The sequence below is a fragment of the Eulemur rufifrons genome, chromosome 29, assembly GCF_041146395.1.
Source record: "Eulemur rufifrons isolate Redbay chromosome 29, OSU_ERuf_1, whole genome shotgun sequence".
NCBI classification, from domain to species: Eukaryota; Metazoa; Chordata; class Mammalia; order Primates; family Lemuridae; genus Eulemur; species Eulemur rufifrons.
The window spans coordinates 61,959,487-62,030,944 of NC_091011.1; the positions used below are offsets into that span (position 1 = coordinate 61,959,487).

Here is a 71,458-nt window from a genome sequence, read left to right on the forward strand (position 1 = left end):
CTTTTTAAAGAATTTAATCTACAAATATGCTCTCACAGGTATGGTATTACATATGTTTAAAGATGTTTATTACAGCATTATTGGTAACAGAAAAAGATTGGGGACAAAGCAAACATCTACCAGTGGGTGCTTGATAAACATTGTGTGGCACATCCATACAATGGACTATTGTGCAGTTATTAAAAAGAATGAGGCTGCTGTATATGCACTGATATGTTAGAATTTCCAAAATATATTGAGAGAAAAAAAGCAGGTGAAGTACAGAGTGTATTATATGCTTCCATTAGTAGCATAAAGCATATACTAGGTTTCCGTAAAGCAGAGGCTATACAGATGGGTATGTGTTTGTATTTGCATAACCTGTTTCCAGAAGGATCACAAGACTAACAATAATGGTTGCCTCTCAGGAAGGAAACAGCTTCTGAAGAAAGGGGGTAGACACAAGACTTATTTTTCATTGTTTACTCTTTTGAACACTTGGTATTAATATTTTGTATGTGAATGTATTACTTATTCAAAAAAATTATTTTTTTTTCCTTAAAAACTGAGCTCCCCCAGGGGAAAGTCAGTTGGCAGAATACCACGGGGCGAGCCGTGCTATTTCATACCTCTATGCTGTTACACCCTTGGCTGGAATGGCCTTTACCTGTCATTTCTACAGCTCACTCCTGCCCTTCTCTGACAGCCCTGCTCTCCGTCTGAATTTGGTTCTATGCCCCACACTCTACCATGCTGCCGTAGCCCTGGGCATGCCTCGAGCACAGTCCTTGGCCTACTTGATGGCAATTGTGGGCTTACTGGTTTGTCTCCAGAATAGCTGTGAGCTCCTTGATGGGAGAACCATGTCATAGCAGACCTTACAGTCCTTGCACCCAGCAAAGTGCCATCACCTGGTGGGCTTCAACCAGAGCCATGGCTGGCCAACTGGATGGATGGGAGGAGGGTGCTTCTAGAGCGTCCGTTGCTTGTGGCCAGGGATTTTCATCTCTGCTTTGTTCTCTGCTATAATCTTAGCATGCACAACAGGGCTTGGCACATGGTATGTACTCACTATTTGTCAAATGAATAAATGAATGCCACCTAAAGGAAGAACGGGGAAGAAGGGCGCAGCTGGTGTGAAGGTGTTTGAACAAGGTGGCTGAGAGGCTAAGTAGGAGGAGGACTGCTTGGGGCCAGGCCTCAGGAAGGCCAACTAAGGACACTGGAGAAGGAGCTGGCTTCAAAACAAAGAATGATATTTGTCCACAGAACGATCTGGTAGAGTCACTATACAACCTGGCAATTGTACTCCTAGTTATTTCCCCAAGAGAAATGAAAACATATGTCCATGCAAAAACTTGTGCACAATGTTCATGGCAGCATTATTTATAATAGCCAAACTATAGAAGTAACCCAAATGTCCGTCAACTGATGAATGAGCAAGATTAAATGTAGCATATCATACAATGGAATATGATTATTCAGCAACAAAAGGAAGTGCTGATCCATGCTACAACATGGATGAACCCTGAAAATGTTATGCCAAGTGAAAAAAGCCATGCACAAAAGGCCAAAGTATCGTTCCATTCATACAAGTGCCCAGAATAAGGAAATCTATAGGTATGGAAAGTAGATAGGTGGTTGCCAGGGTTTGGTGGTGGGAGTTGAGGGAAAATTGGGAGTGACTGCTAAGGGGGAAAGGGTTTCTTCTTGAGGTGATGAAAATGTTGTAAAATTGATCGTGGTGACGGTTGCCCAACTCTGTGAATATACAAAAAACCACTGAATTGTACACTTTAAATGAGTGCCTTGTATGGTATGAATTACATCTCAATCAAGCTGTTATATAAAAAAATAAGAATGACCTGGGATTTCCTGGAGGCACGAACCCAGATGCTAGGCAGCCCAGACCCACACAGACCAGCACTTGGGGCTCTGGGGGTCCCTGAAGTCAGGGGGGCGTGGGGTGAGCTCTGGGGAAGACATTCTCAGTCACTCTTACACCCTTGAAGCCAGGGCAGGGGCCCTGCCAGTGGGTCCTCAGGGCCAGTCGGGGAATGCGTTCCTGGGTTTGGGAATGAGGTGGGCTGTGGGACTTTGTTTCCCTCCCTGCAAGAGCTGAAGGGCTGTCACTGGGTGGGAATTGGGGTGGGGTGGTAGGAGAGGATGGTACGGGGCAAGGGAGTATAAACTAAATCCAGAAATTCCATGATTTTTTGAGTACTCATGATGCATCTGGTGCAGTGTTAAACGTGAAGTAATTGAGATGCAAAGACGAAAAGAAGTATCACCGGCCTGGAAAACTTGCCAAGACTGGCTGGAGACAGATGTGTAAGAGAACCGCCCAAGTGCAGCGCCAACGCGTGGCCCACAGAGACAATACGGGGGCAACGCGTTTCCATTCCCGCACGCAGCTTTGCGCCATCGCCGTGAGCGTGGGCCTGCGCTGAGTGCCCTCCCCAGGGGGCCCTGGGAGGCGGGGTGCCTGAATGGGGGAACCGGGGTGTCCTGTCCTAGAGTTTGGATTCCTGGAAGCCGTAGTTCCAGCGCTGAGTGAGTGGGAACCGTGAACAGAACCGCCTCGCAGATACAGAGGTGACGGGGCTGCGAAAGGAGCCATCGCAGGATCACAGCGGCGCTTCTGTGTCTCTTCTAAGTCTGCAGTGTGTCATGTGCAGTCACGTGTCGCTTAACGACGGGGACAGGTTCTGAGAAATGCGTTGGTAGGTCATTTTGTCATTCCGCAAACCTCATGGAGTGTACTTACACACACCCAGACGGAACGGCCCAGGACACGAAAGCCCGCACAGCGTGTCACTGTGCCCAACGCTGCAGGTGATGCTAACACAAAGGTAAGTATTTGTGCATCTAAACATCGCTAAACATAGAAAAAGTACAGTAAAAATATGGTGTAAAAGATAAAAAACGGTACACCTGCATAGGGCACTTCCCATGAATGGAGCTTGCAGGACTGGAGGTTGCTCTGGGCGAGTCAGTGAGTGAGTGGTGAGTGAATGTGGAGGCCTAGGCCGTCTCTGTACTGCAGACTTTATAAACACCTAGGTTACACTAAATTTATGAAAAATAGTTTTCTTTCTTCAATAATAAATTAACATGAGTTTACTGTACCTTTTTTACTTTATAAACTTTAAACATTTTTGACTCTAGTAGTAACACTTAAAACATATTATACAACTGTACGAAAATATTTTCTTTATGTCCTTATTCTATAAACTTTATTGTTAAAAATTTTTACTTTTTTACTAATTTTTCAAAACTTTTTTGTTAAAGTCTAAGACACAAACACACACATTAGCCAAGGCCTATACAGGGTCAAGATCATCAATATACTGTCTTCCACCTCCACATCTTGTACCACTGGAAGGTCTTCAGTGGCGATAACACGCATGGAGCTGTCATCTCCTAAGATAACAGTGTCTTCCTCTGGAATAGCTCCTGAAGGGCTGCCTGAGGCTGTTTCACAGTTAACTTTTTTTTTTTAATAAGTAGAAGGAGTACACTCTAAAATGGTGATAAAAAGCTTAGTATAGTAAACACATAAACCTGTACCATAGTCATTTGTTATCATTATCAAGTATTACGTACTGTACATAATGCATGCGCTTGACTTCTTTGACTGGCAGCGCAGTAGGTTTGTTTACACCAGCGTTACCACAAACACTGAGTAACGCTGTGCTATGACGTCTCTAGGCGACAGCAATTTTTCTGCTCCGTTATGATCTTATCGGGCCACCATTGCGTATGTGGTCTGTCATTGGCTGAAATGTTGTGACGCAGCACACGATTGTACATTATAGATCATGTAAGGGTTTGTAGGCTACTAACCTTCCATCTGTAGGAAATCGTGCTCCAAGTTCCAAGTCAAGAAATGTTTGGCATACAACTCTTTTGCTAGCAAATTAGACACTTGCAGTGGCTGATTCCCAGGGAAGTCCCTTGAAATACTTTAAGGGCCTGGATCACCGCAGGGCCAGATAGGATGTAGGGAAGGCTCCCAGGCCTTTCGTGTGAAGCTGCAGGAGTGCCTGCCCCAGTGTTCCTGGCCTTGCCTGAGAGCTGCCCCATTCTTCCCACCCGGCTGAAACTTGTGGAACCTGGACAGATCAGCATGCTGAGCTGGGGAGTGAGACGGCCCATCCCTCAGGGCAGGTGCTGGCTTTCATGAAGCTTTTATGCCCCATGCAACCCTGTGCCAGGGCACAAGGTGTGGCACGTGGGCGAACCCGGGCTGGGATTCAGCTTACACTCAGAAAAGGGGCAAGAGCAGGGCAGAGGGAGGGTGGCGATAGAGCAGCCTGTCCCCCTCCGTGGTGCAGTAAGAGCAGTGGTGGACACAGTGGAAGGCAGCTGGACTTGGACCATTGCGCCCCTTCCTCTGCCTGCCCCCCAGAAGGCAGGGGACAAGAGAGTAAGGGGCCTCACAGCCTGCTCAGCCTCTGTGTGATTCGGGCCCAGCTGTGTCCTGGGTGCCAGGACCATGTGCTTTCGGAGGGACATGGGAACTGACAAATGGGCAACAGCCCTTGGCAATGGCAGAAGCAACCTCGGGGCTGAAAACAGAAGCTGTAATTACAGGAGAAAATACCCACAACAAATTCTGAAATATAACCCGCATGCTCCCTGGAACCAGGGATGGGTGGGAGGGGAGACTTACACCAATCCTGGTGCAAACAGGGCAACATGAAAAACACTGTGCAGTCAGGCTGAAAATTAAACAGATGTGAATTTCTTTAACTCAAAGGTTTAATTATTCTGACGTTTTCCATAACTTAATCTGGGCCATCACTTCAGCTTTAATTATGCATAATGAAATGGATTATTTACGGTAACTAATATGACAGGAAAAATGGAGAGGTGAGAATTGGTAACTTGGCAACTGTTGTTTATTGCTTTTTTTTATTCAGCCAATGTATGTTGGGTACCTACTGTGTTTCAGCCCTTCCCATGGTCGGTCATTCAGCTGTCCTATTAGGAAAAAATAGTCTTGTTAGAGCACATAGTACAGGCCAGTTTTTTTTCCACTTCATCATCTCATGTGCTGCTTGCAGTAATACTGCAAGGCAGGAATCTTTTTCCCTGATTTACAGAAGTGAGTGGAACTGAGATTCTGAAAGGTTAGGTAATTTGCCTAAGGTCACACAGCAAAACTCCATTTTTTCCCATCTATCTACTTCAGACAGAAACCTATAGACTAATGTTCCACATCTTACTACCCTTCCTTCTGCTTTATAGGTTGATTGTTATTTTGCACAGGAAAGTGAATGATTAAAATTGAACTTTTGGGAAATTAACCTGACGGTTTCTGTGGGCCAGGTTGCAGCTGTAACCTGGGGAAGGAAGCAGCAGGAGGCACTTGGAGGCTGGAAGGAATGTGAGGTGTGGAGGGAGGGGAGGACAGCCTTGTCCCTGTCCCGTTCGGGTAGCAGGGGACACCAACGGGCCGCTTGGGCTGGGGCGAGTCCTTACTCTGTGAGCCTGAGCTTCCTCTGGCTGGAAGGGCCGTAACCAGCTCACTTAGCAGTCTCCACTCAGTAAGTGTGAACTGAGACGGTTTTATTTTTTCTCCATTCCCTGTTTCCAGCCGCCTCTGTCCAATTTCCCTTTCTTGCCTCTCAACATCTTGCTTTCTTGTCACATTCCTAGTCCTCCACAGTTTAAAGCTTCCATCTCAAGACTCAACTCTTCCTGCCACCTCTGTCCCCTGAGGCTGGCACAGCTGGGGCTGGGGCTCAGGGTTGGGGGTTGGGCTGGGGTGGCTAGAGCTCTCCTCCCCCTCCACCTGGTGAGGGACTGGGAGCTGGAGAGGGTGGTGTCTGCGTAGCTGCCCCGTTGCTGTCTCCCGCTAAGGTTCCTTCTGGCTCCTCTGGCTCATGCTGACCAGCTGGCCATTGGTGACCTCCGCATAGCAGGGGCCCAAAGCTGGTGCGCTTGTGGGGCACATGTGTGGCTTTCAGAGCACCTGTGCAGTCTCCCCACTGCTCATGTCCCGACAGAGAGGTTCTGGCTCAGCCCTTCAGCCCCTCACTCCATTCCTGCCACCAGTCCCGGGCTGCTGGGCTCCCTCCCCCAGCAGGCAGAGGAAGGGGAGCAATGGTCCAAGTCCAGCTGCCTTCCACTGTGTCCACCACTGCTCTTACTGCACCACAGAGGGGGACAGGCTGCTCCACCGCCACCCTCCCTCTGCCCTGTTGTTGCCCCTTTTCTGAGTGTAAGCTGAACCCCAGCCCGGGTTCGCCCACGTGCCACACCTTGTGCCCTGGCACAGGGTTGCATGGGGCATAAAAGGTTCATGAAAGTCAGCACCTGCCCTGAGGGATGGGCCGTCTCACTCCTCAGTGGGCAGAAACCTTGTGACTCCCGTAATCTTCCTCCACAGGCTTCCTGCAGGGCCGGAGGGGCCGTGTGATGGACGGAGTCAAAGGGCAGGGTCTACCCATGGGTCAGCCTCGAGGAGGGGTCTGGTCCCAGCTCTTGGCTCTTCTCTTTAGAACAAGCACCAGTTGGTCCCCAAGCCTGAGTCCTACTCATCAATTCAGGACAGCAGAAATTCCCACTGCCCCTGCTGGTGGGAATGACAACAAGCCTGGATACAGGGCAACTGAGACCATGGTGCGTGTACTAGCATGTCCAGCTGTTACAGCCATCTCTGCTCTTTCTTTGCTTGTTTCACTTCTCCTTTGGAGCCCTCTGCGGAGACACATAGTGAATGTGGACATTTAAGATGGACGCGGAGCTGACCGGGACTGCCCGGTTGGCCTCTTGGGTACCACACAGTCACAGAAGCAGGTAATCAAAGAACAAACAGCCCTGTGGTGTTTAGTGTCTCCCTTAGTTACCACCCAAGCCTCTGTTTGAGTTCTTGCATGGCAACCAAACCAGGAGGGGAAGCTGAGTGGCGTCTGGAATAAGCCCGGGGTGTGAGGTGGGATTCGGGTGCTGGAGAATGTGCTGGAAGCACACACAGACGTGAACCATCAAGTATGCAGGAAGCAGTCACCCTCCTGGTTCTCCTAGGTGCCCTCTCAGGTAGGAAGTCCACTTTGTTTTGGAACCTTGCTTGGCCTACGTGGTTTGTATGGTACCATTGTATGGCAATGTCCCCAAAGAGGAAATTGCCTCTAGGAGACCTTGCTCAACTGTGGGCTTATCTGCAGCGAGCCCTGGGGGGCCATTAGGGTACCCATTAGGGGTACCCTGGAGGAGAAAGACGGTGAAAGAGCCACAGTCTAATCTTTGTGTAGACGTCACTTTCCCTCTTGTGTTAACTGGCTTGCACTAGAAGTCTTTCCCACTCTCAGGCTGGGAAAACAACTTTCATAGCAGAACTTTGTGTGTATGTCAACTCAGTTTTTCTGGAGATTTTGGTCCTTTTTCTGGAGCCTTGTGGAGCAACCTGAGGTTGGCAAGGTATCCTGTGGGAAACTGAGGCACTGAGGAACCATTGTCTTTGTCTTGTGCAAAGCAGATGCCCTCTGAGAGAGGGCCAAAGGTTCAACATAGTGATTCTTACATGCCCCTTCCTCATTCAAGAGCATCAAGAATCTTAGATGATCTTTTTAATGTTGTCAGCTTGAATTATTGAAAATGAGATTTTTAAATTAAATTTTATTTTTGAATAGGTAATATATGCATAATGCATGGAATTTAATTATGTTAAATTTGCAGATTAATTTAGGGATAATTTACATCTTTGATGAGTTATGTGGTAAAATCCTTAGAGGAACGTCTGGTACATAGTAAACACTTAGTAAATGTTGATGGTTATTATTTATGATGTTGAGTCTTCCTCATCCAGGAACAGAGTTCTAGATACTTGTTCCAGTCTTCATTTGTTTTCTTCAGGAGTATTTTGAAGTTTCCTTCATATAGATTTTGCACATTTTGATTATGGTTATTTCTAGTTCTTTCTTTTACTTTTTCTTTTTTTACACTCATAAATGGAATCTTTTCTTCCCTTGTATCTTTTAAGTGATTATTGTATGATGTATGGAAGTTTGTTAACAAATTGTCTTATTATTTGTCATGGTTTTTCAGTTGTTTCCTGCATTTTCCAGGTTTAAAAAGAATGAACATTTATATTCTTCCTCTCCTATTCCTATACCTTCTATTTCTTTCTCTTATCTAATTGCCAGGCCTACACCTTCTGAGCATTGTTAAATAATGATTAGAGTGTATGTTCCTGGCTTATTTCCCATTGTAAACTAAAAATAAAATCTTAAGTCCCCCACCAACTGAACAGGCTCCCTCTTGGCCAGAAAAACCTTAAAACTGCGTTCCCAGCCATAAAGGGAAGGGGGGTCAGACGCGCCTCCTTATGCCCCCTCCCTTTTGGAGTTTAGACCAATTGCAAACTGCACCCAAGGCCATGCAAGGCAAAGGTCAAATTGTGCCTTCAGGCCGTCAGTTTGCTTAACAGATCACTTTGAGTATATTGTGGCTTGTTCTCTGAGGAACAGACCCCTTTATCTGAACTCAAGCATTCCTTTCTGTTGGCTCCAAATCTTTAGACAAAGCTTTATTTCTTTAACCGATTACAAGTCAAAGAATCTTTGAACCCATCAATAACCTGTAAGTCCTCCCCGCCCCTCCCCCGCCAACCCCTTGGAGATGCCCTGCCTTTTCGGGCCAATTCAATGTATACCTTCTATGTATTGATTTATGATTTTACCTGCAATTCCTGTCTCCCTAAAATGTATAAAACCAAACTATAACCTGATTGCCTCAGGACCTCTTACTCAAGGCTTCTTAGGTACGGCTCCCTGGGCCATTGGTCACTCATATTCAGCTCAGAATAAACCTCTTTACATTATTAATATTTTACAGAGTTTGAGTTTTTTTCCTTTAGCACCATTAAACATGATGGTAGCTTTTGGGGTGAGAGAGAAATGTTTTATACGTTAAAGAGGCAGTAGCTTTTATTCTTATATCATTTAGAGTATTTCTAAGTCAAAATGGATTTCTAAATCAAATGCTTTTTGAAGATTTATGGAAATGACCATTTAATTTTCCTCTCTGATCTGCTAATACGATAAGTAAATAACTGGGTTTCCTAATACTGAGCCCTCTTCCATCTTGGACTTTTAGACTTGGCAGGAGGAACTGGCAATGCAAAGTGGGCCTTGAACGGTTCAGACTCTCACTGGAGGTAAACATTTGAGATTTTTCCCAGAAATATGGGCTTTTAGGGCCATAATCATTTGAGTTGAGGTGACATTTATTGTCACTGGGGAAAGAGTGAGGTTAGGAAGAACCCAATTTCTCATACTGAACACTATCATTTGGAACTTTATCATCAGATGTGAGAAGGGAACAGATCACAAAGGTTTGCAAGAAATACTTGAGATTTCTTATTAAAAAGAAAAAAAAAAAAGGCACATTCGAATCTCTCTTTCCCCAAAAGGCCATGCACTGTACCATGCTTTTGCTTCCATAGGTCAAATCCTATTTTTCAGAAGGCTGCGATACAGACTGTTTCTCACCCTCTTTTGTGAGTCTGAGAACCTAGTCGTTACCCTTACTCTCCAACACCAGGCTTACAGAGGATTCTAGTGGGAGCAGCCACACTAGAACCTGCCTTCAGGGTGTTGGAAGCAGACATCACCACAATAATCTCAAATAAGTAACATATTCACCATATCCTCTTTCATTTGGTCTAACTCCTATGCTTCCTTCAAGGCCCAAGCCCCACCTCCTCCATGGAGCCTTCCTGGATTGATCTAGCTCTTGATGAGCCTTCTTCCTATTGTTGCACCTGGTAGCTCCTCTTGCCTGCACATGGACTGCATGCCAAGAGCTTAGTACAACGTCTAACAAGTGCTTGGCCAAAAGTAGCAAGAGTTATCATACCGTAATTATCTGTTATGTGTCTGTTCTGTCTCCTCAACTAGAATGTCAGTCCTGCAATAATAGGCTTCATATTGCTCTCTTATCCCCAAGTGCCACCTACATAGAGGGTATCCAATAAATATTTGTTGTTTTTGTTGATCATCATTCCTCTTTGACTCTGGTGTGGTTTCCGCCCACCCCCCACCTTTACTGATACTCTCCAAATGCGGAGCTTTAGCTCTTCCTGCTTAATACTGGCATTTAAATAAGCTACCATCCTTCTACCTCCCATGAAGATGAGGAAAATGAGTTTCTCTTTGTGAAGGTGTAGTGTCCCATTCCAACAATAACTTACAAAGGAAGGCCCCACAAGAACATAAACTAGACAAAACTCTCAACTGTGCCAGTGGAAAAGAGTTGAGACAAAATAGTTTTCTGGCTCCATCAGCACCAAAGGATCCTGTGTAATTCCCAGAAGATGCAGGACCTAGCAAAGGTATGTTTAAATCCACTGTGCACAGAAGCTATCTATGTTTTGAGAAAGCCTCCAGGGAACTAGCTTTTGTATCATTCTCGTGGAAATGAAAAATGCCAGGATGTTTAATGAAAGAAGGATTCCTTGGGAGCTGGAGGATCTGCATGAGCATCGAAAGGTATACATTGTGGAAATTAAAGAAGTAGGAAGATACTGCATATACCGAAACAACATTTGATAATGCTTTATAGTTTATCAAGTATATGCATTTTCTTATACAGTACCTGTGCTGTGAGAGTGAGTTCCAGTAAGCTTGGTATTAGCCTGAGTTGTCTTGCTAGTTCCTGCATGAAACATGCTGATTAATAGTGTCGCTTTGTAATCATGGGTCTTAGAAGTTTCCGGATGGTTTGTACCGGCTTGTAAGCGTTTCTTATTGGTAACAGTGAGATTGATGATTTGCACCTGGTCTCCATGTGGACCTCGATGGGCTTTACTGTTGAGGCTGGTTATGTAGCAAGAACGTGCCTATAGCAAAAAGGAAAAAAAAGAAAAAAATTCCAGCAGAGATTCCATGGTTCCAAGGTAGTTGTGCATATGTTGGTGGGTCCTGATGCAAGTAAGTGCATCCTGCCATCCTTTAGAGAAAAGAGGACAAGAGCCTGCCCTTGGCCTCTGCAGAGCTCTTGCTGTGAGGCTGCCTTCAGCTGCCGTGCATGTCGTTACTTTAATTTTGTTGCTATACTATACCTTTTTTCTGTAGTAAAACTGTAGATTTGTAAGCATTGTCATTTAGGTCCTGTGAGTTTTCTTTAGCAATAGAACCCCATTTAACAGCCACTGTTAATGTAGCACCTCAGCCCTGAGAGGTGGAGTTGGCAGGGATCCCCAAAGAAGTGAAGGGATCCGCCCAAGGTCACACAGTCAAGTAACTGCAAAGCTAAAGCTTGAAACAAGATGCCTTGCTCCTTTCACAGTACTCTGATTTCTTCCATTACTGTTTTGATTAGGTAGTAGAGAGAAGAGGTATTTACTGAGTGATGTCTCAGGTGGGTCCTGTTTGTGTATTGAAAGCAGAGCTATAAGGTCGAGCAGATGGCATCACCCCACAACCTGGACCCACATCACCACTTTAGGTGTCAGAGGCCCAGGGTGGCCAGCTTCCTCCCCTCTAACGGAGGCTGGGGAGGCCTTAATTATCCCAACACAGGATTCCCAGAGCAGGCTGCACTGGTCCCTTGCTGGAAAGGCAGTGATTCAAGGGAAATAAGTGAGCACATCATGCATCCAGTTCTCAACCATGAGCAGGATGTGTCAGTGGGCTCGGTGACTGATAATACATCCTTTGTTTGCTTTTTTTTTTTCAAAGTGTGTGCTCCAAGCAATTCTAATTTAATTCTTAATTAAGATGCATGTGTAAGTCAAATTCGATTAAAGCCTCCTTCTTGATCTCTAGCACTCAGACCACCAAGAAAGCCTGGAAGACCAGCCTTGGAAGGAAGTCACACAGTGTCTTAGAGAGAGCCACCCTGGGCCTCTAGCCTTCCCTCTGCCACTGATCATCTGGGTGCCTTTGGGCACATCACTTAAACTCATCTGTATAGCAAATGGGTTGAACATTTTGTGAATATTGTTTTTTATTAATTGCTCTAATTTTAGGGTGTGACCCTAGCCACTTATTACTGCTACTGCTATTACTACTACTACTATTACTACTCCTTTTTTGATAGCAAGAAAGCTGGAGGAACAGGGTATTGAGCTAACGTCAGGAGAGCCCAGGTTGGCTGCCTTTCTTATCAGTATCTCCAGGGTGTCTGCTTTGAAATTTTTGGGATTCAATAGCATGGCCCTGGCACACATGGCCCTGCCCTGGGAGGAGAGGCCACCAGAAGAAAAGTAGAACATTTCTAGCAAGACTCTCAGCAGAAAGGCCATCTCTAAGGACAGTCTGGCTTCAGCCATAGATGGAGCGGGCAATTCCCAATGCGACTTCCTTGAGGGGCACTGGATACATCCACTTCTTTTCCCCAAAATATGACCATTCAAGGAGGACTATGAGAAGCTCTAAAAATTAAGGAGGCAGCATGGAGCTGTCCTAGGAGTCAGATGCCTTGGATTAGAATGCTGGATCTTTCATGGAATTAGTCTCTAAGACCCAGGTCTTGTCAAAGTTATATGATCAATTCAACAAATCAATGGATACACTCCCTGTAGAGCAAACCAGGAGCTGTCAGCAGGCAATATTTGGGGAGCGTGGCTTCTCTAAACTCCCCAGTTCCCCAAAAGAGATGCACTAAGGTTGGGGGCCACAGTGATCTGCCCATTCAGAGTGAGGCTGTGGAGAGCCCTGAGCCCACATCCAGCTCATACTCTAGCACAATTCTTTGCATTTTTCCCCAAACAGCCTCTCACAGATCACATCATCCAGATCCAACATCTGGGAACAAGGTCCAATTTCTTACCAGCCCCCAGAGCCATGTAGCTGCAGTGTCCCCAGGTCCTAGCTAACCATGATGCATCACATGCATGGTTGTGTGACAGGCATAGAGCAACTGACTGCCTGCAGCAGGTGTGTGCAGTCTGTTACCTAAAAGATCCAGATGCAGCCAGCCAGGGCCCACCATGGCCACTGGCAGAGTGTATGATCTCAGGTGTGTGACATGGCGACAGCAATACCTACATTCTAGGACTGTGGCGGAGATGAGTGGGATGAAGCAGCTAGTGCAATGCCTGGCGAGGAGGTGCTTGGTAAATGCAAGTGGTTACTTTAGTCTATTCATTGGGGCTGGGCACTGCCGTACCCCAGGCTACTCTTGAGAAAAACATAGCAAGTGCTATCTTTATCTTTGCTTCCTGACTGGTGGGGACAAGTCCTTGAGGAGGCGGGGAGAGGAAGGGGAAGAGTATGGGGGAGAAGGTGGGGTCCTGTGAGATAAACTGCCAACCTTTCATTTTGCATATGGCTGTCCAGTGAGAAAATACTCTCGTGAACAGTGCAGGGCGTGCCCTGGGGACTGTCACTTGTGGGGAGAGAGCACATGAAAGGTAGTATGCCTACAACACCCAACCCATCCAAACCATGGATTATTTTGTTCATTTCGAAAAACTACTTTGGGGAGCTTTTCATCTCTAAATATTCCAAGCATACTATTGTGCTCCTGGTTTTTAATCACAAAAATGCTATAATATTAAAGTCAATTTTAATAGATTACAAAAATCTATTCCTATTCGCATCATCTGAAACTTCAGCTGTTTTGATATTTCTGAGTCCTTGCACAATCCTTGTCCGTAAAACTTGATAATTCCACGAGCAACAATAACTTATGCATTATGCATTGTAGTCTCTAAACGAAATAAGGTGATTCTAGATTTATAAAAGCTTGTATCAGTGAATGTGCTTGTATTTCAATTTTTCCCACATTTCCATGTGCTCTTCTGCGCTTCCCCCCAACTGAAATAAAAACACCCTCCTACAATGGCCTGTTTTTTTCTAGAAATTTTATACCTTTCAGTAGGACAGGTCTCTCTGCTGTCCCTCTCCACCCCTGTGCCTTCTACTATTCCAGGTTCTTGGTCCCCGGTGGCCGATGGTGGCCAAGATTGGGAAGCTGGCTAGGAAGGAGGGCCTCCGTGTCAATTGTGGCTCTGTTATCTACTATTTGCTGTGTTTCTTTCAGCTCAGTTTCCTCACCTGTAAAATGATGTCATTGATACCTATCTGAGAGGGTTGTTTGAAGAGTAAATGAAACGAAGGATTTTACATTATGCACTTATATGAAACATTGGATAAATGGTCATTGTATTAGTTTCCTAGGGTTGCCATAACAAATTACCACAACTTTGGTGGCTTAAAACAACAGAAATTCATTCTCTCACAGTTCAGGAGACCAGAAGTCTGAAATCAAGGTAACGGCAGGGTTGGTTCCTTCTGGAGGCTCAGAGGGGAAGTCTGGTCCGTGGCTCCCTGCTATCTTCCGGTGGTCGCCCGCCATTCCTTGGCTTGTAGCTGCGTCTCTCCAGTCTCTGCCTCCATTATTTCATGGCCTTCTTCCCTCTGTGTGTGTCCTGTCTTCTTCTTATGAGGACACCAGTCACAGGATTTTGGGCCACCCCAATCCAGTATGACCTCCCCTTAACTTAATTAATTATACTTGCAAAGACTCTATTTCTGAATAAGGTACATTCTGCTATTCTTGGTGACCATTAATCTTTTGGGGCCACTATTCAATCCACTGCAGTAGCCACCATTATAGCAGCATGAAAGAAGATGGCCTGTTGCTCTCCTCCATACTAGCAAAGTCTTGCAGGGTGTCCTAGAGACCTTAGAACGGTCCCAGGGCTTTCCTGGAAGAAACACACTTCCTCTTAAATTGTAAAATCTCCTGTTATTAAGGCAGCCCAAGGCAGTTCACCTGCCCTCTCTGAGTCTCCTGTTTCCTTCTCTGTGAAACGCGAGTTAATTTGTCAACCAAGAAGCACTCACTGACCTTCCACAGGATGCCTGTAGCGTCCAATAATAGCAAATAATTGTCCTTGAGATTGCTAATGGGCGCGGGGAGATCGATCATGACTTTGGAGTTCTCCTGTCATGCACACTGAATTTCAGAGGACCATCCGGATCAAACACTGACACAGGGAAGCAAAACAAACTCTTGTAAACTGCTGGGCCCTTGCAAGAGAGAGGATGTCATCACCAGACTAGGTCCTTTCAGTGGGTGTCTGTCTCCTAAGGTATCACATTTCTCTTTTCCTGGCTCTTCACAAAGCCTGGGAGAAAAGAGAACGGGAGCAGGGGACAGGGAAAGACGGCAGCTTTATTTACTGAGTGACAGAAGCAGATTGTGTGGTTGTTTGGTGGTGGTTGTTTTCTTGGCCCCTAGAAGATCTCACACGTCCATTTTCAGCACTTGGCAGCAGCGTTTGTTCTTGGGGAGTGACCAGGTCCCCTCATTGCCCTGAGCCACGAATTGAAGCCACAGACCAAGCTGTTGAGTCCCTGTTCCCAGCAGCAGGCTCTGTGTTCATGTTGTTTCGCATCCTTTTACATCCACAGGGCGAGAGGCGCTATACCTGACCCACTTACCTGCTACAGGCAACGTGGCAGAGAATTCTCCACCTGAGACTTCAGTGCACAAGTTTTCTGTGAATTTATCAGCATCGCTGTCACCTGTGATCCCCGGGTTTCCCCTGATAATCAACTCAAGTCCCCTCACTGAAGCCTTCAGGGTCAATCAGCTGTCAGGCACTGACTTTGAGGTAAGCGGCCTCTTACTCTCCGTGGGAGTTGTCTGCAAAGACATGATCCTGCGAATGGGGTGGATGGGATTCTAGATCAGTGATGATTCCTCCCCTGTCTCTAGTTTAATCTTCCTTCTTATAAGACCCAGGAGTCCTGTTTGAGGCATCCCAGAGCCCTCTGCGCTAGAAGCCCCTGTAGTCTCTGGGCCTTTTCCATTTAATACTGTCCACACGAACATTACGGTCAATTTGTCACAAATAGAAGCCTGTTTCTTATTGCCAACAACTCTCACAGGTGTTAGGTGTGCTTTCAGTACTAAAGCCTCTTGGTGGGGTAACTTGGGTGTTAATTTCCTTCAGAGCCATGCCCTGACGAACTTGTGTCTGGGGACTTTGCTTCTCTGCAATTCTGTGACTTTTCAGAAGGAAATCTAAGAGGAAACACTTACAGGAAGACTGGCACCCTTTAATAAAAACATAAGTCTAAATGTGCAGCCCTACTGTTTCAACGTTTCCTCTTCGATAATTCAGACTTGATCATGGACATTCAAGAGCCATGCCACCACTACTCTGTTTTCTTGTCATTTGAGTCTTTTCCAAAGTTGTCACTTCCCCATAGAAAGAACAAACCTGCTCATTGCATATTTTCTGCTGATAACCTCAGAAGTCTTCTAAGCATGTCTTCAGGGTCCAGGTGTCTGGACCTACCTATACTTTGGTATCCCCCACTCCCACCCCTCCCTCAACTGGCCTAGGAACCTCCTGCATTTATCACGAGCCCAGCCACTGTCCCACCTACCATCCCCCCTGGTCCTTGTGGGGCCCAGTGGGCTCAGGCCTGCTTGGTCTCGGCTCTCTGCTTCGCTGAGGTTCATACTAGTTGTTCTTAAACATGGCTCATCGTTGGAGTCACTAGGGGAGCTTTTACAAAGTGTGCATATCTGGACCCTAAGGAAGACCCGAGGAACCCATAACTTGCGGCCAGAGCCCTGGCGTCTGGTATTCTCATCACCCCAGGGTGGGCCCTCAGGTATGCAAGGAGCACACACTCAGTCAGTCTCCATCTCGGCATCTGGTTGACATTCCTGGACCCCAGATGCTGGTTCTGTGACTTAACTATGCTGTCTACCTACTTCCTTGACTTCCAGCTTGTCTTTACCAACTGCTGCTCATCTCCTATCAGCCCTGCCGAGTGCTTGCCCTTACAGAGCACCTCATGGACGGAAGGACTTTGCATATCTTTACTCTTATAATCTTCAAATCACAAGGATTGTATCTTCTCACCCGTGGGGAAAATGAAGCACAGAGAGGTTAAGCAATTTGCCCTGGGTTGCACAGCTAGTAGGTAGCTGAGCTTAGAACCCAGGCAGTATGGCTTCAAAGCTCTCATTTTTAAAAACAGCTTTATTGATAAATAATTCATAGAGCATATAATCCACCCATTTAAATTGTATAATTCAGTCGTTTTTAATATGTTCACAGAGTTGTGCAACTATCACCACAGTCTAATTTTAGAACATTTTCATCACCCCAAAACAAAATCCTGTATCCATTATCAATGCTCCCCTATTCCTTCATCCCCCTAGTCCCTGGCAACCAAAAATCTACTTTCTGTCTTTATGGATTTGCCTGTTCTGGACATTTCATGTGAATGGAATTGTACGGTACATGGTCTTTAGTGACTGGCTTCTTGCACTTAGCATAAAGTCTCACCACCAGGCCCAGTTGTGTTAATAACCAAAAGGGTCTATTAGCATAATTGAGGACATATGTGAGATTTAGTCCTTGATGTCTCAAAGGGCTCTGGGCCTTTGGCAGGTTCCAGGGGCTAAGTCGGTGGCGGTGGGGGTGTCTACAGATGTGAGAGGTCACAGCTGGCCTCTAGGTAGCTTCAGCATGACCTTCCTACCAGGGGCCACTGGTGTTTGGGCTGTCAGCAGCTCTAGAGTCTGGCAATGCCTCCCTGGCCTTGGTTCTTGGTGTCTCTCCCACGTCTCCAAAATACTTACAGTGCAGAGGACAAAACCTCCTAACAATGGAAGAATATGTGGAAAGGCAGAAAAAAGTGAACACTTTGTTGATTAAGCAAATATCATTCCTTATTTATGCAGATGTATCCTTCGTCTCCTGTTCATTCTTGGGCGTGGCCTCAGGAAAATTAGAATGGAGTAATTTAGCAATCCCAGGGAAGCACAGCATCCTTCCATAACAATGAGAAAATCCAACTATATCCAGGGTAGCCAAGGGACTTGCCTAGGAGCCTAGCCCCAAGTAGCGACAAGTTTTTCAATTCCATCTCCAGCCAATTGCACAAAGCCGTTTCCCGAATATATTTCTTTCCTACGAAAAGCAGCATCCCATGCAGTCCCTTAGTGCAGCCGCATAGGCCTTATGCTGGGAGGACGGTGAACGGAAGATGGTCTCTAGGATGCTGGTTGCTTCCTTCCTAGAAATAATCCCTTTGCAAAATGCGTGCATACAAAACAGATCTTCTTTCCCGTGGTTACTAACAATTCTGCATTTTGTTTTAGGTTGTCACCACTGGGAAGGAACAACTAGATTTTGAAACAGGACCAAACATATTTGACTTGCAGATTTATGTTAAGGACGACGTTGGTGTCACAGACCTGCAGGTCCTGACTGTCCAGGTAACAGATGTGAACGAGCCACCTCAGTTTCCAGGCAACTTGGCGCAAGGTAAAATACAGCAGGGTGTGCACTGTGGCCCAGACGGTGGTGCCAGGGAGGGCCCTGGGGAACAGAGGAAAACAGAAAAAGTAAATAAACAAGCATCTGTTTCCCTGGAAAAGGCAGCTGCTTAATGAGCAGGGAATAAATGAAATGTCCTCCAGCTCAGCACTCCCAATAATCATGTCCAATGCTTTTCAAAGCCCTTCACTTCCTTGGTTTCGTGTGGACCCCTCCAGTCCTAGGGAGCAAACTGAGGCTCAGAGACCTCAAGTGAATCACTCTGAAGGAACCTGGGCTGAGCCCATCATAGGGCCAGCCATGTGTACTGTGGTCATTGGCTGACTGATTCATTCTCCCTGTGGGCTCTGACTCCTTGAGGACAGTGTGTGTCTGCACAGAACAGGGACAACATAAGGGGCCAGAGCATGGAGTAGCTTCCTACGTGATCTCAACCAAGCTCATGGCTTGGAACACCATCCCTATACTGAAAACCCCCAAGTCTATTGTTTTAGTCCAACCCCAGCACTTTATGAGTTTCCAAAAATGGAAAGTTGGCCGGTGTCGTACTCATGGCTTTTATTATTGCTTTCCTCTGTCTCACAATACCAACACACTTGGTTTCTTTTGGTTGTGTACGGCTGCGCTGATTTTGGAATTCCCTGTTTGCTGTCTCTAATAAAATGTTCCTTATTCCACTTTGGACACTGGCGTAGGTCTAGACCTCTACATAGTAGAAGGAGCAAACCCTGGATTCATTTACCAGGTTGAGGCCTTCGATCCGGAAGACACAAGCCGAAACACACCCCTCAGTGTAAGTGTCCTCGTCCTACTGAAGAGGTGCTTGTCCATGCTGGCTTTGAAACAGGAGCCTCGTGTCCCGAGTCTTGGCAGAGCAGGTTTGGGCAGTAGCACTCGGGGACCATGCTGTCCACGGCCAAAGCACAGAGTACAGGGGATAGTTGGAATGGGTAAGCCAGCTCTGGAGACAGACACCCCAGGTGGGATTTGTGGCTCTGTGTGATCTGGGGCAAGTTCGTAACCTCTCTGAACTTTGATTTATACATCTGTAAAATAGGAAGCATAACAGCACCTACCACAGGAGGGGTTGTGAGTAACAAATAGATAATGCATGTAAAACCACTTTGCACAGTGCTGGGCATATCAAAACTGCTCAATATTTTAAAAATCTAAGCTGATAAAAATCCACCTATGTTATTTTTAAAGCATAAATTGTATATTCCAGAGCCAGGCATTAACATATCTTTCTCAAGAGATAAAGCCAAGCTACTTCGAACCAAGTTTAAAAAATGTCATCTTAGTTCACTACAACCTCAAACTCCTGGGCTCAAGGGATCCTCCTGCCTGTGGCTGGGCCTACAGGTGTGCACCACCACACCCAGCTAATTTTTCTATTTTTTTTTTTTTTTGGTAGAGATGGGGTCTCACTCTTGCTCAGGCTGCTCTTAAACTCCTGAGATTAAGGGATCCCCCTGCCAGCCTCCCAGAGTGCTAGGATTACAGGCGTGAGCCACCACACCTGGCCTCTTCTCTCCCATTCTAACCAGTTTCCTTATGGGAAGTATCCGTGGGGCTATTGTAACCACCAACCCTCAGGGGAAGCCTCTTAGCTCATCCCGGGCACGGATGCCTCAGCTGCTAGCTCTGCCCACCAGCGTGCCCCATGTGTACACTGCAGCTGGGGAACCGGGTTGGAGAGAAAAAATTGAAGCAAATCCCACCAGACTAACCTTGGAGCAGGCTACGCACTGGCCAACCCTGCCTAACAGAGAAGAGAATCCTTGAAATGTGACACTCAGGGAATTGGTAACACCAGGAGGCTGTTTCTACTGTTTGCTGCATGATTTGCAGCTTCAACGGGACTGCTTTTCTAACAGGAGGATGTAAGCCTTGGAAATATACTCCAAGACCAATATATACGGTCTACAGGGTCTGAAACAAAGCCATTATAAGATTATTGGACACAACTTACAGTAAAGAAATAGTCTGTTTTTATTAGAAGATGATCCTTCTGTGCAAACAAAAATTCATTCATTCATTCACTCATTCATTCGAGATTCATTCACATCAGTATTTACGTGGATATCACAAGTGTTTGCATAGTCATTCACTATGGGTGTCTACTATGTGCTAAGGGCAATACTAGGTGCTTTAAATGCATACTTATTCATAACATTCTTGTGATGCCAGTTAGGAAATGTGTTTGTCTGCAAATAACATAAAACTTAACCCCAGTGGTAGATATGGGATTTCTTTCTCTTCCATAACAAGACGTCTAGAAGCAGGCAGGCAGTTCAGCACCAGTGCAGCTGCTACTACCATCAGGAGCCTGGGCTCTTCCTATGTTTCTGCTCTTCCGTCCAGAGCATGTGTGTTGGCTTTGTCCTCTTTTTCTCACTTCATGATTGCAAGATGGCTGCTGTGCTGCCAGGCTTCACTTCTGAGTTCCATGCAGGAAGAAGAAAGAAGGAAGTAGGAAGGGAAAGTGGGCAGGCTTGGTCTGTCCCTTTTTTGGCAGGAAAACAAAAACTCTCTTAGAAGCCCTACCCAGAGGACTTTTGCTACATCTCACTGGCCAGGACTGTGCCCTATGGCCACTGTTGTTTGATGGTGACCAGGGGAAAAGGGATCCTAAATGGAGATTAGGTCAGCAATCCAAAGTATAGTCCCTCACTTAGGTATTTAGTTCATTTCAACATTTACTCAGAACTCACCATATGGATTCTATTAGATACTTTGGATAGATTGACCTTAAGAAATACACAGTCTGGATGGGAGACACTCGTGTAGGGGAAACAAGTAATATCTTTTCCTCATGTGCTGCAAGGTTTGCAGCTGACACCCCTCTAACAAAAGACAGATTATCAAGAGAAAAGCATAACAAATTTATTTAACGAAAGTTTTTACATGACACAGAAGGCTTCAGAAATGAAAATGCAAAGACCCAGGGAAAACTGTATTTTTATGCTTAGGTTCAAGGAAGAACAGGCAGTTGTGTAGAAGTATGATTGGACAAAAAGAGGGCATGATATAAGGGTAACAAACTGGGGGGAACTTAGCAAGGCCTGTTTATTCAGATTCTTCTTGGCTTCTAGGTATAGGGCAGGACCCCTCTGAAATGAGGGTCTTATGACCTGCTTTCAGGCGAGGTAGGTCAGAGAATTCCTTTATGATCACGCTTCAGGGAAGAAAGCTGGAAGAAAATCAGAGTGACCTTCTTGCTTCTGAGATTTTCTCAATTGCCAACGTGCCATATTTTGGGGTTTTGGGTTCTGATCTCTGACACATGCATACATTAAATAACTATAATTCAATATGATAGTTACTGTAAAGTTTGTACAAGATACAGTGGGGGCAAAGTGCAAGGAATCTCAGTTGCGAAGACAAATATATATTTATTTTTAAATCTCCATTTTTAATATATCTCTTTAAATTATGCAGACTGAAGAAGGTCATGGCCCCTTTAAAAAACGCCTCGTAGATCAGGTTGTTGCCCTTTCAGATGAAGGGAAACAGCCCAGGTGGGAAGAAACTGCAGCAGGTGTTGCTCACTTTAAAAAAAAAAATGCAATGCCACGCAAAGGGCTCTGGGAGCAGCTTCAGGGGCTTGGAACCAGTGGCTGGAACGTGGCTCCTGCAGTGAGTTTCAGGGCTGTTTGGGGAGGGGGTATTCAGAGTTAGAGCAGAAAGTGCTAATGAAAGATTCAACACCTGTGCTGGAACTAACAGCTGTACGGAAAGGCAACACCCCGCCTGCAGGAGCAGCGCACGGGATCTGGAAGGAACCTTTCCCAGACTAGAAAAGGGTAACAGCGATGTAGGAAGTGACATATTATGGCCTTTGTACTTAGACGTTTTACCCTGGATGCTTGGGGGTACTGAGTGGGGATAAATGATCTGTAAAAGTAGAAAGGAGGTAGGTTAATTTGCTATTGATCAAACCAACTATTGAACAAACAAGGACTGACTGAAGCAACCTGGGCTTGTTTTGTGCCTGTCGTCTTAATCTGGTGGGTTCCATGACCTTGCTGGTGGCAGCAACCTGAGAATGAAGAAGGATAGATTTAAAAAATAGCTCTAGGACACGTCCTGAAACCCCAACTCCTTTAAAATGACAACCCTTCTCCAGCTTAATGAAGTGAAACGGTGTCATAGAGAACATAAAATAGGGGCTAATCCAGAAACCACTGGTGTTTACTCCCCCTTTTTAAAAGACATTTAAAAAGCATGTGGTTGTACATTGTTTGGACCAACACTGTTTGATATCAGACCAGCACTGTCCAGAAGAGCTAGAATATGGGCCAGAAATGAGTGATGCGTGTATAATTTTAAATGTTCTAGTAGCCACACTGAAAGTAAAACAGGTGAAATTAAACTCAGTATATCCAAAATATTATTATTTCAACATATAATCAACATAAAATGATTAATGAGATGTTTTACATTCTTTTTTTTATATGAAGTCCTCAGACTTGTTTTACACTTAGAGCTCATCTCCATTCAGACCAGCCACATGTCAGTGCTTGAGTCACACGGACACCAGGCTAGTGGCTACTGTCCTGGCCAGGCACAGGCTTAGATCTAGCCCTGGCACCCCCGCCTCGGCACCTTCTGTGTGTGAGGGGAACACAGGGCAGCCAGGGGCCCAGCGGTGTGCATCAGTTGTGGGCTCAGAACATAAAGAAGAGGATTATCTGCACGGGAATGATTGCGTTTGCTGGCATTTCTTCCCTGCGTGCCCCCCACACCTTCTCCACCTCCTGAAGGAGGCTCTTAGAGACCCACCCCCTCCCATTCAACTCCCGCACTCCCGCCTTCCCTCTCTGCTTGGAAATGGCCACGGAGACTGCAGCCGAGCCTCCTTGGAGACTCTGAGGACATTAATCAGTTTCACAGCTGGAGGCAAAATGATCTAGTGCGGCAATTCCTCCATTAAGGGGCTTTCTCTTGGCCCTTCCATTGAGCAAGGCTTTTGCATACAGTGAAACGTGCTTTGTCTTCACCAGGGCAGACAAAGGATTAAATTAAAAGAGCAATAACCTCGCTGCTAGCTGGGCTTCTGGGAGGGCAGCAGGGGCAGGCACTCTGTCTCTGAGAAGTGGCAGCCGGTTGTACCTTTTGGTCTTCCTAGGAATAAAGTCATCATGTGCCCAACCTGGCCCTACCAGGGGTCCTAGCTGGATGGGACTTTTCAGGTGCACTGAGTGGCCCCTATTTCCAGATGAGGGAGGGAACTGAGGCCTTCGCCTGGGCGAGGTAACTCCAGTGAGAACCGCAGTTTCCTGACCCAGCTCCTGCTCATCCCCTTCCACCCTATTCTGGCAAGTTCTGCCATTGGTGTCCCGCCCCTTTCTTTATCCTGAGTGGCAGCGCCTCGCCCCCCTCAGCTCCCGGCTCATTCAGCCCCCCTGACGTCCACCTGCCACTCAGGAGCACGGCCTGAGAGCTCAGCAAAAGGCGTCCTACCCCAGATTCTTGTTAAAATGCTCACAAAAGGAAAAAGCAATGGCAGGGGACAATTCCCACTCTGCATATGTGGCCACTGCTGAGTGTTCAGATGACGGAGACACACTCTCACATAGGCGGGGGTCAGGGTCGTAAAGAGTGGATCGGCGAAGCCTGAGTCTCATCTGGCAGCACAGGACCCAGGCTGCTTATGGAACACGAATGACAGAGTGGGAAGCACCGGCTCCGCGGCGTTTCTCAGTGAAGGATCTCATTGTTAACAGCATTGTGCATTTGTCAACGTGACTCTTGAAAACACTCCAGTTCTCGTCTATAACCCACCTAGCGCATCCTTGAACAATGCGACACAAGCGGAAGCCAAGCCCGGGCTTGCGGAGGGTACTATGTCCTTAGTAGTTTTCCTTCTCCTAGGCACCCTCCCTCCCTGCCCCCCAGCTGCCACCCCTGAGCTGACCTGGGGCTGCAATAGGGGAAAAGAGGGAGAGGAATTGGGGCTTTTACAAAATATTCAGCTTAAACTGAAAAATATAATAGGAATGTGGCATCGTGTTTGTAACTTGCCGCGGCCCATTTGGAAGATGATACCATGTGCTGGCGGCCCTCTGGGGTGGGTTTGGGACCATGAACTCAGTGGCTTGCGGAGTCCTCGGCACTCCCGGGACTGGGAGAGAATAAGGGTCCTTCCTTCCCCCTGGAAACTTGGCCTAGGGTGGCCTGGAAACTTCTCTGCTCTGTAGGAGACAGGAGGCTGAATTCTTGCGGCTAGTGTCCACTGCAGGCCTGAAAGCACCTGAGGGCTACAAAAGCCACACAGGTTGAAACACTGGCCGGTGACTCCCACTGCGGAGGGGCAGCCAGTCCTCCAGGGTGTGGCCCCCTCCTCCCCAGCCCGCCGCCCCAGGGAGCCTGACAGTTCCGGAAACTGGGCCAGCTCCCTCTCACCTTCCTTTCTCCCTACACCAATGGCACAATAAAGAGTGAATGGGGCAGGAAGGATGGGCTGGTTGTCTTCCAAACTGGAGCTTTTGTGTCCAAGAGCAAACCAGAGCTGCAGAGAGGCTGCAAATAGAGAAACCTGGGGCGGTGGTAAAGGAATATTCGCAGCAGGGAAACCAGAGCGCTTGTCTGACAAGCATTTGTTAACTGAATTGATCTGATTACTCAGGACTTTTCTTAGCCAGTACTCGGGCAGAGAGGGGCTGCAGTTGCTTTTCATTCTATTTAATTTCTGTTTTCCAAGAATGAATATCAAGGGAACAGCTTTGATTAAACAAGCCTTTTAAAAGGGGGAGAAAATGCCAGGTTTTACAGAAAGCCTTACTGAGTCGCTGGCAAATGGCCACATGACACAATATTTTTAGTCTATGGATATTATCTCTTTTCTAAGCACAAAACTGCTATTCCCATTAACACAGCTCGTAGGTTCAGGGAAAAAAGAAATTAGCCTGGCACTGAAAAAAAAAAAAAAAAATCAAGATTCCAGGAAATCAGCCTCTTAATAGAAATTAGAAATAAAATTCTCATGTCCCTATTTCTACAGTTCTCCATACCCTTTCTATCTGCTGCTCTTTCTTTCCTGTCTTCCTTTCTTTCTGCATTAGTTGTTGAGATTGTAGGCCAAACTGGAGAAGATTTCATAGCCAAGTCTAGCATTATCTCATTCAAAGAGAGTTTTTAAAAATGTTTGGTACAAGCCCAAGCAAGAGGGAGACCCCGTCTCTACAAAAAAATACAAAAATTAGCCAGGCATGGGGGTGCACACCTGTAGTCCCAGCTTCTCAGGAGGCTGAGGCAGGAGGATCACTTGAGCCCTAGAGTGAGCTATGATCAGACCACTGCACTCTAGCCTGGGTGACAGAGCAAGACCCTGTCTCCAAAAAAGAAATAAAAATAAAAATAAATAAAGTTCAGCATGATCATTTGTTGTTGCTTTTTTGTTTTGTTTTAAGATTCTCTTAAGGTGGGAAGGTTGGTCTCACATAGATGGGCAATGAACAAGAAGAAAAACTCCAATGTTCAACAACTATTTATTGGGCATCTATTATGTGCCAGTCACTGGGAATATAGCAGTGCATAAAATGAAGCCCTTTTTTTCATGGCTCTTACCTTCTAAGGAGACAGTATTAGGTAACATTTATTAGAACTGCCAGGCACTGTTCTAGCACTTTATAAGATAACCCCCCCGGGGCGTGCCTTAGTACTGTTACTCTTTGTACAAGCTCACTCAGCTGCAAGTGAGTGGGGAATCAGGATTCCAATCCAGGCAGTCTGGCTCCAGGGTCACCAAACCTAATTTACTACCCTAATGCATGACTCCTGTACTCCATACAGGTTTCCTTCTCTCTTCCCATCATATCTGCATTCATCCCTTTTGGAGCACCTCCCTCACATCTTCTTTGTTCCTTCAGTTGACAATGAGCTTTTGGAGGGTGGGGCCTGTCTGTCATCTCTGTATCCCAAGACTTTGCAGTGCTTGGTACCAACCAGCCTTAGAGACTCACCTCCTAGAGCATTTCAAAACCCATGTGGAGAGACATCCTGATTCAGATGCATGTAGTAAATGCCCCCATGGGTCTCTAAAACCCTGTCATTCCATCACATCCAGCTTGGGTCTCTGATTTATGGATATGTGAGGATTCCCTGCAGGGAAGGCTCTGCTCAAAGACACAGGGCTGCTCTGTGTGCAGGCAGCTGCAGGCCTAGGCAGTTGCTGTCCAGGCAGCGAACTGGAGAGTTGATGGGGGGCTTGGGATCTAAACTTCACACCTTGGAGTGCTGCCAAGGTGCCTCTGCAGTCTGGGGGGGGCTGGGAGAAGGGTGCTCTGTGGCATTGCCCAAATATTTCCTCTTAAAAATGAATGGGAAACACCTAAATGAGCAGCAAGAAAGACTTAGTAAAATAACCCCCTACAGTACAATGCTGTGGCATCATTAATTAACCAGGCTGTAAAATAAGATTTAAGAACATGGGTAAATGCTGAAGATATAAATAAATGGAACAGATATTATAATTTTTATTTGAACATCTCAGTTTTTTGAAGGGTGTAAGTTTGCACAAAAAAGAACAGAAGGCTATCATCAAAATGATGAGATTTTAGAGGTGACTTATATTTCATCTCTTCTTTTGTACTTCTATATATAAAAATATATTCATCACAACTAGAGAAACATTATTAAATAATAAACAGAAAGTAAACACTTTAAAAAATGGTTTAAACACCTAATACTGGCCCCAAGGGAGACCTTTAATCTTTTTTTTGTGCACATTCTCTTCTTGTACTGGGAGCTCCGCAGTGATCACAACACAGCAAATTGCTGGGTTGGAAACCTTGGCAGGTTTCCCTTTGATTCTAGACTTCAGGGGCTGTGGCTCTGGTTACAAAACCTCCACTGATTATCTGATCCAGAGATCTAAGGCCTCGAGGATGGAACATCCCTCATCCTAGCAGGAAATAATGAAACCTTCTAACCTTAAAGCCCTTTGGAACAAAAGGATATAAACACATAGTCTGTAATGTTGCCGCAGCCCTTCATATTTGTGTGCTTTCTCATTGAATCCTCACAATAACATGGAGGAGCAACTGGTCGTACCATCCCTAAGTTATGAGCAAGGAAGTGACTTGTCCCCAGATCTTGTGGCAAGGACCAGAACTTGGACCCAGCTCCTGTGATCCAGGCCCTTGCTCTGCTTCCTTGACTCCATCATGGGAGCAAGAAAGCAACCTTGATGAGCACCATGTGGCTCAGGCACAGTCTCCTGTGGGGTGGCCCTGAGTGGGCTGGACAGATAAGCCTGTCTGCTGCCGTCAGACCACGTGGCTCTGGGCAGGGTGTCTTCAAGAGAGCTGGGCTGGGCACTGGGAGCCAAGGATGGCAAAGACTCTCACCTACCCACAGATGTGGGAAGGGCTTTACCGGTGGCCACATGCCAGAAATTAGATTTAAAAAGCTCTTCTATAGCCCCAAGCCAGATTCCAAACTGTACTCTAAGACCTGCTACGTTTCATTCTCAGCTCGCACTTGTTCCTTGTTCCTTCCACCCTTGCAACTAGCAATGCTTGTGCATATTTTTACACCCTGCTATATGGAAAGTTCTTTTAAGGGTAGTGACCAGATCCTACTCCTTTGGGTACAGTCCTGTTACTCAGTGTACGGTGGGTATGTTTAAACAGTGAGAACACAGGGCATGATGAGATGGGACCCAGAAGCAGAGCCTGCCTGGACAGGGGCCTTTGCACACTTTCTGTAATTGAAGCAGGGTCCGATGACAGCTTCTCAGGGTGGGGTCATTCAGGGCCATAGGTTCAGACCAACAGATCCAGAAGTTTCTTGATTCAAGAGCCATCAAGTCCGAGAGCTGCCCGTTTGGACCTCTTCCTGACACACAGGGAATAGTCCATGGGTTGCGAATACAGAGTGGGAACTGAACAAACACTTCTGGGGAAAGGTGTATAGGTGTGCTGCTGACTTAACGAAATGTTTTCCCTCATTTTTTAGTATTTCCTCATTTCTCCCTCAAAGAACTTCGGAATGTCTGCTAACGGTACCCTCTTCTCCACAACAGAATTGGACTTTGAAGCAGGACACCGCAGGTAGCCTTGCCCGTGCTGGGATGCTGTTTGTCTGAGGGTGGAGGACAGCTGCCCCCAGCAGTCTGTTGCCCCATTTTAAGTTCAGAGGGCAGTAGGCCCCAGGAAGGAATAGGGCGGACGGCCGTCATCTGGAAGGCGTCTTCCTGCATAAAACCTCCATCTCCAGAGAACGGGAATGACGGTGTGGGAGAGGGTGCCCAAGGACCAGCAGGCTGGCTCAGACACCCGTCTGGCTTGGGAGAGGCAGCGTCCCAGTGAAGGGGCTGACAGCACGGAAGCAGCGAGGTGGGGTGAGCCTCTGAGCAAAGGCCAGGCCTTGGGGCAAACCAGGTGAGGCTCCTGCCTCTGTGCCAGGTGTGGGGACCAGAGCTAGTCACTTCAGCCCTGGCACCTGGCTCCCTCCTGTGGGTGTGACATGCACCTTCCGGGGCTGTTGTGAGAAACCACGAGGTGGAGTGTGCCACGGGGCAGCCGCTGCCTGGGGAGGTGGTGGCTGTGGATGAGCCACAGCGGAAGAGCGGGCGTGGGTTTAGAGATGGGGGAGACGATGGCAGGTGGCCAGGGGGGCAGACTCTTCCTCACTCCTCCCAGCCCGTTTCCCCCACCCCATGTTGAGGTGGTGTAGGCAGAGCTTGATCCTCTCACTTGGGATGTTTCCCTGACAGTTTCCGTCTCACCGTGGCAGTGAGGGACAGCGGAGGCCTCAGAGCCTCCACGACGCTCCAGGTGAACATCGTGAACCTCAACGACGAAATCCCTCGCTTTACCAGGTAGGCCTGAGGCACGCAGGACCCCGGGCTGCAGGCTCCATCCTCCTTAGGTGGCCTAGTCTCCTCTGACACATTTAATGCGAGACAGAGGGACGCCCCTCGCTCTGGCCCAGAGCAGAGCCAAGAGGCCTGAGATCCTCCGTGTCCTTCACCTGGGCCTCTGGACTCGTGTTTTCCACCTTTGCTGCCTGCGCCTCCCACTCCCCCACATCCCACGCGCCAGGGGACTGTGGGGACAGTGGACAGAGAGGAGGGGCGGGACACAAGCCCCTAGTGCGTGGCTTGGCCCGGTGCGTTAATGACAGCACAATCCTAGCGCACAGTCAGTCAAGGCTCCCTGAAGCCTGCCGTAGAGCGTCGTCCTGGCACTGGCACGGAGCAGCGGTGCCTGCCCACGGCTGGCTGTGCTGAAGTCTCTTCCTGTCGTGGTGGATCCAGAAAAGAGATCTGGTTGAGTGACAGCTCCCGTGTGCGGCAGAGGTGAGGAAGGTAAATGCATCTGGTAGGGGCAATTTATGGCAATGTGCTAGGCACCATCCCAGACACAAAAGGGAGACTTGAGCCTACTGAACATGGTGGATGCAGGGGGGGAGGGTGGGATTCTGAGCTAGCAGCTGGCACTGCAAACAGCCTGGCTTGCTGGTTAGAACCTCTGTCTGCCCCAGTCCCTGACACGGGCATAGAAGCCAATCACAGGGACAGTGGCAAAATCACCTGGCTGGGGGTTAATTGCATTAATGGCCATGAATAGATGCAGCACTGGGTCCTCTACCAACAAAAAGCCATTAGGCCCCAGAGCGAGGTGGACGGCTTGCAAAAGTATCCCAAGATTGGGAGGTATGAAGGCCACCCCATTTCCAGGCTAACCTGGTGCCACTTGGCCAACACACTGCAATTGGGAAACTTCTGGATGTTATCATGGTCTGCAGCCCAGTTGCAGGTGACCGTGGAGGGAACAGCAGCAAACTCCCACTCAATGCTTCCCGTCAGCGCGGATGCCGGGTTAGACTCTGAAGGACAGCACAGTGGTTTCTGCTGACCGGCTGCTCCAGGAGCACGGGCCGCGCAGTTTATTAACAGCTGTGACATCCAGCCCAGACTCAGGCTCAGGTACTGGCTCACACGGCTCTGCAGGTTCTTCAGTGACCCCAGAGGAAAGCGATGGCAGCTGGGCTGGAGTAGATGTGTTCCCTGAGGCCTTTCCCACACGCCCCATCTGTGAGGAGGGAAGCAGGTTAATGGGGCTGCAAAGGGAAAAATAATAAATTCTCCCCAGGGGCAGCACTTGCAAACCATCTGGTTTGGACTACATCTTCCAAAATACCTCAGCAGAGAGAGAACATGACCCTGGCTGGTTTGGGGGGCACCCAGAGGTCAGGCTGGAGCTCTCTGGTTCTCCCTTTTGGTTTGAGAGAGAAATCTGTTGGCTCCATCCAGGCAGACAGAGAGTGTGATCTGTGTGAGCATCTAATTCTTTTTAATCAGTCGACTCTGTTTCAGTGTTCCATGTGTGGTGGTAAGGACCGCGAGAGCCTGCACTGCAAAAGGAGGATTTGGGGCAGGGTGGCTGCCCTGACTCAGAGCCAGCCTCGTCCAGCAGCCATCCGCAGTCGGAAAGGGTTTGCTTCGTTGCAGACTAGCTGCTGACTTTGAGGGCTTTCTTGGTTCCCCCGAGCTTCTCATTTTCCTTTCCCCCCAAACCCGTGCTAACACTAACCATAAACTATCTAACTCAGAATTAACAAAATGAAATCCTCAAACTGACCCAAGTATACTGAATTGGAATATGAAATATTATTAGAAATGTAAAATGTAGAAAGAGCCCTTCTATCTTTACCCTTTGTTTAACTCCTGCAATTAATATAACGGCAAGCCCTGTTTCCTGCCTGTTTGTTGAACATGTCTCACCATTCTATCCCTGGATGGTGACAAACATCAGAATGCTTTATGGACTCACGATGTGTACTCTAGGAGCCTGCTATTATAAAAGCTGAGCACTTTATTAGAAAAGTACCTGACATATTTACTCTTCAGGTGTGCATAGGGCTTGCTGATTTACAGAGCACTTTATTTTAGAGTTGGGCGGGTAGGTCTTTCTCCCCTCCTGCCCATTTCTTCTGTATTTACTCTCAGTCCTCCTCCACGTGGTGCCTGGCAGTGCCACGCATACCTTGGGCACTCACTGAATACTCGTTCCAGCAATGCAGCCATCTGGGGCCACCCAGAACTCACACTCTTTCCCCTGAGTGTGGCCTTGCCCCTCACCTCCCCTTGCCGGGCTCTGGTGGCCAGGGGTACTGGGGAGAAGGGTGCAGGGATGTAAGTGGTATCAGAGCTTCATCCTGTCAGGGGCTGCCTGGCCCCTGGCTTCGCTGTGCTTTGAATAGATCTTAAAACTGTGGTTATACCTTTATGCTGAATGATATTTTATATACACCTAGATCTAGGTTCCCCAAATCAAATAGACCTAAGATTTAATCTTCTTCCAGGCTCAATATCCAGTTAGCCAAGGAGAAACTATTTCACTTGAGGAGCTGTGCCATCACCAACAGCCTGCACAGTCCCTTCATGGGGACCTGAGTTCCTGGAGCACCCAGCGTGGACTGGATGGGCCTTCAGAGCAGGGTTTCCCAAACAGTGGCACTGCTGGCATTGAGCCAGATACTTGTTTGCAGTGGGGGCTGTCCTGTGCATTGTAGAGTGTTTGGCAGCATCTCTGGCTTCTACCCCCAGATGCCAATAGCAGCCCCTTCTCCCAGTTGTCACAACCAAAAAGAGGGAAGGAGGGAAGGTGGGGTGGAGGGGATTTTCCTCCCTGTGGGAGGCTGGGGGCCTGTGGTTGTCACCTCCAGCACTGCCTTGTGATAGTCCTTCTCAAACTTGGAAGCATATACAAATCTCCTGGGCATCTCGTGAAATATGCAGATCCTGGTTCAGAGGCCCAGGGTGGGTGGGCCTGAGATCTGCACTTCCACCTGGTCCCTGGGCACACTTGGAGTAGCAAGGGCACACTGTGTGAGTGGCACAGGTATCTTAGTGGTCTCTTTGTTGGAAGTTAACAGAACCCATTCAGAGTAACCAAAGAAAACACATACTATAACACATTAGACACAGCGGCTCTCACAGAATGGACGAGGGCTGAGCCCAGCCTTGGGAGCCAGGGCTGCCTCCCTCTCTCCTCTGGCTCTGGCATTGATGCCTGCCACCCCACCTGTGTGGACCCACTCCACTTGGCCTGTTCCTGGACTCATCAGTGGGCAGTGTCACAGACTCCTTGAGAAGGGAATGTGTCGGGGGAACACTGGGTAGGGAGAAGCCCAGAGAACTGGAGTGACCTCTTGGGCTGAACAAGATTACTCTCTCCCAACAATGGAGTGTACCTACCGGAGACCACCGCATGGGTGGCGTGGGAGGACCCAGGAGACAGGGAGGAGCTGTAGTGTGGCGGGGCTGGGGTGAGGGCCTGGTTCCAGACTTTTTCTGCCTGCCTCTCACTCTAGCTACAGGTCCCCTCTCATCTGTCCTTCCTCTGGCCCTACGTACCTTATCGGAATGGTGAGATGGAACTGCAGGAACGTTCTGAACTCACAGAATGAATGCAATCATTTAGATCTGAGATATAGTATGCCCCTCTCAAAGAAGATCCCACACGGGGAAAATCTTGACTTGGGAAACTAGGAAATTAGAGGTGACAATTTGTCCCACTGAAATCATTTTCCCTCAGCAAATGGACCTCCTGCAGAGCTATTTTAAATAATAAACCTCCCTTAGCGCATTCACAATTACTCAATTTACCTAAATTGTATAGTTGTTAAAACTCCCAATCTGTCTGTTTTATTACTGGCCTTTTCCAATGGCCTTGGTGACTGAGGAAAATGGGTAAGTCGGTGTTTCGGGGTTATCTTGTAAGAAGTCATCCTCTGAGGACAGTCATCTGACCTGGTCTTCTGTCAGGAGACTCATTGCTCAGTTCAGAGAGCTGCTGGCCTCATGATTAATGCAACTTGGAAAAGTATACAAGTTCTGTGCATAAATTCTGTATCCTTAGGCAAAAGGAAAGAAAAGAAAAGAAGACAAGGAAGAAATAAAAGTGAGCAAAGGCACTAGAATAGAGAAGTTTTACAATTTTTCCAGCTTTTCCCGCCATGGGATGGGAATCAGGAACAAGGGCCCTAGGGAACCTGTAGTTGTGGACATAATGTCCAAATAGATTTGTAAAAGAATTCAGGGAACTTTTGCACCAAAATTGGGAGAATGAGAGGAGACAGCTGGACAGTCCAACTATCTTCACTTAAAAAAGATGCTAGTGCCGAGGCTGATCTGCAATGGTGTGAGGCCGGCGTGCACAGTCAGAGACCATGCTCGGTGTAAATCGTTGCATTAACAGTGTGGTTCTTTCTTTGCATCCACAGGGATGTGATCTTTGGGAATACAAAGCCAGTCACCCCTCCTCTCAGCTGCTGTGCTCTCCCTCTGAGCATGTTGATGCAACTCAAACAGCTCAGCACTATATTTAGCACCAACCAAAATACCCACCCTCCCGTGCCCCTGAAAATTAGCTGTGTCTGCTGTATTTCTGTTCCAGCCCAACGCGCATATACACGATTCTGGAGGAACTGAGTCCAGGAACCATCGTGGCCAACATCACAGCTGAGGATCCTGATGATGAAGGTTTTCCCAGCCACCTCCTGTACAGCATTACTACTGTTAGCAACTATTTCGTGATAAATCCGTGTAAGTCACACACATCCATCCTTAAGTGCATCTTCTGATTTGGCCATTTGGATTGTTTTACAATACAGTTGTCCCTCGGTGTCCAAGGGGGATAGATTCCAGGAACCCTGAAGACACCAAAATCCATGGACACTCAAGTCCTTGATAGAAAATGGCATAGTATTTGCATATACCTTTACGCACATCCTCCCATATACTTTACATCATGTCTAGATTACTTATAATACCTAATGCAATGTCAATGCTATGAAAATAGTAGTTATACCGTATTGTTTAGGGAATAATAACGAGAGAAAAAGTCTGTGCATGTTCAGTACAGATACAAACATCCTTTTTCCCCCCCCAAATATGTTCAATCTGAAGTTGGTTGCATACAAGGACGAGAACCCACAGATACTGAGGGCTGATAGTATTTTTCCTATTTCTGGTTGGAATCATCCCTTTATGTCTTGGGTCATCATTTGTTGCCATGGTAATAATTAGTTACCAGGCATGGGAGTTGGGGAAAGTGAACGGGGTTCATAGCTGTGTCAACCCTCACCTTTGGGGGGCAGGAGAAGGTCAGAGAGGCCTTCCTGCTTCTGCTGTTTTTTCAAATGCCAAGGTGCCATATTTGGAGGTAATGTGTCCCAAATCCCATCACCTTTGGGGAAGGTGGGCATGTAAGGATGGAGGGGTTACCTGTCCTGAAGGCACCGTGAAGAGAGGAGCTCCACCAATACTGTGCAACAGAAATAGAATGAAGCCACATTGTATGTAATTTCCAAGTCTCTAGTAGTCATGTTTTTAAGAGTAAAAAGAAACAGGAGAAATTAATTTTAATAAGGTATTTTATTTAACCCAACACATCTAAGATATTATTTCAACATGTAATCAATACATAAAAGTTATTAATGAGATAGTTCACATTATTTTCTTTAGTCCAAAGTCTTGGAAGTTTGTTGTGTATTTTATACTCACAGGACATATCAATTTAGACTAGCACCATTTTGAGTGCTAAATAGCTACATGTGGCTAGTGGTGAGCATACTGGAAAGTGTCACTCTAGATCAATCTGCTGTATTGTAGGGAGTTATTTTCCCATCTGAGTATCTCAGTGCAGAGACAGAAAGTTCTTCCCTTCTGTAATAGCCATCTTTTATTATTGGAGCCTTAGTATATACCAGGCATTATGCCGAGTGATTAACATGCATTCTGCCTCAAGTACTCAACACGGCAACCCAATGAACTACTATGATCCACACTTTACAGATGAGGGAACTGAGGCTTCGGGATAGACTCAGACAGGTTAAATGACTTGTGCAAGGTCTCACAGCTCCAGGGCCTGCCTTCTTAACCACTACTAGACCATCCCACCTGCAATCACTTCACCAAAACAGATTTCACTTCACATAACGATTTCATGGAGGCCAGCCGTGGGCAATCCCAGAAAGGCAGTGTGTTACTGGCCCCACAGGCTTTAGAGCAAAGGCTACCTCTTCCCAGGAGAGGCAAGCAAAGGCAACAATTGTGCTCTGTCTCTGAAAGCTTCCCAGTGTTGTCATTGAGGACCTCAGTCAGCTGATAATGTAGGGATGGATAAGCATGGTTGAGAATTCTGTTCACTTTGGTATTGCAAAATTAAACTTTTAACAAGTACAGAGGTGGGGTTTTTTTTTTTTTTTGCATATTTATCAAGACTCTTTGGTTGTAAGTAACAGAAATTAAGGCAAACCAAACTAAGCAAGAGGAAAAAAAAAAAAGATAAGGACATCTATCACCAGGATACTGGGTCTCTCATAAGAAAGAGTCAAATAATCGGGGCCTAGGAAAGGTGTGAACCAGCACTGCTTCAGGGACCTCAGTGCCAGAGTTCTGGCCTTTTACCTGTAGCTCCACTACTAACCTGACTGATTCCCCAGCATGTGACTCTCAGTTATAAATTCCCAATAGGAGAGCCCAGCGGGTCAAGCTGGAGTCAGCTACCCACCGTTGCAGTCAACTATGGGCAAGGGCTGCTGCCAGGAGCCCAGCCCTGAAGTTCTGTTGTGAAAAATTCTAGAAGGGTCAGACCAGACATCCCAGTAAGTGTCTAACACAGGAACTCACATGGGTTTTCCCAAAACAGTGTTTGCATAGAGAATATTCTCTGTGTAAGCCAGTCCTCAAGTGAGAATGATCTTTTCCCATTTTCTCCACGTTTCCACATTCCTTTACTCTTCATTTCTCTTCAAAGGGTCATGTTGTAACCTTTGCCTTCTTAGTGACTGGCACCATTCTAGTGGCCCAGAGGATAGACCGAGATGCAGGCGAATTAAGACAAAATCCCACCATTTCTGTGGAGGTTCTGGTGAAGGACAGACCCCACGGGGGTCAGGAGAATCGCATGCAGATAACCTTCCTTGTGGAAGACATCAACGACAACCCTGCTGCATGCAGGAAGTTCTCCTTCAGGTACTCACAGGCTGAAACTTGTGCTGAGCATGCTGCCTCTTTGGCAGTCCTCGGCCCTTGGGCTTCTCTGGTATGTTCTCAGCAGGGACTGATGAATTATGGGCATCCGGGGAAATGGCTCCTGAAAATAAGTAGATTTGAACCATCTAATTTTGTTCACAGGTTTTCTTTTCATCATCCTTTTTTTCTTTCCTCTCTTTCATTTTCTTTCCTCTTCATTATCTCCCATCTCCACTTTCTTACTCTTTTAAGAATTATGTTTTATTTTGTTCCCTTCTATAACCTGTTTGTCTCTGTTGGTGAAAAGTACCACAAGGGACTTGTTAGGGCCTCTCTGGGCTGTGCCTTTTCTTTATTTATTGCCAACGGTGGCAAGATGGTGCTGTTAGCAGTTGTAATAGATGCTTGAGACTTAGGATTAGTAAATAGGAACTCCCAGAGAAACACACCACCAGTAATGTGCATAAATCAAACCAAGTACTCATGTAAAACAAAACAAAGCATCCAATTCACCTTACACAACTTAATTGCATATAAACAAAAGGCAAGTGAAAGGGAAAAAATGCAGATACAAGTGGTATATGAGGGTTCCTTTGTAAATGTTGACCCATTCTTTGTCTCACAATCTATTCAGTTATTTTAAAATAAGGTCCCTTGTGATCCTGGGTTAATATGCCTTTTGAAAACAGTATTGCCTTTCTACTATTTTGTCAAAAAGCAACATGATTAGTAATTTCCTGTGTTAGCCTCATGTCTGAGGTTTTGTACCAGCCACTCTCTGGTTTCTTGAGAATCTGAAAAGAGCTCTTTGTGGGGGGATTGTGGGGGGCACCTCAGCAGTGACCCTTGCCAAGAGAGGGCCCTGCATCTGGAGCAAGGCTGAAGACCAGAGCAGGTCTCAGTTTTAGACATCCCCATGAAGAGAGTCTCCTGAGTTTATCTTTGACTGGTTTTGCAGGTTTTCTCCAGGTAACTTTGGACACAGACCCAATACATGCAAAGGACAAAGGACCCTACCGTAGACAAGGATTGTCTAGGATGAGCAATAGAAATAGAACTTCCTTTATTATGTTTATGAATGTCTCTGTTCTCCCAAATGACATGCCCAGCATAATGCTAGAGAATCAGTGTGTCCTTGAGTCTGATATCAAAACAGTTCAATTCTGTTCTGGACACATCCCTGATCTGTCTGTTCAGAGCCACATCCTGAACTGTGCCCCAGGAGGCTGACCTGCATGGATACCAACTGGCTCCTTTGCCTTCCAGCTTCTGGTTGGCCAGCAGGGAGCCCTGGAGGGAGAGGGAGAGGAAGGTCAGGATATTTATCCCTTGCTCCCTCTCTGTGGGCTGGATGTATTCCTCTTGCTCCTGGAGGTCTCAGTCCCCACAAGGCAGCCCTCTGCACATGGTAATCTCTGTCCCTGGTTTCAGGAACTACTCCCTCCACTGGCTCCTGTGGGCCTAGAGATGGTAAGGGTGCTCCTCTTTTTAGCCCTGAGATACTGTACAATCCTTTGAGCGCACCTTTGAAATAGCCCATTACTAAGCCCTCCTAGATTTATCCTAATCTGCCACCTGCTTCCTGTGGAGACCCTGATAAAGTCAGTCACAATCTTGAGCGTGTGATAGGTTCCTTTCCCAACGTAAGCATTCATGCACCTGGTCTGTTCCATGGGTAGGGATGGTTGCTGTAGGTAGGATTGTGACTTCCACAGCATTGCATGCAAACATGCATAAATTAAAGCCACCCTCTGTTGAGAGATGTCTGGGCCCGGGGATGGAGTCACACTTACACTTTCTTTGAAATTCTAAATCCATGCCGGTCCTCATGGGTGGTCGCAGTACATCCTGGGAAACTCCTCCCCTCTTGTCCTGCCCTCCCAGCCTTCCTGCTCTTCTTTGTTCATCTGCCCTGAGAGGTGAGGGATGGGGGTTCAGGAGTGAGAACTCTGAGTATCCACGCCTGGAGAGAGCTGTGCTGTCTCAGATCTTCCTTGTCCGTTTTCTCCCTTGGGCACATGTCTGTTAATTGCATATTTGGCTTCCTGGGTCCAGAGTCCCCTGAGGCATAGGAGGACATTTGCAGACTGTGCTCCAGATTAGCTGGTGAAGTCACAGTTTGAATACCCCGCACTGTCCAGGCCGGCCATAGGGAGGCCTGCTCTTCATAGTCTCTCCAAATTAGCCCTGAAGGCCAAGGCTAAGTCAGTAACTGGACTAATTGTATTTATTACTGAAGATCATCTAAACGACGCTCAAGTGCCTTCTCTGGGCTTTTCCAACGCTCAGCCATCCTAGGACGGCCAAGGTGTGGGGAGGAGCGACAAAAGGGCTCCCTCCCCTGCAGTCCCAGAGGCGGCAGTCTGCTCGCCCATGGCTCATTTGCATACTGGGCGGTGGGGGCCCGAGAAGTCCTGAGCCTGCACTCCCTGCCCTCCTCCTCCCTTCTAATCGTGTCAAAGCCCGGCACACAAGCAGCTCAGAACAGAACAAAACGACAGCGGAAATGGTGCCCCCGCCGTCTTTGACACTTGTCCCTTCCCCTTCCTCGAGGGTGTTGGGCGCGGTCCCTGCGAGAGCAGGTGCAGTTGCGGCAGGGCGGGCGCCAGCACCCACAGACAGCAGCAGGCTGTGGGGGCCGCGGGGCGGAGGGCGACCTGGAGGAGGTGGGCGCCACCTGCCGACCCCGAGTCCACGCAGGGCCCCAGCGCACAGCCGAGGCGCCTGCGGCTTTCCCAAGCTGGTGATGAATGAGCCCAGAGCCCCGACGGAGGCATCAAAGGCGCCGTGACAGCCCCCGCTCTGGCTGTAAATCGTCGCGCGCTTGGCTGAAAGCGCTGAGCAAGCTGTTTGCGAGCAAGAGGCGGAGAAGGTTGGCCGACTCGGGATGGGCTGGGCGCCGTCACCTTTGCCTGGGCAGAGAACTGTGGTCAAGCGGCTGGGAGCGAGGGCCGCTCGCCTTTGAGGCCCGGATTGATGAATGAGGGGGAGTGGCTTTCCAAGTCACGCGTTTAGGGGAAGAATACCAAGTGTCTGCGGAGAATGAAAGAACTTGCCAGGCAGCCCCCAGGGGCCAAGTGTGGCGGCCTCTTTTGGAGTGACTGAAACGTCTGGCTTCAGGACCCAGGATTCTTTGGATGATGCAATTTCCTGGCTTTTGCAGGGTTGTAATCAAGGCTCAGATCCCCAAACCATCTGTGTGCCCGGGTAGTCTTTCACGGAACTTAGTAAAGTTTACAGTGACTCTAACACAGACAATAGAGACTCGTGTCTGGACGCGTCAACTCTTGGACAGGCCTTGAAACCACTCTGAACCACGCTCTCCTCCCTTGCAAAATGGGGACAAGAATACAAACCTCTTGGAGATGAGGAAATTAGAGGTTGTGTTTAATTTAAAGTGCTTGGTATGATACAGCATGTGGTTGGTGTTTCATAAATGGTATCTATTCTAAGTACTTATGAATAAAACCATGGCATTGTGCAATCAAGGCCAGAATGAGAATGCTCAGACGCCAGTCCTGCTGAAACACGGAGTGATCAGAAGGCATCCCCAAGGCTCAGCTATACCTGCTTTCTCTCCAGCAAGCAAAGCCGTTATCCTCAGCAGCCCAAGGCCATCCTTGCTGTCAGACTGTGTTCTGCATGTGCTGAGCCCGGAACCCATTTTAGCTGCCATTAAGAGAGGGTGTGGAATGTGGAAGGGAGCATGATTTGGCTGCAGAGAGAAGTACAGAGGATTAAAGAATTAACACATGTTAGTCTGGGTGCTCCGAGAACCAGATGCCAAGACAGGATTAAATGCGCAAGGCTTTTGTTAGGAGAAATGCCTGCGGGAGAAAATGAGGGGAGAGAGAGACAAGGCTGGGGAAATCATCAGACCAGGTTGCAAGTCTGACCTGAGTAAAGAAAAGAGGGAGAGAAGACGGTTTGGAAAGTTCTGGACTGACATGCAGTCTAAAGAACATTCAGCTAGGACATGGGGAGTCTTGGAGCCAAATTCAGCCGTTATAGGACAGGAATGAGACTGTCTTGGTATCTCAGTCATTGGTACATGGCCTCACTGCAAACACAGTCATGCATTTCAGAGCCCAGCAGCTGAGGCTACGTTCTTGTTGTGGTTGAAGGTCTTCCAGGCACATTCTTGTGGCAGCCGCAATATATTTTTGTAAGAAATTCTGCCAAGGCAAAATATGATTGAGATAAGTAGCAAAAAATGAAAACAAACAAAACAAAAACCAGCCACAATTCCTCCCTGCCTGTATGTGTGCCCCTTTGCAATGTCATTTTGCTATCCTTTCTATCAAGAGATGGATCTCTCTTTCTGCTCTTTGAATATGGGCTTGACCATGTGAATTGCTTTGACCACTAGAACATTCATAAACATAGCACAACAGAGGCTTGGAAAATGCTTGTGCATTGGAACTTGCCATCTCTTGTTACTTCTGGAGCTCTGAGACCTCCATGCAATCAGCCTAAACTAGCTTCCTAGAGGACGGGAGACAAGAAGAAGCAGAGACCCACCAACTTCCCACCACCAGATGTGTGAGTGTGGCCACCCTTGGCCATCCAGTCCCAGCCAAGCTGCCAGTGACCACAGAGACCAGCCAAGCCCAACTAGAGCCAGAAGAACTGTGAGATAACCCATACTATTGCGAGAAATAATAAGTGCTTGTTGTTTTAATGCATCAAGTTTTGGGCTGGTATGTTATGTAGCAAAAGCTAACTGACATGACTTATGTCCATTTTATAGAAGGAGAAACTGAAACCTGGAGACACGATAAAGGCCCTCAATGAACTGAAGCGTAAAGGTGTCAATCAGTTTTCCTCGGCGTCTCCCACACCAGGCTGAGCTTGACCACTGAGTTTGGGGGCAGCTTTACTCATTTGCATTATTTGCCTAGACCTTAGAGTCAACTGAGATTAGGACCCCCACATTTGACCCTTAATATACGTCTTTTGAATGAATGAGACTAAGGTATCAGGAGGCCCATCTATGGCAGTGGGGCCACCAGACACAAGCCAAGGAATTCCCAATTTGCAAAGCTTGGGAGATGAGGGATTACAGGCATTTTCCCCAACCAGATCATAAACTCCTGCAGGCAGGGGGTGAAATTTAGATTTCTCTTACATTCTTCCTCACGACTGCACGAGCCTCATAAGCTGTCATTCATTCATTCAACAAATATGTACTGAGTGTGCTAGGAACAAAGCAGATAAAGATCACTGCCTTCATGGAATTTACATTCTAGGAGGGAAGTAGACAATAAACATGATAAATAAGTAAAATATGTAGTATATTGGATAATGATAAGTACTAAGAATTAAAAATAAAGGGGGGAATGGGAGAGTATGCACTGGGTAGGCATTGTTGACATTTTAGATATGCTGGCCTTGCTGATAAGGTGACATTTGATTAGAGAACAAAGAAAGTGAGAACGGGAGCCAGGTAGGTATCTGTGGGAAGAGCATTCCACAGCAAGTGCGGTAAACCTGAGGCTGGAGCCTGGAGTGTTCCAGGAGCCCGGGGAGGCCAGAGCAGTGGGAGGCCAGAGGACAGGAGAAGAGTTAGTAGGAGATGAGTTCAGCGAGGTAACAGGGGAGCACGTTACGAAGGGTCCTGCAGATCAAAGTTGGGACTTTGAGTGAAAAGACGAGCCATTTGGGAAGTAGGAGCAGAGGAGTGACATGATCTGACAACATTTTAACAGGATCCCTCTGGCTGCTGTGTTAAAAATAGCCTGAAAGGAGGCAAGGGCAGAGCCAGGGAGACCAGTTAGGAGGTTACTGCAATAACCATGGACTTGCTTTGAATTGAAATTAAAGCAGAGGTGTCTAGCCTAGGGCCTGTGTGAGAAGGAACACTCAGTCACCATTTGTTGGGGGAAAATATTGAATTGAGTCTTTTCGCCAGCATTATGGTGCCTGAAAGAACAGCCAAGGGGACGTTGCTTCTCGACCTGAACAAGTTCTGCTTTGATGATGACAGTGAGGCACCAAACAACAAATTCAACTTCACCACGCCATCTGGAGCGGGGAGCAGCGGCAGATTTTTACAGGATCCAGCTGGCTCTGGGAAAATCGTGGTCAGTTAATGGTCATTGCTTCATTAAAAGGGCATTGGGGAGTGGTCCAACATGCATAGAGCTTTCGCTGCCCCACAGAGAGAAATTTCCAAGGTAACCCCCTCTCCCAGCAACTGTAACTGACAGACTTAATAGCGAGTCTGTGTTCCCCGTTTGCTCTTTATTTTTCCCAGGTCTGGGAACCGTTTGTTATGCATAGCTGTGCCTGGGGTGCTAAAGACTGGATTCTTTCTTGAGTAGCATGCAGTTTGCCCGCCTGCTTAGCGTGCCTTTATAGACACATTAGTGCCCTCTGTGCTCCGGCACTTTTGTTTGCTTGAGTGCTCATTCCCAGCCCCTAGAGGTGTGAGGTGAGAGAAAGCAGGGCCCTGAGTGTATCTGGATAAATTCCACACGGTAGAACCACTGGAGACCCTGAGGAGGACCGTGACAATGAGCATGGGTAGGGAGCCCTGCCCCAGCCACTCGACAGGAGCCGGAGCAGCATTGAAGAAGGATGCGCACAAAAGCAGAGGCTCAACGAGCTGTGTGAGACCTTTATTTACAGAGCTCCTGCTGGAGGATGGTGGGGAAGGAGAGAAAAATGGAAGGGCAGGGAAGGCAGGTGGGGTCTGGAAGTGCTTTCGTTAGAGACCAAGCTTCAGGGAGGACAGCAAGCAGCCCCTCTCGGTTCCCTCCCCTGCTGCTTCTCTGCTGCCATCCCAAGCCCGTCTCAACCCCCAAGAAAGTCTCACCAGTATTCACAGTGTCCCCTACAAAATAATTTCTGTTTAGGAAATTAATATACATTCACTGTAGAAAATGTAGAAAGCACAGAAAAGCATTACCATTCAGTGATAACCACTGTTAATATTTGATATATTTCCTTCTTGTCTTTTTTCTATGCATATGTTTTATACATGTTTACATAGGTATTTAAAATACAGTAGTCCCCCTTTATCCACAGGGTATATGTTCCAAGACCCCGCCACCCAGTGGATGCCTGAAACCTCAGAAAGCACTGAACCCTAAATATACTGTGTTTTTTCCTATATGTACATACCTATGATAAAGTTTAATTTATAAATTAGGCACAGTAAGAGATTAACAATAACTAGTCATAGAAAAATTATAACAAAATACTATAATAACAATTATGTGAAGCTGGGTGCAGTGGTGCACATCTGTAGTCCCAGCTACTCAGGAGGCTGAGGTGGGAGGATGGTTGAGGCCAGGAGTTCAAGACCACAGTGTACTATGATCGTGCCTGTGAATAGCCACTGTATTCCAGCCTGGGCGACAGAGCAAGATGCCTCTATAAAAACAATAATTAAAAAAAAGTATATGAATGTGGTCTCTCTCTCTCTCTCAGATAATCTTATTGTACTTCACTCCCAATTTTCAGATTGCAGTTGAGTGCAGGAAACTGAAACCACAGAGTAGGGGGCTACTGCAATGAAAATATCCCTGCACATAAGATTCAATATTGTGCTTTTCTTCAACCAATCTGAAGTCATGAGCCTATGCTGTTGGGCAGTAGTGCTTGAGCAACATCTTTGTACATAGATTCTCTCTCCTGATAAGTTCTTTCCATAAATTCTCTAGCAGTGAGCAAAGGCATGGTCATAACTTTATAAAGCTCATTTTTTTCTTTACGTTCAGAGCTAATTAGTGATTAAAGCTCCTTATTTTTATGGGCAAAATGCTTTCCAGAAAGGCTTTGCCAATTTACATATCTACTAGCAGTATATGAAACTGTCTTTGTCAGTTCAATAAATAGGATTGTTTATTCTGTGTAAGCTAATATCTCTGTTTTAATCTAGTTGGTTGGTGATCTAGATTATGAAAATCCAAGCAATCTAGCAGCCGGAAATAAATACACAGTGATAACCCAGGTGCAGGATGTTGCCTCTCCCTACTATAAAAGCAAGTATCATTTTGATTTATTTCATGAGCATCTTCCTTGAGTAGCAATGACTAAGCTATGCTAGGCAATGCTAGGTATCGTGCCGGGTCCCCCGTCCCATAAGCACTGCTCTGGTGCAGGGTGCTCCTCTTTCTTGGCTGGATCACAACACTTAAAAGAATCTTTTAAGGGTCTCTCTGCTTTCAGTCTTGCCCCTTTTCAATGCATCCTCCCCATTTCTGGCAATGATTTTTCAGGAAATGAAAATGCCATCATATTACTCCCTTGGTTAAAGCACTTGAATGTCTCCTGTTAGCTGTCAAGTTCAAGTTCAAACTTTCACTTGGCATACAAGGATTTTCATCATCTGGCCACTGCTTAAGCCTCGAGCTTCAGCTCCTGTCACTTGCCTCCAAGCCCTCTTTCTTTCCAACTGGGCCAAATAGCTTGCAGTTTTGCTGAGTGAGTTATGCAGTTTATACCTTGGTATTTTTGCATATGCCTAGAACATCCCCCCATCCTGCCCCTGCCCCATTTGTCTAAGCCTAAGCTTGTAAAGCTCGGCTTGCATGTCTCCCGGGAAGCTGCTCCTCCCCCAGGGCTCCACCGTGATCTGTTTGTACGTGGTTTATCAAAGGGTGACCACTCTCAGCATCTCGAGGGCAGGAGCCGCCAGATCTTATTCAGCTGGTGTCCCCGGTACACAGAGTATGTACACAGAAGGTTCTTTAAAGATGTTGAACAAACAAATGAGTAGGGATTGGCAATTAAATTTGTTTCTATTTCCATTTTTAGATAACATCTACATTTATATCCTAACAAGCCCAGAAAATGAGTTTCCTCTCATTTTTGATAGGCCATCCTACGTATTTGATGTGTCAGAATTAAGACCAGGTAAGTAACAGACAAGACACCGACCACTGTGCTCTTGATGGATTCCATCCAAATGCATGTTGTGCAGAGGGGAAAACTCCCTCCCAGAGGCCCCAGTGGTGTTTTGCACAGTGATTCACCGCTGATTAGTATTTATTGCACCTCTTATTTCTTTTAAATTTTCCTTGCTGCTGAGGAGCCCTTCAGGTGAAACTTGGATTTTGAAAACTGTTGATTAAACTGCATTTTTCTGAAGCCCCTGATTGCTTCCTTGTCTGTTTGCCTGATTCTGCTAATCCTCCCTTTTTGTAGCCTAAGTTGTCTCTTGGTCTCCGCTGTGATTTTTATCCAGCTCACTCAGAGAACTGAAATTTTAAAAATAGAAAAAAGGTTTCCCATTTCTATATTTCTTTCATTTAAAAACAAAATAAAGACATTTTCTCTCTCCCCTACTAGGATTCACTAGAGGCCTTCTTTTCTGCCACTTATGACACCTTGGTTTTTGCAGGCTCTTCCCTTACTAAAGAGAAGCTCTCTCATGTCTAGCTTCAGTTTCTCCCTGTCTCTTCCAGTTTGAAGGTAATACTGTTAACTCTCTGCTACTGCTGTCCCCAACCCCTGGGACACAGACTGGTACCAGTCCACGCCCTGTTAGGGACGGGGCAGCAGAGCTCCGCCAGCCGCCATCCCTTCCCTGCCCGTTCATGGAAAAGTTGTCATCCATGAAATTGTGGGGCCACACAGCAGGAAGTGAGCAGCAGGGTGAGCGAGCGAAGCTTCGTCTGTATTTACAGCCGCTCCCCAGTGCTGGCATCGCTGCCTGAGCTCCGCTCCCCCACCCCCAGTTCATGGAAAAATTGTCGTCCATGAAACTAGTCCCTGGTGCCAAAAAGGAAAAAGGTTGGTAGACTCCCCACAGCTTTTGATCTTAAGTTCATGGGTACTTCTTCCATATTAAAAATACCAAAGCAAACCAAACCCATAACATCCCCTCTAGAATGATCTCCTCTCCATTTTATTCTCTATTTCCTGACATAAGTCTTAAAACAAAACACAAAATGAAAGTCCAAAGAAAATGCTTTTAATTGCTTATACCTTGACCAGTGAATAACAGGAATAGGCTGTCTGAGTTCACAGATCTTATTTCGGATCACCTACTTCAGGTCACGCACTTCGTGCTGGAACTACAGAATTGAGTTAGAGAAGGTTTCTGTCCTTGAGGAGTGTAACTCATGAGAAGGGACTCCCATAACACAAGCAATCCAGAACTCTAGCAGGGTCACCAACAATTTCTCAAATAAGCAAAATGGAACGGTATTTAAAAAGCTATACTCTGTAATCATCAGTTGCTAAATTCTTTTAAAATTGTTTATTTTTTCATCTTGTTTATAAAAGCAATTCATGCTCATTGTAGAAAACTGAAAATACCAGGGACGTTTAGACACTGCAGCAAAAAGATGTATGTGTAAGGAGGGATGTTCTTTGCACTGTTGTTTATGATAGCAAAATAATTGGTATTCTTAGAGTCTATGTAAAGGCATGAATTGTCTTTTATACCTCAGAGTGCCACTGGGATTATAAGACCAGTTACCTAGTGTGTGCTCATTAGCATTATTTGAACTTAATAAAATTGAAAATATAAAACATACAGAGTTTGAACAGCAAGGAGGCCTCCAGAAGTCTTCCTGCCCATGGCAATGAGGACATATGCTCCTGGATCATCCTCTCCTACCTCCAAAAGCAGGACTAACTGCGGGCACTTTATTTCTCCAGCTAGAACCCGCGTCGGACAGGTGCAAGCGACTGATAAAGACTTCCCCCAGAGCAGCACCGTGTACTCCATCTCCACCGGAGGGGCCAGCCTGCAGTACCCAAGCATATTTTGGATTAATCCTAAAACGGGAGAACTCCAGCTGGTAACTAAAGTGGACTATGAAACAACCCCTGTCTATATTCTCAGAATCCAGGCCACCAACCGCGAGGACACAAGCTCAGTCACTGTGAGTGGGGCCATTTGGGATATTCCCAGTAACCCAGCTGGTTGACTTAGGGTCTGCCTGACACCCCCAGGGTGTGGTTGCCTCAATGAGGAAACCTCACAGGGCACATCCTGCAGATGTGACGGGAAATGAGTAGTGGTGCCTGGGAAATAAAGATTCCCGTCTTTCTTTGAGACCCAAGTTTGTGGGTGGCTGAGAGAAGAGCTGAGACTGATGGCCAGACATTGGAATATCTGCTGAACTCATGAAGCCACTTTGTGGGACAAAGTTCCTCCCATGGCCCTTTAAATCTCACTTTGCTTTTGTGGTGGGCCGGTGGTGAGATGCCCATGGCCGGGAAGTCAGGTGCGGTGGCTTCGGAGTTATGCATTTCCTCCTCTAGAGCAGTTTTGCCATGGCCCTGCCCCATCCCCGTACGCAGCAGATACGGTAGATCTTAAAACAACGCTATGCTGCCGACCTGCTTCCCAACTGTCGATGCTGAGACTCTTGCGAAATGCAGATTCAGTAGGTTTGGGCCTGAGATTCTGCATTTCCAGCATGCTTCCAAGTGGTGCCAGTGCCGCCGGCCCGCAGCCACGCTCTGAGTAGCAAGGTTCTAATAGGCCCGTGTTGGCAGTGGTTAGGATTATCTGAGGGCAACACCATGGCCACAAAGACCGAACTATTCCTTGGTCTTTCCCATTAGTAAAGGGAAAAGGCATGAAGGTAGAACGAACTCTTAGCTAGCAGCAGGCAGCCCTGCGTGATACAGACAATGATTGGTTCAGAGTCAGGAGACCGAGTTCATTTCTCAACTTTGATCCCAATTTTCGGACGGAGTGTGAGCAAGCCTTATCTCTGTGTCCGTATTTCTCTATCTCTTAAATGGAGAGTCACCTGATAACGCAATGCCTGAATAGTCTGCTTCCTCTGATGACTTGCTTTGAATTAATGGGATGATGTTTTTAATGATACGGAGGCGCGGCATTGCTAGCCGAGGAAAGTCGGAAATAATTGCGGTGTTTGTTAGGCTAGGTGGTTTTTTTTTTTTTTTTTTTTCCAGAAAAATGAATGGACTCCACCTTGGGAGCTAACTAGAGTGAACATTTCAATTTATTCCTGGGCTCAGAAATAGCTGAAATCCCCAAATTTCAAAGGTAGAATGAATACGACTCAAAATTCATAAGCTTTTAAAAAAGGTGATGAACTAAATGATCACACAAGTCCCTTTCAGGGCTGACATTCTATGATTCTGTGCTGGCAGGCGTCCCAGGCTATATTCCAATTCACCAGGCATAAAAGACAGCGCTGAGAGAGAATAGGCTGGCCCTGCGCGTGGCAGGTTAGCCCCAGGGCTGAGCGTGGTGCTAATAGCCCGGGTTACAGACAGATCCCAGCTTAACCAGGCCCACTTGTTCTGTCCCAGTGGGTCTTAGTCCCCTGCATATGAGAATCAGCTGGGGAACAGAAAAAAAGTGCTCTGGGCTCTACCCTCCAGGGAGTCCAATCCATTTGGTTTGAAGTGGGCCCAAGAAGGTGGACCAGGGTCAGCAACCATTGCTGTATATGCTAAAGATAAAGAACTTCCAATGCACAAGGGGCAGCGAGCAAGGAAGCACACGGGGTCACCATAAATCCACACTACTACCAGAAAACAACCCAGCATCATCTGCAGGTGAGCCCATGTGTCTAGGTGCACGTGTGTGGGGTATGTGCATGTATACACATACTACATGCACACACACATGCACAGTGTTGAAGTTAACAGCACAGGATTTAGAGTAGGGCTGACCTCAGTTCAAATCCCAGCTCTGCCAGTCACCATCTGAATGGGTTCAGGTCAATTACCTAATCTCTCCAAACCTCCATTTCCTCATCTAGAAAATGGGAATAATCATGTTATCAATCTCACGTGAGGTTAAATGAGCTAATCTATGCAAAGTGCTTAGCCTGAAGGTGCCGGGCACACAGCAAACACTAAAAAAGTCTCAGCTGTTAAGAATGACCACCTTCTTGCTGCTCTAGGTGACTGTGAACATCCTTGAAGAAAATGATGAAAAGCCAATTTGTACCCCAAACTCTCATTTCATGGCCATCCCAGTGGATCTGAAGGTTGGCACAAATATTCAAAATTTCAAGCTGACGTGTACTGACCTTGACTCCAGCCCCAGATCTTTCCGTTATTCCATTGGCTCAGGTACAGTACTTGGTGGTGACAGCCCCGGCTGGGCCCCGTCTCTGAGGACTCCGCAGTTGTCTAGGGAGAACGTGTTGGGGTCTGTGCTCACATACTGATCCGGGCACCGTTGGGGCGAGAGTTGCAGGGGTGTTTGGGATGAGGGAAGCAGAGATGAGGAGTCTAATGCTAGACTCCTCTTGGCTTCCGCTTCTCGCCTACCTCTTCCCACACCCCCACACACGGCACCCAAAAGCCCAAAAAAAGGGTAAATCTCATTGATGGTGAGCCGCCCCCCCCCCACCAAATTCGTGATTATGAGTCATAAGTCATATTAGTGTAATTAAAAAAATTTAGTGCAACTTCTCAACCACCTCTTTTACCGAAAGCTTGTAGTGGGGGCAGGGAATCCCAGTCCTCTCTCTGGATAATAATAGATTAAATAGATTAAATGCATTTTGAAATGTGTCCTCAGGAGTTCTTTTCTGCTCCATTCATTTTCTCTCTTTAAAAATATACCATTGTGGGGAAAAAAAGAGCACCCCTCCATGGAAATTAGACCAAAATAGCTCATGTAATGAAGTGCTGAGGCCAGAGATTTAAACCCAAACAAGCAGAACAATTCCACGTGAAAGAGTAAAAATCCATCTCTGCTGCCTGCTGAGCCCTTGGCAGAGCAGGAACTCGAACAGTAGGAAGCCTCTCGAGCCGGCTGTGTCACAAAACCCAGGGGCAGAAACTGCCTCGAGACTGCAGTTGCTGAAGATGGAAATAATCCATACTGAGAACCCTAAGGCCTTATGGAGCGCTTTGCTGTTAAGGGAGCAAAAATTGCATCATCTCCTGCTCCATTTACTGGGGTTCAGTCAGTAATGAGTCTGGAGCCGGTGGAGGAGGGAGCGCGCGCGTGGGCCTGCGGCCTTCCTACCCCAGGCTCCAGGAGCTGAGCTGTGGGTCCCAGCAGAGCTGACGCAGCTGGGCGCGCGTTTAGGGTGTGATGGGGTGGGTTCAGGAGGACCTGGGGCTGCGATCCCTGCAAAGCCAGGAGGCACCTTCCTTTGGGGGACTCCAGGGACATCTGCAACCAGTGTGACCAGCCGGGTTCCATGAAAGGCAGGAGTTGAACTTGGCCTGTGGCTGGGGATGTGACCTGTTCTACCCTCTCACTGCGCACTCATTTGTCTGAGTGTGAGTTACACCTGCTGTTGGCAAACAAATGCCAGATGATAAACTGGAAGGGGCTGCCCCAGGATTATGAAGTCTCTGCCTGAAGCTCAGCAAGATGGCATGTAGGACAGGTGTAGGATGGGTGTGCAGTCCTTTTTAGCTCATTCTTGCCTATAGCCACGCTGGTTTGTGAGCAAGAATTTCTTTGCATTAGTGAAGTCTCTGGTGCAGTTAAGACCTATAGCATATCACTAATCCAGCTCTGGTGCATCAGAAACACAGTCTACACTTGAGGTGCAGACATTTGAGAAAAAGACCAAATGCAGTTTTCTTCTAAATCTTTTTTTCTCACTCTTTTGTCTTCTTTTTACCAACATCCTTGCATCCAATCTCGTTTAGGCAACATCAACAGTCATTTCACTTTCTCTCCTAATGCTGGATCCAACGTGACACACCTGCTGCTTGCGTCCCGCTTTGACTATGCCGGGGGCCTTGATAAGATCTGGGACTACAAACTACTCGTCTACATAACTGATGACAACTTGCTGTCCGGCAGGAAGAAAGCGAAAGCTCTTGTTGAAACAGGGACAGTGACACTGAGTGTTAAAGTCATTCCCCACCCAACCACAGTCATCACCACAACCCCCAGGGTAAGGGCTTTGGCATCTGGAATCCCAGCCTCACTCCCTTGGGATTTATGTCAATGGATCCATTTGACCCAGGAGAAACGTGGGATGGACTGAAAAGACTGAGGTGTTAGGGTGTTGCCAAGAATGGCAACCCCGGGCTGGACTGGAGCTGAACTTGGATTCGTAAAACCATTAACTTTTCCTATTCTGGGAAAGTGGAGTGTGCATTTGTGCAGGGAGAGATCAGACACTAACCACCTATGTGGGGCGTGTGGCCATTTGCTACCTCCACAGCCCCTCTCTGCTTGTTCATGGGAGCCACAGCAAGTGCGTGTCCAGGTGATCAGGCTGCTACCTGTCACCATGCATCAGTTTGTCCCCTGCTCCCCATCTCCACTCCAAAAACATTCATCCAATCTACAAATATGATCTAATGCCTGTAGTGTGCCAATCACTTTAGCAAACACGTCGCAAATGATGCCTGTTGTCACGGAGCTTATAGGTCAGTGGTTCTCACGGTGTAGCCCCCAGGCCAGCAGGGTCAGCATCACCTGGATACTTGTTAGTAATGCGGATTCTCAGGCCCACCCTGGGTTATTAAAGTTGTATCTCACCCAACCGTGACCGTCACCATGACCTCCAGCGGAGGACACTGGAGCCTGGAAGCCCCAACTCCATACCCTGACCTGCTGGATCAGAAACTCCAGAGATGGGGCCCTGCAGTCTGTGTTTCAGATAAGTCTTCCAGGGAATTCTGATGTGCACTAAAGTTTGAGAGCCACTGATCTGGGTGGCAGGGGGTGGGTAGATAATAAATAAGCACATACATTAATAAAATGAAAACACAGTGTGGTAAATGGCAGGGGGGAAACAACCAGGTGCTGTAGCAGAATCGGTCTGGGGAGGGAAGGGAGAACCTTGCAATCTGACAGTAGGATTATCTCCCCTGCCCCTCGGAGGAACTTGCCTACATTTATGCTGACTCTTTTGTCCCCTTTCCTCCTCTCAGTAAAACCTGCAGCCCTGGTCAGTAACCTCACACTTGTAGCCTGCCAGAAGAAAAGTAGTCAGAACCTTAGAAAAAACCACCGGTGGAGGTGGCCAACTTCTACTTCTCAGGGTCTTACCAAGAGCAACGCTTCTCTGTCCAGGGTTCGGGGCAATGTGACCCCACTGAATGGAGGTGCATGGCATCCCTAAGGCCTTTCCGTTGTGACAGCAGCTAGTAGGCACCTTTGAATAGGGCGTTGCCACCTTTCTTGGGCTTAACAGCATGACCTGTGTGTGGCATCTCCAATCCTGAAATCTCCGCCACTCGTCTGTTATCTGTCTTCAGCTCTGGGGAGCAGATGCTGAACTCGGGCTTCACTGTGATATCAGCCCACTCATCTGGCAGTGGCAGCTTGTAGTCGAGAGAACGCTGAAAAGCCTACAAGGTGTTAAAAAAACAGCTTTCATGGCTCATGCCTTCTCAGTGAGAGACAATGGCTATATTAGGCCCTGGGTTATACCCAGATATGGCAGGAAAAAAAGCCAATGGACTGTTTTAGTTTTGGGGAAGGGGAGGAAAGACAGAATAAAATTAGGCTGGAGTTGCTTTTTAGTTCTCTAAATTTCCTGGGTTCTGATCTAATGGATGTCTACAAAGACTATAAATATGGTGAGGGGGTGAAGCAGCAAGAGCTATGAGCACACAGATGTTCCATTTACAGAGCAAGAACAGAGAGTGGAATAAACACTCACACGAGGAAGTACCGAGTGTGAAAATCGCCACCACCCTTCACTCACCCGCCCTGCGCTCTGTTGTTCCAGCCCGGAATCACCTACCGGGTCTTGAGGAGGAACGTTTACTCTCCGTCTGCGTGGTATGTGCCGTTCGTCATCACTCTGGGCTCCATGTTGCTTCTGGGTCTCCTGGTGTCCCTGCTCGTCCTGTTGGCCAAGGCCATCCACAGACACTGCCCCTGCAGGGCTGGGAAGGACGAGAAACCTCTGTAAGTGGCTAGTGGGCTGGGCTCTTTCCTCCACTTCCTTTAGGGCACGGTTCCTGGCGATGTCAGGAGAAGGAGAGATGGAGAATCAGGATTTCTCTATGGGGCAGGTGCCTGGATGAAAGAATCCCTGCTCTTCTCTGTCCTGCCGCACCTGCTTTGTCACCTGCTGGGCCAAGAAACCATTCCTCTGGCTTTTCCTGGCAACCTACCCTGTCCTTGAGGGGCTCTCAGTGGAACTGGGACATCAACCTTTTGGGGACCTTGCCCTGGGTAAAAGCTTCAGAGAAACCCTATTGTGAGCAGTGATAGAAATTTGCAGAATATTTAAAGGACGGGGTGGAATTAAAGGTAAAAAAACAAAACAAAACAAAAAAACCCCAATAACGGAATTGAGCTTTTGGCTCCAGTGATCCCACTGTGTTTCTGTGTGACTAAATAGTCATCATTCTTCTGCACGTGGCCCCCATCTCTCACCCTCAAGGGCCCTTGCTATTTTCGCCTGCTTACTGAGATGCCTCTGATTGTGGCAATCTGTGGAGTGTCTTTACTGGCTAAAGTGAAGTAGTAAAGTGAGGTGAAGAGGGCATCAAATGGTTACACACTTCTCCCAGAGCCAGGCTTTCTGATTCTCAGTATCTCTTCCAACTAGACCATATGGTTCTGAGCCTGAGTTTTGGAGTTAGGCAAGGCCTGGGTTCAAATCTTGATTTTACCTTTTTCTAGGTATATGGCTTTGGGCAAATGACAACCCTGTGAACTTCAATTTCCTTATTTGTAAGACTAAACAACTAAATGAGCAAATGCAAGCAAAGCATGTAGCACTGTTCTGATACAGAGTAAACGCTTAATACACCACAGCCATTGTTTTTCTTACCTTATTTCATTATTCTTCATGGCTGAGTCCCAGTGAGTTTGGGACTCTAGATTCCAGTTTAGCTCCATGTCCAAGTATCTTGAGGTGTTGAAACCTCTGAGTTTCAGGATTTCTCAATGGCAAAAAGAAGGGATGATAAGACTCATGTGCTTTTTAAAGGTATTTTGAAGATTATTAACAGTCAAATAATTTAAAATCTATGGGTGAAAGATTGTAAAAAAAGTATAAGGTATTAGCATGAAGATGTGCATTGCATTTTGCCATATTTATTGGGGAAGTTTGTTGCTATTGGCAACCTTGACTTCAAGGTAAAAGATCCTTGAGCATCTGCTGAAATTAAAAAAGGCATTTTTGTTTGGACTTTACTCACAAATTCATTTGGGAGAAAAAAAAAAAAAAATAAAACAACCTGACACTAAAAGGGTGACACTTAAGCTTGTAAGGATGGTGGCCCATTGTAATGGGATTTGGGTAGAAGTTCTTTTTTTTTTTTTTTGAGACAGAGTCTCACTCTGTTGCCCAGGCTAGAGTGAGTGCCGTGGCGTCAGCCTAGCTCACAGCAACCTCAAACTCCTGAGCTCAAGCGATCCTCCTGTCTCAGCCTCCCGAGTAGCTGGGACTACAGGCATGCGCCACCATGCCCGGCTAATTTTTTCTATATATATTTTTAGCTGTCCATATAATTTCTTTCTATTTTTAGTAGAGGTGGGGTCTCGCTCTTGCTCAGGCTGGTCTCGAACTCCTGAGCTCAAACAATCCGCCCACCTCGGCCTCCCAGAGTGCTAGGATTACAGGCGTGAGCCACCGCGCCCGGCCTGGGTAGAAGTTCTTTAAGGAAGTAATCCCATGGACACTGCAACTCCATGTAATTTATGGCTAATTGTTAAATATGCACCTTGTGCTTGGTTGTTTTAACTTATGTTGTAAATACAGTTTTCAACATGGTTGACTTAGAAAAGAAAAACTAGGTAGAAGTTCAGATTCAGACCCACCTCTCTGGAAATTAGTTGCACCATGTGACAGCCAACATTTGTCAAATAGCAAAGAATAAAATCAGAGTTTCAGAATTATAGAATCCAAGGTTGTCATGGGAAAGGTCTTAGAGTCCAAGTCCAGCTCTTCATGTGACAGAAAACCAAAGTTTAACTGCCAGCATGCAAACCTCCCCGTAGTGAGCCATGCCTTCTGCTCAGTCAGCTACTGGGAAGAAAAATAGGGCAGCCGACTGGGTGGTCATGTCCTCACCAGGGGTCCTCATCACAGGCAGCAGACTCCCTGAAGCTCTGTAAGGTGATAGCTTTTAAACTCATCAAATTCCCAGAACCTCTCCAGTCTAAAACCAGTGTGACTGAGCTGCATGGTTGGAAACAGAGTTGTAGCCTAGCCCCTGAATCCCAAGGAACACAGTTCCCCAAAGGACCCCATGTTATCATGTGTGTGCCAGGGCAGAATATTTTCAAGTTAATTAATGTCCATTCCTTTTTTTCCTTCCACAGGGCAAAGAAAGGAGGTAGGTACAGTGCCTATTTCCTTTGTTTGTTTGTTGTTTTCTGCTCTGTTGTACTATGGAAAAAGGCTCCAACTCAGCAGAGAATCATGGCGCCATGGTGTCTTGGCGGGGTTTCAGCTTATCACCCATGGGTGGAATGAAACAGAGGTCGACTGTAGCTGGAGAAGGGGGAAGGGAGGGTGCACGGTGCCTGTGGCCCACTTGGATCTCTCACTTTGGTCCTGCCTGTGCCCTACCCAGGGTCGTGTCCAATCAGCTCAGCTTAAGCACGTGGGTCTATTCCCCACTGAGTGGCACAGAAATGAAGAACTCTCCGTGTGGGAAACACAGACAGTATCTACTGCTGCTGCGCACGGAGGGGTGTCCTGAGGACAGCTAATGCTCTATTTTGGATGCATGCCTCTTTTGAAAGAACAAATGATACTTGATTCTCAGATTCTAATGGATTTGATCATTTTCACAAATTATTTAGGTCAGACTAGTTAGAAAAGGGAGCTAGGGGTAGTTAGATGAGCTGGGAGAGCTGAATGATTTCCAGCAAGCTGGTAAACTGAGGAAGGTCCGTCTGAACAGCTGCAGGTCCGAGGAGGGGTCTTATCTCGGCCTGGCAGGTGAGTTGTGGCCTCAGGTAGACTCCAGGCTATGGGGAGAGACAGGACAAAGAATTAGAAAGTATTTTCTTTTCATGCTTGCGTTAATCACTCCATCTAAGGCGTGTGTGTCTGACATAAACAAGGCATGTCTAAGCAGGGTTAGAAATTTGATTATAATGATTATTGATCATGTTGAGTGAGATGATTTTAATAAATGACACTTTCACAAACTGTCTCCAATCCCAGTTATTTTTCAAAAAGAGCCTGAGGAGTGAGCTTAAAAAATCCCCACATTGTGAATAAATGTTTCAACCTAATCTTTCTTTCTTATCTCTAAAGCCATTTAAAAGCTAATTTCCTAGGTCCAGTGACAATAATAAGCTGGAAAAAGAGTTAAAAAATTTTTAATTGTGTGTGTATAATATACGAATGTGTGCATATATTTTTCTGAGAAGACGGAAAGCTGTCAACAAACATGTCTACAGACAGAAAACTTCTTTGCTGTGTCTGCTAGACTGAGTTCAAAGCCTATTTATGGGAAATCGCATTGAGGGGGTGGAATTTTCAGGTCAATTTAGTGCCCAAGAAGCTTACCTTCTGCCTGTTCTGTTCCCTGCAGAAATGAAGAATGCGGAGAGAGAGGTGTTGGTGGTGAGTCTGGCCAGCCGTGGGGGCCCTGGCTGGGGTGCTGGCTGGTGGGGCCCCCATTACCCCCAGGCTGGCCCGCCATAGCCTCGTGGAGGTGTTTATCATTCGGGGAGGTGCTTGTATTTGGCCATCGGGGAGGTGCTTGTATTTGGCCAGCGGAACAGATTGCTGTGTGACGAGCTCCTGATAGAATCTCTTCCCTCCGCTGAACATGTCTGCTGATATATTTGCGGAAGAACTGGATTTCATAAATATTGAGTAGTGGTGTTTATTATCTATACCCGCTCTCCAGGAGAGTTAGTTGGAGGAGTGAAGCTTAAAGACCAGAACTGTGCTTCAGCCTTCAATGGGATTTAATTTGTCTTTGTTCTTCCACAACCTTGTAGAAAAGCAGTAGAGAAAGCGCAGCTTGAGTCCGGGGTTGGCTCTGCCCACTCAGCCATACAACCTTGGGGACTCCCTCAGCCTCTTTGAGCTTTACGTTCCTCACCTGTAAAATGGGAGTGAGGATGCCTGCCCTGACTTAACAGGTGGGAAAATGCTTTGAAAATTGTTAAATGTGACACAAATGCAAAGTGTTACAGGATAGCTGGAGAGTTACCTCTCCGTCTCACCCACTGGACCTGATCTACCCACCTGGGAAGTGGTGGCATTTGAAGGGGACTGCCTCCAGCTCTTCCCCACGCCCTGACAATAAGACTTTATCATAATCCAAGATCCATACATTTGAATGAGGGGGTCAATGCAGTGTGCTGGAATTTTGGGCCCATCCATCACCCAGTGCATATGTGTTCTGGTCAGCCTACAAACAGCAGGAAGAGGCAGTCTCTGGTCTGCGGGGTGCTTTTGTCTAAGGCAAGTACCCTGGGGGATGCCACTCAGAGATTGTCTCAGAACCATGTAATATTAAATTAATCTATTAGATAAATAAATCCCTAGGACCACAAAAAGTGGGGCTGCTTAGCTGCTTCCCTCTTCAGAGTTGGGGAGCTGTAGGGAACCGAGAGGGTGATCATTTATGTGATGAAAACTGGGGATTGAAAGGCTTGCCAAACTCCAAGCACCATCCTCCTTAGTGCACTAGTGTACCTCACGTTGGTACCTGCAGAAGGTGACATGAGAGGGAAGGCGGTGTTTCCATGGGGAAAAGGGACAGGTACATCGGACAGGGTCAGGGCCTGGAGGGTGGCACAGAGCACAGATCAGGGGAGGGAGAGACATGAAGCACAGGGCTAGGTGAGCCCTAGATGCCATGCTGCATCGGCCTAGGCTGGGGCGGCATCGGGAGAGGGTGGGAGTGCCAGGGCTGGGGGTACAGGCTCCTGGGGGCTCCCCTGTGTCCAGCTTGCAAGTCCACCTGACCGTGATCCCACCGGGGCAGTGTAGGCCTTAGCCTGTGTTGTGTGGCATTTCTATACCTGCGTCCATGCTGCTTAGATTGCATTTATTCAAGATGCTTTCTTAACTCCCAGGTGCGGATTAAACGTCTCCCCCATCCCCACCTGTGCCCCATAAAACATACTACATTTCTGCAGTCATCTCCTTATCACTCTGCATTGCAGCACCTGTTTGCCGGTGGCAAGTCTTGTGTGGCAGTAACCACGCCTGCCTTGTTCACCACTGTGTCCCCAGCACCTAACACCAGGCCTGCTAGAGCCATAAATGTCAAGGAGGCTTGGGGCAAGGAACCTGGGCTGTGCGGATGAGCAACCTTGCCTGGGGGGAGGAGTGGAGGGTTGTGCTTGATGCTGTCCCTTTCTTTCCTTAGGAAACTATCCAGGTGAACACTGTCTTTGATGGAGAAGCCATAGATCCAGGTAATTAAGTGGCGACGACACCCATAAGAATGCTGTTCGTGTTTTAGACTGGAAGAGTCATGGAAGACCTTACCCAATTCCCTGCTCTTAACTCAGTTTGTCAATCTGTTTGGCTTTGTTGCCTCACAGTGCTGACCCTTCTAGACTAGAATGCAACGTGAGTCCAGCTCTGAACCCAGCCGGCTCGCACACATCCAGCACACGGCTGCCCACGGGAGGCCACAGCGGGCCTCCACCTAGAGGCTCAGGCCCCAAGCGACGCTGCTTTCTTGCCCCCCTTTCCAAACCACGAACCAATTTAGAGAACTGGTGGGTTCAAGAACCCACATTTTTTCCTTCTCATTGGTACTCGCCCCCACCCGCACCCCCATCCTTCCTGAATGCTCCTAATACCTTCGTCTTAGTACTGGAAGGTACAGAGAAATGGCAAGTTACGCTTCTTTTTTTCCCCTCGATCGGGGCCAAGAATGTCTTCTTGGTTGGCAAAATGAACATAAGGTAAAGCTGGCCTCCAGAGCTCTCATCACCCCCATGGAATCAGCTCCAAATTTAGCTCCTTTACACACATCCCTCCGCTTACAAAGGCTCAATTATAGACGTGAATAAAGGGAAGGAAACCAAATTCAGGAGGCAAGTGTGTTGGCTCCCTGCCACCCTCATATGCAAACCGCACCGGTCCTCCTCAGAAGGAGGATGGCTCCTCTCCAGCGAGAGGCTGCTGCTGCTGCTGGAATTAAATTTCCCTCTATTATTAGGTACTTGTTACCATAATGTGCCCACATTAGCATAAGTGCTGGTGGGATCCTGAGCCCAGAGGCCACGCTCGCTGTGAGGAAGTGGCGTGATCAGGGGCCTGCCTTAAACTGGAGCTTCCAGGGTAAAAGCCAGGGAGTATTTGTGCGTTTTTGCATAGTTGAGAGAGAAAAGGAGGAAGCGATGTGCCAACTGGCCTATGTGAACAAACACATCAATTAGCGTCTGCTCGCTCCGACACAGTAAGAATGCTCCCTTGCATCGTCGCAAGCGGGGCCAGATTTGTGTGTTTGTGTCTGCAAATCTCTGCTAACCTAACATACATAAAAGTCAGTCTTTTCCTCCTTACTGGGTGAATTCCTTTTTATAGCAGAGATCCAGGGGTCTTTGTAGACAAACAAAATAGATCAGAAAGTAATGAGTAACGCCATTAAAAATTGAACCTAATTTATCCAAAGCTCCTATGGAGTTCAAGATTTATGTGGCCTTCTCATCTTGCAATTGACATGGCCTCGAGACTCTCCTAAACATTTCTGTCCAGGGAGGCTTGATATTTGCTGCCCGTGTGGCCTGAGCCGGACAGCTGTGGAAAGGGCAGGGCCGAGGGTGGTCTGTGCTGTTCACACGCCTGCCTCCTGTCTCAGCGAGCCACGTCTGCCAGCTTGCTGCTTCTTCCCTGGGAGTCAGAACAGAGCAGGATAGAGGTGGGGGAAGAGAGAATCATTTGTGTTCCTTGCTTTATATAATTGTTGTATTTTTTTCCCCCTAGTGACAGGAGAAACATATGAATTCAACTCAAAAACTGGAGACAGAAGGTGGAAAGAGCCACTAACCCAAATGCCAAAACAGAAAGAGTCCAGCCCCCAGGGAGCTGCCCCACGCAGAGCCACTGCTGGGGAAGGGATGGGGACGCTGAGAGGTACCAACCAGGAAGAGCATGAGCGGGGTGGCAAAGCGCGAGCCGAGGATGCAGGCATAGGTTCCAGGAATGATGCCAAGCCGGCCACCCCAAAGAACAGAAACCTAGCCTCCACACGCGAGGCTTCCCCCAAAGTGCACCCAGGAAAGTAAACGGCGTCTAGTTGCCAGGCCCGCGGCGCAGTGGGGTGCAGGGGAGGGGCCGGCAGTCAGCGGGGTGCTGCCTCCCCCTAAATTCTATGGGGGCAGCTCTGGGCCCTGCATGGGTGCAAAAATGTGGGCTGAGGGAATTCAGACATCCAGGGTCACAAATGGGATGTTTGACAAATTTTTCAACAAATAGAAAGGGGTTTGATCATACAGTTGCCTTTTTCTGAGATGGCCAGGAGAAATCTCTCTCAGGTCTCAGAACTACCTGTGCTTCTGATCAGTGGGACTGTTAACTTCTGGATGCTGAATTGTGTTTTCTTTGCATCGACGGCTGGGAAGCTCTCTCCAGCTCATCCTAGGAAGTGCACAGGAATTCTTGACAAAAATACTGAGAGCCACCCTCATATCTTATTTCCCTGCCTTTATCTTGGCATCACTCAGATTTCTTATATAGTTCAAAGCCACAGCTTTGTAAGTGACCTCAAATCTTTTTCAAAAGAAGCAGAGCAGTGAAGAAATGGACGAGTAAATAATGAGATGTGCATCTGGGAAGAAGAAAACACAATAGACATCTTCTTTTATTCTTTTTTTTCCAATTGATGTACTGTATAACTTATGGCCAATAAAGTGCACACATCTCAGGTGTTCAACTTGATGATATGTAGACTACTCCTAGAGGCAACCACTAAGATCTTTACCATCATAGATTCCTTTTGCCTTTTTTGAATTTCTCATACATGGAATCACACAGAATGTGCTCGTTTGCACGTGGCTTCTTTTGCTCAGCATGATGCCTATGAGAGTCATCCATGTTGTACTGTATGACAGGGGTCCAGTTCTCTTCATTGTTGTCTGGTTTCTTTGTGTGATTATATCACAATTTATCCATTCTATACTTGGGTGGCTGCTTCAGGTTTTTACTATTATGAACTGCAGCAGTATGAACTTTCCTGTACATGTCTGTTGACAAACATAAACACTCACTGCTCTGAGCCCATCTATACCTGGGAGTGGGATTGCTGGAGCAATTGCCAGATGTTGCCCAAGAGCTCCAAAATGGTGGCTCCAATTCACACTCAGCAGCAAACACTGAGGGTTCCAATTGCTCTATATCCTTGCCAACATTTGGGATTGTCAGTCCTTTTAATTTTAGCCATTCTGGTTAATATTACTCTTGAAGGGAAATCACTCTTTTTCTCAAAGCTGAAATAACACCTGCTTTACAACCTACCTGCCCTGCTCTTTCTCATTTCCTGTGATTGGAGGACTCTGTCCAAACATACAACTCAGACTTTCACCTGTATGCATGAGCAATGAACTGAGAATAAATGGCACTATTACGTAAAGGGAAATGAAACTTTCCAATCAGTGCCAAGCAGAGAGTGAGCAAGCCTCACTTTTGCTCTGTGCCCTGCTCCCCAGCGGCTGTGGCCCCAGTTCAGTAATCACAAGAAAGGACCAGGTGAGAGTCCCTGAGAGCAGCACCCTTTCCAGCTAGGGAGTCAGGTGAGAGCCCACCAGGCTCCTGCAGGAGACAGGATCCATCCAGTGAAGGAAGACCTTCAGAGAGAGCATTTGCTTTGTTTGCTGTGTGCTTATGCGCCAGCGTGACTTCTCAAGCAAAAGAAACATTTGTAAAATGCCCTGTCCTGGCCTAGATTGGGTGTGATTTATTAATAAGGGTTGGTTGCCAGGGAACTCCCTTGAATGGGTTTAAATTTTGCAAAAGAAGGCAGAGCTGTTCAGTCGTGTAGGTTAAAGTGGGTGAAGTGGCTGATTACCCATTTAAGACTTTGCAAGTCTGTGGGGCCCCGAGTAAAATGCCTTCCTCAGAAGCTCTCAGCTTCAATGCAAGTAAAATGAGGCTCTGAGAAGGCTGAAGGGGGACTTAATAACTGTTTATAAGCCCATTAAGGATGATTAAAAGGAGGCCAATGAGCAGCTGCTCTTCCTTCTCCAGCGATGACAGGGCAAGAGGGAATTGTGCTTTATGGCCAGAAGAGGAGATTTAAGTTAGGCAGAGGGAGGGACTTCCTGGAGGCTGGGGTCTGTCAGAAGGGCTCAGTGTCTTCCCTGATGACAGCAGGAAGAGCTGATTGTCTTCCAAGTCCCAAGGCGAGCCCTGAGGAACACAGGACTGGGGGCAGACTGCACAGGAGGAGAGACTCTTCCCCCCACCCCCATTTCTTTTCCTGTTTCTTTTGTATATTTGGCTACTTGATTAGGGGACATGCAGAAGTCTGAGGTCTAGGGTTGAGGCCACTTGGTGTGGGGCAAATACATTCAGGAATTAGACCACGTAGTGATTCATAATTGTTGAAGGCTTTGAAGCTGTGTGGTAAATCCTGACGTTGGAGCTTTTTGTTGTGCTCCGTGCATGGAAAGCAGGGTCTGCAACTCAGCCTTCGTGGAAAGCACGTGTGGTTCACAAACAGAAACTGGGAAATGACACTCCTGCTCCTTGGAGCCCTTGTTCACGTCGGTGGTTCTTTATTTGCCTTTTTACTTAATGTGTTTTGTAATGGCTGCGAAAATTAAGTGGCAAAATCAGTGAACACTGAAAATGATCACTACTGAAAGTTGGCGTTTCCCATTTCAAACTTAGTGTGTGTGTTTGTGCCTCCTATTCATTCAATAAATATTTATGGAGCAATGACTGTGTGCCAAGTGCTGATTCCTTAGTAAACACAACAGCCCCAAATCCCTGCCCTTGCAGAGCTTACATTCTGTCTCTGCAGCTGAGTGAGGCCTGCTGGTAAGCTGTTCCAAAAGTTTCTATTTCTAGTTGCATCCTGGCCTATTTGTTTCTTGGTTCCTTGATTATTCCGTCTGAAAGATAAATTAACCCAAGCCTGGACTCTCTTTCTAGAGGAACAGATAATTCAGAACGATTAAAAAAAATTTTTTTTTTAAACTTAATGGGGCCTGGGTACGGTGGCTCATGCCTGTAATCCTAGCAATCTGGGAAGCCAGGGTGGGAGGATCACTTGAGGTCAGGAGTCCAAGACCAGCCTGAGCAAGAGTGAGACCCCATCTCTACTAAAAATAAAAAAATTAGCCAGGCATCGTGGCACATGCCTGTAGTCCCAGCTACTCGGTAGGCTGAGGCAGGAGGATTGCTTGAGCCCAGGAGTTTGAGACCGCTGTGAGCCATGATGATGCCACTGCACTTTACCTGGGGTGAAAGAGCGAGATGCTGTCTCAAAAAAACAAAACAAAACATAATAAACTTAATGGGGAGCCCTTATTGGAAAGCAGCTGAGTTGCCCAAGTGGGGGCCCCAGCCTACTGTTCATGCACCTCCAGATGGCACCTGTAAGCCACATGTGACTGCTGCACACAGAAGATGAAAGAATCCTGAAGCCAGTGAGCTATTTGATCTGGAGGAAAAGGTCAAACATGGGGGGTGGGGGAGCCTCAAATCACCAAGACCCTCCTGTGTGTTACCTGTAGTGGGGGCAAGATGTGGCTCCAGCTGCAAGGGAGCAATCCAACTGAGAAGATGACCAACTCGATAAAAAGACAAGCAGCAATCACACAGGCGCATTATGAGAACTAAATAAGTCCCATATGCAGTGAGTGCTGGAGAAATTAGACGTGGGCCAGAGCAGACTCTGAGAGTATGATGGGAGACCTGGAAACTGAAGGGGTCTTGAAGGTGGGGACACATTCAAAGTGCAAGGGAGGAGAAGAGAAGAGAAGAGAAGAGAAATTTTGATCAAAGGCTAAAGCATTCAGAATCCTGGTCTTTATTCCATTTTCAGCCAATACTTGGCTTGTGTAACCTGGAGTGGCCTAATACAGAACCTCCTGGGTATGTAGCAAGCACTCAATGAGTATTTGCAGAATGAGATTGAATTAAACAGGCATGTGGTTGGTTTTCTATCTAGGTCATGTAGCAGAGTCACAACTTTTCTAACTAGATTGAGATAAACATTGTCATAATCAACACATATATACTGAGTGCCTACCAGGTACCTGGCACTGTCCTAGGCTCTGGGGATACAGCAGTAGATAAAACAATGTTCCTAGTGTTTATATTTTAGGGAGGTGTGGAAGACTGAACATACAACCAGACCATATATAAAAATAGAACTCTGACCCCTCCTGCAGCAACCTGTCCAAGAAACCCATTCCCTCATCTCCAATAAACACCCAGGACGCCAGTGTGCTATCTCCAGTGACAACATAGGAAGCTAAAAAATAACCCCTGTAACAAGACGCCCCAAATGCCCAGGACTTGATTAGTACCTGACAGCTTCCCTAATTTTTGTCCTTGAGTCCAACTTAGGACCCATCAGAGACAGCCAAATACACACCCCTAAGCCATCGCATAGGACGCCCTGCCTCTCGTTAGCGCACCTGCAGCTCCCTCACGCCAGCAGCCTCTGATCAGGGCACACCTGAAGCTGTCCCTTTTTCCCTCTGTACTCTGCCTGCCTTTGGGTCTCTCCCAAAACGTGAGTGCAGGTGGCTGACTCCTTTGCTATAGCAAGCTCGGGATAAGTAGTCTTCACTTTTCTCATATGGCTAGTCTTTGTTTATTTCCACTGGGATGATAGAAAGCTCTGATAAATAAACATATGATATATAAATAGATTCATAAATATATATATGTATAAATGAGGTATGTTAATGGTGGTAAATGCCATTGAGAAAAGTAAATAGGTCAGGGGTTATGGAGGGCAGGAGAGGCACTTCCCACAGGTGGTTGAGGAAGATCCGTGTGGTAAGGGGGCCCCAACAGTGGGAGTGCAGAGGGGCTGGGCAGAGGGCTGGGAAGAGCCTTCCCGGCAGAGAGTGCAGGGGCAAGGACAAGCTCAGGAGCAGCAGGAGGTCTGGAGGAGGTGACTATGGTGTGGGGGGAGGTGGGTGCCTGTGTAAGGGGAGGCTGGGGATGTGTGGACCATGGGGTGTGTGTGGAGAGGGCCCTGCACACCACAGAGGGCCTGGTGAGCCACTGTGAGGACCTTGGCTTCTATTCTAAGTGAGGTGGGAGCCATGGCATGGTGCTGAGCAGAGGACTGACTTGACTGGCTCCTGGTTTGAAGGCATCTCTCCGCTGATTTGAGAATAGACTTCAGGAAGGCAGGCACAAGGGTGGAAGTAGAGAGACGGATTGGGAGGCTATTGGGTTCATCTAGGTATGAGGCTTGGGCCAGGGTGGCAGAGAGGGAAATTCTGCGGCACCTTTTTGAAGTGTCCCAGATAGGAAAGAAGTCCTCAGTTCTCTTGGGCCCCATTCCTGTTTCAGATAAAGGTTCCCCACAGAGTGTAGCCACTCCCTCAGTGGGAGCTGCCACTTACAGTTATTTTAGATGACATTGGACAGCTCTCCTGAGTGGGACTGCCCCACCCTTAGTCCGCGACGAGGAATGGCGGGCGTGTGCACGCACATAAGTGTGTTGGGAGAGTAAAGAGAACCCCTCAGTGTCCCTGCTACACTGAACTTGCTGGCAAGATTCCTAACAATGCTCCAAGGAAACAGAGGAAACGGCTGCCCGGTGCTTTCCGGGTCTGGGTTCTGAGCCCTGCTGTGGAGACAGTCACGGCACCTCACTCAAGCCGAACAGTGCGTTATTAGACGGCTCTCAGTCTGGAAAAGTACAGTTCTGATTAAATGTCAGGAGACGTGAGTTACAGGAAACTCCCCAACTTTTGTCTGTGACTCTCCAAAGAGTCTAAGTTCCTAGAAAACTTGTCTTTTTGGGGGAACAGAGGAAGGTGAGTGTGTCCTGGAAAACCGGGGCCTTATGCCCAAATTTTTGGAGACAGTCCCTACTTAAAATGGCTTATCCTGCTGTCCGCATGAGTACAAACCATAGTTATCTGTCCTGGTGTCTGGATTGGAAAACATGATCCCTGCAAGTTTTGAGACCAAGGCAAGGCATGCTCATGACTTTGCATTCTCCCCGTGCGGTGCCCGCTGGGTGAGGCTGGCCCGGGGCTGGGAGCAGGCACCCTGTTGCGCAAGCTCTCGGCCCCAGCATGCTCAGAAGTCTTTTAATTTCCGCGTGTTCAGAAACAGCGTGTGGCTGCGGCAGGCCCCTCAGGACTGTGCAGCTGAGGGAGGGAAGCTGGTTAAGCTGATTTATAGGCGAGGCTCACACGAGCTCCACTCCCCACACAGCCCATCTCATTTGTTGGTCCGTGGTCAGAGCACACTCCAGCTGGCAAGCGAAGGGTCTTTTTTTAAATAACAGCTTTATTGTGATTTAATTCACATACCATGGAATTCAGTGGTTATTAGTATATTCACAGAATTGTGAAACCATCATTGCTTCTAATTCCAAAACATTTTCGTCACCCCCAAAATAAACTCCACAGCCATTCCCCAACCCCAGGCATTAGCACCCACTAATCTACTTACTGTCTATGGATTTGCCTATACTGGACATTTCATATTAATGGAATAACACAATATTTGTCCTTTGTGTCACTTTGCATAATGTTTTCAAGATTGATCCACATTGTAAGTGTATCAGTACTTTATTCCTCTTTATGGCTGAATAATAGTCCACTGTATGCATATATCATATTTTTTTCACCCATGCATCACTTGAATATTTGCATTGTTTCCATTTCCTGGTTGTTATGCATAATGCTGCAATGAGCACTTACATACGAGTCCTCATGTGGACATGCTTTCTCATTTCTCTTGGGTATATACCTAGGAATGGAATTGATGGGTCATATATTTACTTTTTTGAGAAACTTCCAGACTGTTTTCCACAGCAGCTGCACCATTTTACATTCTCACCAGCAATGCACGAGGGTTTCCCAAGATTTTCAAAGAGACATGTGAGGCACCATCAGCCCAGGTTGCACTGTGGGGCATTCAGCCCTTCCCAGATCCCGTCCACTGGGACCTGAGTCTGGGTGTGGTCCGGAGCGCTGGTGGACTTCACTGAGATGCACAGGGACACGACCTGAGCAGTCCGCAGCCAGGTCTCTGCAAACCTCATGGTCGCAATCGTGTGCCTAACATGAGCTGGGCACTCCACCTACAAGATCGCTAATCCACACGGCGTGCTTCTGAGAACAGTCTGCATTTTGGGGATTATACACATTTTACAGATAAGCAAACTGAAGGTTGGAGAGGTTAGGGAATTTTCCCAGAGGTCACAGAGCCAGGACAACCACCTGGGTGTTTCTCCTCCAAGCCTGGGTGGGAAGGGCTCAGCTATGGCCTTTAATTTGTGTTCTGATGGAGAAAGGGGTCCGGTGACTGGACCCCTAGATGGTTCCTCTGGTTGAATAACTCTCTGCCCTGAAAGTTCAAGGGTTCTCCTGGCTGCAGAAATCAAACCTTCACAGGTGCAGAGTCCACATCAGCCTCTGGACAAGCAGTATGTTCTGAGAGCGTCCTGTCCTGCAGGCTTGGGTTGAGGGTCTGAATAGCCCTTGGCCTCCCACAGCCCTGCTAAGCCCAGCACACTGCTTTGGGCTGTGTAGCAGTCAGCACACATCCCTTACCTATCTGCCGCTCAACAAAAGCAGTCTCATCTTGGCTACGAGTGTTCACGTGCCTTCCAAGCCGAGATCCGTCACTCAGAAACAGCCTCTTCCCAAGGGCTGAGTGGCCTGCAGTTACTCAGGTTGGCCAGCAGGGGCAGGGCCCCTCTTTTTGCCATTTAGCTTCCAGTGAGTGGTCCAGGAAGGCCTCGCTGGTAAAAAACAAAAAACAAAAAAACCCTGCTTTTCCTTCTTTCCACCTCTCCCCAAGTTTTCCAGGGTAAGTGGCCTCAGTGTCTGCATAGAACAGCTGCAGGACACCCAGGGCCAGGATTCTGCCCTGTGGCCACGTGCAAAAAAACCACAGCGGCAGTGTGGTAGCTGGAAACCAGGGTGTGCCATCCCAGGCCTTCTGGGGAGGCGGTGAGCAGCCGCTCCACCCACAAGTGGCCTTTTCCCGAAAGGCCCCAGGACAGCTATCCTGGCATTTTGCCAAGCAAGCTATGGCTATTGACCAAGACAGCTCCCAGCTGGGCTCAGAACAAGTTTATCACTGTTGACATAAGTAGAGAGGGTTCGACTCAGCGGGGGTGCCTGGCGTCTCTGAATACACACCCCTGAATTTTGTTTCCTTGACACCGTCTCGCCATGGGTTCAGGAGAGTGCGGGTCCCAAGTTCTCTGTCTTCGGTCGAGCGTGTGTCACGTATATGTGTACGTGCCCCTGTAGTCATGACGAAATGACTTTGCGTTTATAGAATGCCTGCTACGTGCCAGATCACGTGGGGCCCTTCGCATTTATAATTTTACTTAACCTATGCACCTGTAGGTCCTCTCTAGCTCACACATGAAGACTTGAGGCTCAGAAAGGGCGAGTGAGCTGCTGAAGGTCTCACAGCTAGCAAGCGGCAGAGGGAGGTGGGATCCGAAGCAGGTGTGACGTTTAGGCCCCTGTGTGCCAAGAGTAGGGTCTGAAACACCTGGGCAGACAGCTGAGCCTCCTGCTGCCCCCGCCCAACACTGCCTGCATCCGCGGCTGCTTTGGAAGAAGGGGGCGAGGCTGAGCCTTGCAAGCCAGTTTCGGAGCTGGGTGGCCGCCTTAATATGCAGAGAGGCTGAAGGAGGCCTCCAGGATGGGGACCTTTGCTCTAAGCAGCTCACTGGTGTCACTGGACACCCGGAGAGAAAAAAGAGAAGGAATGGAGAGGAAGAAAGGGAGGGGGAGAGAGAGCAGGGCTGTGGCCCGAAGACTGGCAGGGGAGCCCCTGGCCTGGGGGGACTGGCAGGAGCAAGCACAACCTTCATTCTCTCCAGCAAGGCCAGCAAAGGGCAGCAGAATCACAGTATTTCTCAAGAAATAAAAATTCCTAGCACACTCCTGGGGCCTCGGGGAGAAAAACTGACAACGTGTTGATTGAAAACAGATCGCGCTGGTGTGCGCCCCCAGGGTTGGGCCTCGCTCTCACAGGCTCGCGGCGACACCTAGCGGCCGCCCGGGGCACCGCCGGCCCCACGGACGTGGTGAGGTGTGGGCGGGCCGCGAGGCCGCGTGGGGCCCGTGAGATGACAGCAGGTGTTTCTTCTTTTCCCTTGCAGTCAAGCCCTAAGTGTGCACAGGTGCCCACCCAGCCCCTTTGTGAAACACGTCAATATTCTGAGGGGACTTCCACATTGGTAAGACTGCACTTCCTAATGGTCACTCCAAGAGTGGCCAGGTATGTATATCCAACTGGCTCTGCACCATCTAGATTTTTCGAAGTGGTCATTATGTCCTCTGATCTTATTCTTTTCATTTATTAAATATAACTAAATGTATTTAATGGTGATATCTTTAGATGACTTTTATACAAATGAATGCTCCAGTCAGAGAAATTTGTTAGTCTACGTGTTCAGAAAATACAATGACTATACTTCTATCATCCAAAGACCTCTGCTTCCATGGTGACCCTGATCAATAAGTCTGCTTAAAAATGAAAACCATGCATCTCTTTCTGGATATTGGTGCTTTAACATCTTTCCCTTCCTTGCCTCTTCTACCTCTATTTAAGGTCTGGCGCATTCCCTTGTCTGAAGGGCCCTGGGGACAGAGCATGTCCAGTGTTAGCATGATGCCTGGGACGTAGTTGATACTCAAAAACTATTTCTTAATAGAATGACTTCAGGTCCCAGTGGAGCAGTAGACAGCCACAGAAGGAAAGTCAGGTAATCAATCCCCTAGGAAGTGCTGCTTCAGGATTCTGGACTCTGCAGGGAATTTAGCAGACTAGGAAGACCCTTGCCAGGGAGTCCCCACCTGGCAACCCAGCTTCTTGTTAATAGCTGGGGATGATGTGTGGTTAGATGGTAGCCCTGTGTGGCATTTGTGGAATTCTGTAACAAGGCCTGTTGGATATCTGTGGCTGGCACTCCTGGGAGGGCTTCATGTGGCCATGATTTCCAGACCCCTCCAAAGACCCACTAGGGCCCTTCTGTTTGAAGAAGCAGCCATGAGCTTCTGTGAGCCAACCTTACTGGGGAGGAAACAACGACCCCTAAGCTAAATTTTCTCCTAATTACATTAGCCAAATTGTGTTGTGTTAACTGGGCTCCTTTGGTTGCAAAGAGTGGGGATTTGCATATTTATTGGGAGGCCACAGGTGAAAATAAAGAGCCTGGGCTCCATTGCTTGGTCTCCAGAACCCAGAGAGGCAGAAGACCCGACCACTTGAGGGGTGGTATAGCAGATATGGATCAGATTGGTGCCAGCCCAGCATCATTTGGGAAGTGTGCTATGTAAGGGGTGCCACCTCACCAGGGTAGAGATCAGAACTCAGTTACTCAGACTCCTTTGCAACTAGGACATGTGACATAGGCTCTGCTCATTGGAGACAGCATCATGGAAGTGAGAAAAGCAAGCCAGCAGCTGCTGCATGGGATTGGGTCTTGGTGATGGGGTGGAGCCTGGCGGAGGGACACGGAACCCCAGAGGCTGCAGGGGCAGAGATGCTCACAGTGACATGCACCAAAGGGAGTGGGATCAAGCCTGAGACCAGACAGGTGGGGATCTGGGTACCGCGCATGGCTGCAGAGCCCCGGGCTCATTTCTCTGACCTTGCTGGAGATCCTTTGAGCCACTGATGGTATGCTTGAATACGTTCTTTTTCTGTTTAAACAACCCGGAGTGGGTTTTGTTGTTTATAGATAAGAACCCTGGTTGATAAAGCCATCATGAAAGTATAGTTAGGCCTCATAGAGACTGTGATCAGAAAGTCATTCAGCATTCAAGGCAATTATAAGAGGTTAATGTCAGGAGTTCAAGGATCTTTGCTCTAGAGAGGTGGTAGTCAACTATTTTGTCTGGGGCAGAGGCTCTTGTTACTGCCTGTTCAACATCCATCCCTCCAGCACCAACCATTTTCTGTTAGGCCCTGTGTTCTGGTAGGGCTGACGTGATGCCCTAGATCCAGAACTGAGCACATGACCCGGGCCAGGCCAATTAGATTGCAGCTTCTCCCTGGCTCCAGTGATTGGTTCAGGCATGGATACCTGTCCCAAAGTGGACCAATGAGAGCTATCCTTGAGATTTGTGCTATAGATCTAGGAAGTTACTCTTTTGCTGCTGGTGCTAAGGTGAAAGCAGGTAGGCATAAAACATGAAGCCAATATTGGCCACTTTGTTGAGTGTGGGAAGAGCCTGCCAACCAAAATACAATGCCAACTGGAGGAAAGCA

The 71,458-nt window shown here is 47.4% G+C and overlaps 1 protein-coding gene across 1 annotated transcript; it reads left to right on the top strand.

Moving 5' to 3' along the window:
- The first annotated feature begins 6,980 nt into the window (after nt 1-6,980).
- On the top strand, nt 6,981-60,297 carry CDHR3 (cadherin related family member 3). The gene is made up of 19 exons (XM_069461650.1): nt 6,981-7,026; nt 15,354-15,556; nt 18,070-18,235; nt 18,943-19,040; nt 28,211-28,305; nt 28,971-29,075; nt 33,661-33,809; nt 36,053-36,242; nt 42,154-42,325; nt 44,128-44,230; nt 45,006-45,104; nt 46,857-47,083; nt 49,091-49,262; nt 50,808-51,058; nt 52,850-53,031; nt 55,402-55,415; nt 56,628-56,659; nt 58,425-58,473; nt 59,996-60,297. The coding sequence occupies exons 1-19, from the start codon at nt 6,981-6,983 to the stop codon at nt 60,295-60,297; spliced, it is 2,655 nt and encodes an 884-aa protein (XP_069317751.1).
- Nucleotides 60,298-71,458: the final 11,161 nt, after the last annotated feature.

What these genes read in the sequence shown, in the direction of transcription:
- CDHR3 (XM_069461650.1), top strand. Translation starts at nt 6,981, where the DNA reads ATGCAGGAAGCAGTCACCCTCCTGGTTCTCCTAGGTGCCCTCTCAG. An exon ending in TCCAGGCAACTTGGCGCAAG is followed by an intron (nt 18,236 to 18,942) that starts GTAAAATACAGC and finishes ACACTGGCGTAG; the next exon opens with GTCTAGACCTCTACATAGTA. An exon ending in CCGTTATTCCATTGGCTCAG is followed by an intron (nt 49,263 to 50,807) that starts GTACAGTACTTG and finishes AATCTCGTTTAG; the next exon opens with GCAACATCAACAGTCATTTC.